This window comes from Eucalyptus grandis, chromosome 11 (assembly GCF_016545825.1).
Source record: "Eucalyptus grandis isolate ANBG69807.140 chromosome 11, ASM1654582v1, whole genome shotgun sequence".
NCBI classification, from domain to species: Eukaryota; Viridiplantae; Streptophyta; class Magnoliopsida; order Myrtales; family Myrtaceae; genus Eucalyptus; species Eucalyptus grandis.
This window is the reverse complement of record NC_052622.1, coordinates 33,173,160-33,245,248: the sequence shown is the minus strand read 5'-3', so window position 1 is coordinate 33,245,248 and position 72,089 is coordinate 33,173,160. Positions and strand designations below refer to the sequence as shown.

The following is a 72,089-nucleotide window of genomic DNA, read 5'->3' as shown; positions in this document are numbered from 1 at the left end:
TACGAAGACCAGCATCAAATGATTATTGAAGATTCAAATAAAGGAAGTGATCATCAATCGACAAATCAACCAAGAATCGGAAGCATAAGTCCAAATCATCCCAAAGACCTCATTATTGGCGACATTAATGAAGGAATTCACACAAGATCCAAAATGCATGAAGAGTCTAGTGCTGTGACTCTTATTTCTGAAATAGAACCAAAAAGCATAGAAGAAGCTTTATCTGATGAAAGCTGGATTGAAGCTATGCAAGAAGAACTCAGATAATTTAGTATCAATGATGTCTGGGAATTAACTCCTAAACCAAAAGGTAAATCTATTATTGGAGCTAAATGGGTTTTCAGGAACAAGATGAACGAAAAAGGTAAAGTCGTAAGAAACAAAGCAAGACTCGTGGCCAAGGGATATAGGCAAGAGGAAGGGATAGACTATGACGAGACTTACGCACCGGTAGCAAGGTTAGAAGCAATTCGATTATTACTTGCTTTTGCTTGTTATAAGAATTTCAGGTTATTCCAAATGGACGTCAAAAGTGCTTTCCTGAATGGATTTATCCATGAAGAAGTTTATGTGGAACAACCACCTGGGTTTGAAGACCCAAGGAAGCGGACTCGGTATTCGACTGAAAAAGTCTTGTATGGATTAAAGCAAGCACCTCGAGCTTGGTACAATGATCGAGTAAGTTTTTAATTCAAAATGGCTTTGAAAAAGGTAAAGTAGACACTACTCTGTTTATCAAAAGAGGAAGCAAAAGTTTTATGCTTGTTCAAATATATGTCGATGATATCATTTTTGGATCCTCAAATGAAAGTTTGTGCAAGAAATTCTCTAAGTATATGCAGGATGAATTTGAAATGAGCATGATGGGTGAACTAACCTTCTTTCTTAGACTTCAAGTGAAACAATTGAAGGAAGGGACTTTTATTTATCAAGAAAAATATACTAATGATCTTGTCAAAAAGTTTGGACTGGAAAATTGCAAAAAGACTGATATACCAATGTCAAGTTCCTTGAAGATCGACAAAGATGAAGGAGGAAAAAAAGTTGACCAGAAGCTATACAGGGGTATCATCAGTTCACTTCTTTATCTTACTGCCTCTAGACCTGACATTTTGCTTAGTGTTTGCATCTGTGCCAAATTGTAAGATGACCCTAAAGAATTTCATCTAAGTGCTGCAAAGCGTATTATCAAATACATTGCTTCAACTTCAAGCATCGGCTTTTGGTATCCTAAAAAGGGAGACTTTACTCTCATTGGATATTCAGATGCAGATCTAGCCGGTTGCAGAGTTGATAGAAAGAGCACCTCGGTTGCATCGGTTACTTGGAAGCAGGATAGTGTCTTGGTTTTCAAGGAAGCAAAATACGAGCTCTTTCTACAAGGCGAAGCATAATATGTAGCTCTCGGAAGCCATTGTTCACAAATTCTGTGGATAAAACAACAATTAAGAGATTTTGGAATTGAAGATTCATGCATGGAGATTAACTGTGACAACACCAGTGCAATCAATCTTACCAAAAATCCAATTTTTCACTCAAGAGCAAAGCATATAGAGATTCGACATCACTTCATTAGAGATCATGTTCAAAATGGAGAAGTTTCGATTCAGTTTGTTGACTCTGCTATTTAAAGTCTGAAGACCTCCGGACAGCCAGACTCAAGACTCAAAGTCTATCCTCATTGACAGTCTCTAATCCGTTGAAGAAAGGCTATCCAGATTTGGATGTTTTGTCAAGGATTTATCCTTATCAACTGGAGAAGATTTCATGGCTGGAAAAGACGTAATGGAATCCTTTGATTGATTGAGATTGACTCGATGATTGAAGATCCGGTGATTGCCTAAATATCATTTGAAGGTTCTACTTATGGAAATTGAGATCCTGATTGTATGGGCGAACATGATTGATGGGCTATCGACACGTTCCTTTAATAGCTTGAACAATCTTCCCTAATTGATTCCGTCCAACGAGTAGATTGGAGGAATTCCTTTGGTAAGTGCCAACGGGTATGATGGCATAAAGGAGTATATAAGGAAGACGGTCTTAGTTGTTGAAGTGTGCGCGATAGAAAAATTCCAAAGTATGAAGCTCTGTTTGTTTAGACAATTCCTTTGAGCGAATACTTGTATACAAAAGAGAGTCTATATTTGTGAGAAACCTTGAGGAGGTGTGATAGAACATCTACACCGTAGAATCAAGGCAAAGCAGTCTGTAACTTCTCTTTTGATCATAGTGAAATCCAGCCTAGGTGGGCTGTCGGTGCGGAAGAGTGGACGTAGGCTTGGAATAAGCCGAACCACTATAAACTCTATGTTCAATTTTCTCTTCCTTACTCTCTTTACTTTGATCGTACTTCATTCTCGCTAATCATAGTAAACTTTCCTTCTATCATTTGAAAAGAATCGCTTTCGTATCTCGATAAATTGTTTGTGCACCTATTCACCCCCCTCTAGGTGATTATACCAGCTATCACAATTGGTATCAGAGCTTGTGTACTCACATTGTTTGAAGTGTTTTACTTGAGTTAAAGATCCATGGCTAGTATGTTGGCTCCGTGGTGGTAGAAGGGCAAAGCAACACGAGACCGCCTTACTTTGATGGAAAGGACTACAACATATGGAAAAACAAGATGAAGGCGTTCTTAAGATCAAAGGATCCTCAGAATGGGACGTTGTAGAAAAAGGAATCGTTCCTAAATCTGCTCCTATCTCGTAAAGAGGAAAAGACTCATGAGTCTAGCGAAATGATCGAGGAAGAGATGATCAAGAGACAAGCTCTTGATGCAAAAGCAATTTATTCTTTATATTGTGCTTTATCACCTATTGAATATAGCAGAATATCTTCTTGTGATACAGCCAAAGAAGTCTGGGATAGATTACACATCACATATGAAGGAACCGATCGAGTGAAAGAGACAAGAATCAACATTCTTCTCGGTCAATACGAAGCCTTCAGAATGAAACCAGGAGAATCTATCACTGACATGTTTAGTCGTTTTACAAATATCGTGAATGGTCTTGAAAATCAAGGTCAACCAATTTCGATCCCATGAAAGTAAACAAGTTACTTTGCGTGGACTCTCCAAGGATTGGAATCACATAAAGACCTCAATCAGGGAGACCCAAAGAATCATGCCACTGTCCGTCAATGAGTTGGTTGGGACTCTTCAATCCTATGAAGTGGAAAGAATCAATGAAGACGAAGATCCTAAAGGTAAGAAATCTATTGCATTAAAATCTAATGATGATTATGATGTAACAGATTCTGAAGACGACATGGATGATGAAGAACTTGCTCTTATGATAAGAAGATTCGAAAGCTGAACGAAAAGGAAGAAGATTCAATGCAAAGAAACAAAGTTTTCAAAAGCAACCAAAGTCTGCGTTGAAGATGAAGAATCAAACAAAGATGTAGTCTTTGAATGTAAGAAAAAGGGACACATCGTACCCAACTGTCCTCTTCTAAGGAAGAAGAAAGGAAAAACTGAAAGATATCGAAAAGCTCTCAAAGCTGAAACACGGAGTGATACAGTGCGAAGATAGTGATGATGATTATGCCAACATATGTCTAATGGCACAATCAGATTCAGAATCAAACTCCGAGACTGATTCAGATTTAGAAAGTGAATTCGAGGTAAGTAACTTCAAAATTCCTATTAAAGTTTCAAAATACATTGATGAATTATGTTTTAGCCTTAAGACTTCTCTTAAAAGAATTTCCGAACTCAAAAGGAAAATTCTGCTTTAAAACAACAAGATAATGCTTTGGAAGAAAAAGTGAAATGCTTAGACCGAATGTTTCTTCTCTCAAAGAAAGTGAAAATAATCTTTTAAAAGAAAATGCATTCTTGAAAAATGATATTTCAAATATTTCCAAAAGATTTTCTTTAGGTTATGAAAAACTGGAGAAAATACTTTCTGTTCAAAGACCTTATTTCAATAAATCTGGATTGGGAATGACTTTGCTTTGAAACTATTCCTTTAATCGATTTTCCTAAAGTAAAAGAAAGAATCAAGCAAAGACCTACAAGAAACGCTTACAAAATAATTTTGAAAGGAACTTTGTAAAACCAGTAGGTCGCAATGCTCTTAGATGTTCAAAATGCAATAGTACGATCATTTTGAGAAAGAATGTCCTATGGTTTGGAGACACATCAATAAAGTCTCGGGCAAAACCTTATATCGAGACTAACTCAAAAGGACCCAAGAAAATATGGGTACTAAAGAAAGCTTGAGTTTCTTTTTGAATGCAGGTCACTATCAAGAAAAAAACGAAATGGTATCTGGATAGTGGATGCTCTAGACACATGACAGGAGATTCAAATTACTTCATAAAGCTCGTTCAAGTGAATGGTGGAAAAGTCTCATTTGGAGGAAACGGCAAAGGAAAAATAGTAGGATTTAGAACTGTAAAGATTGGGAACCTCACAATAAGCAATGTTTCTTTAGTTGAAGGGCTCAATTACAATGCGCTCGATGTCGTCCGGCTTTGTGATGTCGGTTTTAGAATCAACTTTCAAGAGGGTATTTGTTCAGAACCGAAAGACTCTACTCGCCCATTCATGGGTCGAAGACATGGGAATATCTACCTCTTGAACGTGAAACCAGATGAATCGCAATGTTTAATCTCAATCCAAGACGAAGCAAACTTATAGCACAAAAGCTTGGGCATATCAACATGAAGCGAGATAGCCAAAATCTCAAAGCAAAGAAGCTTGTTCGTGGTCTACCCAATTTATCATATCAAAAGTCCGATCTATGTACACCATGTATATTGGGAAAACAGGTACGAAATTCCTTTAAACCAATAAATCAAGTTTCCACTAACCGTGTATTGCAGCTCTTGCATATGGATCTCTTCGGACCAACCAGAACGCAGAGCATTGGAGGTAAGAAATATTGCCTAGTAATTGTGGATGACTACTCACGATTTACTTGGGTATATTTCTTGGCAAGTAAGTCTGAAACTTTCTCTTACTTTGAAAAATTTGCTAAGAAGGTTCAAAATGAAAAAGGGTATGTAATTTCAAGTATAAAAACAGATCATGGAGGTGAATTTGAAAATCAAGACTTTGCAAAATTTTGTGATGAATCTGGTTTTCAACATTTGTTCTCCTCTCCATATACTCCAGAGCAAAACGGAGTCGTAGAAAGGAAGAATAGATCTCTTCAAGAAATGGCTAGAAATCTTTTAATTGAAAGCAATATCTCTTTACGATTTTGGGCTGAAGCAGTTTCAACATCATGTTATATTATCAATAGAGTCTTTCTAAGGCCTATTCTAGAAAAAACCCCCTATGAACTATTTAAAGAAAAGAAGCCAATTGTTTCATATTTTCATGTTTTTGGATGCAAATGTTTCATATTGAAAAATGCAAATGATCGAGTTGGTAAGTTTGAAGAAAAGTCAGATGAAGGCATCTTCCTTGGATATTCAACCACAAGTAAAGCGTACGAGTCTACAACAAGAAGACTCAAACTGTGGAAGAATCAATGAATGTCAAATTCCAAGATTCCATTCAAAATGAATCCATTCGACTCATCTAGAAGAAACTGAATCTGCTCCAGACTTAACAAAGTCTAAATCTCAAGAAGCAGCTTAGATTTTGAAGGATCAGCAACAAGTAACTGTTGAAGATTCAAGCGAAGGAAGTGATCATCAATTAATTAGCAACTGGAAACATAAGTCCAGTCATCCCAGAGATCTTATTATTGGCGACATCAATGAAGGAATTCGCACAAGATCCAAAAGGCGAGAAGAGTCTAGTGCTGTGGCTCTTATTTATGAAATAGAACCCAAGAGCATAGAAGAAGCTTTATCTGATGAAAGCTGGATTGAAGCTATGCAAGAAGAACTCGACAATTCAAAATTAATGATGTGCAGGGAATTAACTCCAAAACCGAAAGGTAAATCGCTTATTGGAGCTAAATGGGTTTTCGAAACAAGATGGACGAGAAAGGTAAAGTCGTAAGAAACAAAGCAAGACTCGTGGCCAAAGGATACACACAAGAAGAAGGGATCGACTATGACGAGACTTATGCACCGTAACAAGGTTAGAAGCAATTCGTTTATTACTTGCATTTGCTTGTCATAAAAATTTCAGGTTATTTCAAATGGACGTCAAAAGTGCTTTCCTAAATGAATTCATTCATGAGGAAGTCTATGTAGAACAACCACCAGGGTTTGAAGACCCAAAGAAACCAAACTCAATATTCAGACTCAAAAAGGCCTTATACGGCTTAAAGCAAGCACCTCGAGTTTGGTACGACAGATTAAGTAAGTTTTTAATTCAAAATGGATTTGTTAAAGGTAAAGTGGACACTACTCTTTTTATTAAAAAAGAAAGCAAAAGTTTTCTGCTTGTTCAAATATATGTCGATGATATTATTTTTGGATCCTCTAATGAAAGTCTCAGGCAAAAAATTTTCAAAGACTATGCGATGAATTTGAAATGAGCATAATGGGTGAGTTAACCTTCTTTCTTGGACTTCAAATAAAACAATTGGAGGAAGGAACTTTTATTCATCAAGAAAAGTATGCAAATGATCTAGTCAAAAAGTTCGGTCTGAACAATTGCAAAAGGTCGACATACCAATGTCAAGTTCCTTGAAGATAGACAAAGATGAAGAAGGGAAGAAAGTCGATCAAAAGCATGTACAGAGTATCATCGGATCTCTTCTTTATCTTACTACTTCTAGACCTGACATTTTGTTTAGTGTTTGCATTTGTGCGATTTCAATCGACCCAAAAGAATCTCATTTGAATCTTTGAAAGCGTATTATTAAATATGTTTCATCAACTTCAAGCATCGGTCTATGGTATCCTAAGAAGGAGACTTTAATCTTATGGGATACTCGACGTGGATCGCCGTTCTGCGAGTTGATAGAAAGAGCACTTCGGGAACTTGCCGGTTGCTTGGGAGCGAGGATAGTGTCTTGGTTTTCAAGGAAACAAAGCACCGTGGCTCTTTCAACAACGAAGGTAGTATGTAGCTCTTGGAAGTTGCGGTTCGCAAATTCTATGGATAAAACAACAGCTAAGAGACTTTGAAATTGAAGACTCATGCACGGAGATTAATTGCGACAACACCAGCGTTATCAATCTCACCAAAAAACCAATTCTACACTCAAGAGCGAAGCATATAGAGATTCAACATCACTTTATTAGAGACCATGTTCAAAATGGAGATGTTTCAATTCAATTTGTTGACTCAAAGAACCAACTGGCGGATATATTCACAAAGCCATTGGAGAAAAATCAATTTGAATCTATCCGTTCCAGACTTAGCATTTTGAGGTATGAGGAGATCAAAGTCTAAAGACTTTCAGACTCAGACATACAAGACTTTATCTGTAAGATAGTCTTGGTACGTCCATCAGACTGTAAGTCTTTCTCTCTCTAATCTTATCTTGAAAAGGTACGATTGTCAGACCTTGTTTAAATTGTTGCTATATTTAATCGTCGCATCATTTCATTTTCCAAAAAGAAGTTATTTTTGAAATGACTATTTTCACGGAAAAAGACAGTTATTTTAAAAAAGGCATCTTTTTACCTTCCTTTGTGACAGTTCGTTTATCTCTCTTTTAACCGATCGACTCCTTTTCACTTTACTCTCAAAACCTTAGAAAGCATCGATTCTCCATTCCCGTTTGTCTTCTTTGTTTAATCTTCAAAAAGTTGTCATCTTTCTTGGGAAAGTCAAGCAAGGAATCTTCCAAAAACTGAGAAAGATGTCATCTTCAAGAAAATCTTTGAGAATCGCAAGCGGGGACCACAACGAATGAGTGAGGGGCCTACGCACTTGATCTTACTGAAGAAGAAGTGTCTCGGAAACAGCAACCGAGCCCACAACATTCTCGCGACGTCATTCTCCTCCATCTAGTCTTCAAGGCGTTGATCATCAACAACGGGAAGAAATCATCGAGGATGTAGACCCGAAGAGTTCAAAAGCCCGCTTTTATTTACAAGCTATATCGTGCCTTAAAAGGAATTCATACTCCTTTGAACTATGTTGATGATTTTCTTAAAGACAAATGATATAAGAACGAATATATCTTTGCGAAAAATGGAAAGTTTGGGAATTACTCGTAAAGGGGTGGTTGAGGAAACCCTTGCGAATATCCCAAGTGATCCTTGTGGATCAAATAATCATAGATGGGAATGATGATGACAATCTGTTCAGTCTATTTCAACCGAAAATGGGTATTGCGGCTGAAATTCAAGGAAAAAGGGGAGATTTGTTGGTCGAAGGAACAAAAAGGATCTCAGTACTCGAAATTGGCAAGCGTGGGGCAATAAACCCTAGGAGTGTGGATTTTGATTTTCTGGATGTTGTGAAAGTGAACTTGAGGGAAAAGTTCATTTATCTTCAACTTGAAAAGTTCTGCTCTGACTCTACTGAGGCCTATGCTGGATTGACTGCGTATTTCTATTCAAATCTTAGCTTTTTTTGGATGCGAATAGATTCTCTTTCAGCGTTAAAGACCAAGACTATGTTGTGGATATGAATATCTTTGGCGATGTGTTAGAAGTTGAGAGGGCATATATCAACCAATCAAAGTTTCCATTGCTCGGGCCACACCGGGCCGGTGAAGGACAGGAGAACAGATGAGAAGATCACCTACTTAAGGATGAGTGCATTCAACATCTTGCTTCACAAGATTGTGATTAATTGCCTTTGACCGAAATCAACTTCCAAAACTGATGTTTCAAGTTCAGAGGCAAAGTTGATGTATGCCATCCTCTCGTGGAAAAAAGTTTTCTCTCCCTCATACCGTTATGTTTCACATGTATAGAGCGTGATGAAGGACAGAGGTCAACTCCCTTACCCAAGCCTTGTTACGAAGTTATTCGGACATCCGAATATTCAGCCTTCGCAAATCTTTTGTGTTCGATCATGCGATCATATGGTGGTAGGACTGAAAATGGTGACCAAAATGCGTGGAAGGAACTAAGCAAGGAGTTGGAGAAATTCAAGGAGAAGACTCTGCCAAATCTCATCAAACCTCTTCGCGGCTAAAAGAAAAGGAAGGAGCCCATGGTTGCTCCATCCAAAAGAAGAAGAGCTCTCCTCGTTGAGGATGAAGATGATATCACCATCTCTGCAATGGCTTTGAAGAATTTAAGTCATCCTGTTCCACAGAAAGAATCGGAACAAATAACGAAAGAAGCAGAAGAGAAGGAAGCAGAGGAGAAGGATGCAGGGGAAAAGGAAGAAGAAGAAAGAGAAGCTGAAAAAGAAGCAGAGGAGGAAAGACCTGAAGAAGAAAGAAGAGAAGAAGGAGAACCTGAGGAACTTTCTTCTCCACCTGTAGGCATGAAAACAAGGGGGAGATCAAGAGAAAGGAGGGAAGTCCTCATATCCTGATGCAAGTGAAGGAGTCAGTCGCTCACCTGCAGACCCAGAGGATGTTTATACCTCTCAATTTCCAGAAGAAGGTCATGAAGGTTCATCGCCAAACCTGCGAGATTATGCTGATCTACCATCGTCTGCATTTACTCCATCAGATCGGGCCGAAGCAAGTACTTAGGCGATAATGCAGCAGATTTTCAGAATCATGGATGTTCTCTTGGAGATGCGAGGTCAAATTTATGCCTTGGGGTGCGAGGTTCAAAACCTGCGGAATGCGGGTCAAGTTTCTTCATGTTCATTGAATGATAAGATCCAAGCCCTCTCTGTTCAGATTCAGGCCAATGCCAAGGGTGAGGAGATTGCACAACCGAAGGAAGACTTGAAAAGCCGGAAGGCATCGTTAAGTCTATGGAAGAATTCCGACATGTGCATTCCCAAGCAATCTTGACTTCATTCCATCTTTATCTCAACCTTTTTAATGCTGACAAAAAGGGGGAGAGATGCAAGATTTGAACAAACTTTCAATTGTTGAACTTTTTTTAATCATGTGGTTTGTTGGACTGTGTTTTGTTGTTGAACTCTGTTTGACTTTGTTTTGTGTCTGGATGAGAACTGAACTAGACTTGGATTTGACTGCTTCTATTAACTACTATTGATATCTTATGGATGGCTTTATCTCATACTAGACTAACCTATTTTCTCGTGGTTGCGATTCTAGTATTATTCATTTAGCCATTTATCTCTATAAGATATGCATATGTGTTTGAGAAATGTTTTGCAGGTCAAAGTTGTCCAAATCTGCAGGAAAGTTTTGTCACCATCAAAAAGTGGGAGATTGTTGGAGAAATCTTTTTGAAGTATTTTGAAGCTGACAAAACGTTTCCATCGGTCTAGTCTCGAAGGCTTGCGGACTCTGCTATTTAAAGTCGAAGACCTCCCACAGCCGGACTCAAGACTCAAAGTCTATCCTCATTGACGATCTCTAATCCGTTGAAGAAAGGCTATCCAGATCTGGATGTTTCGTCAAGGATTTATCCTTATCAACTGGAGAAGATTTCATGGCTGGAAAAGACGTAATGGAATCCTTTGATTGATCGAGATTGACTCGATGATTGAAGATCCGGTGATTGCCTAAATATTATTGGAAGGTTCTACTTATGGAAACCGAGATCCTGATTGTATGGGCGAACAGGATTGATGGGCTATCGACACGTTCCTTTAATAGCTTGAACAATCTTCCTAATTGATTCCGTCCAATGGGTAGATTGGAGGAATTCCTTTGGTAAGTGCCAACGGGTATGATGGCATAAAGGAGTATATAAGGAAGATGGTTTTAGTTGTTGAAGTGTGCGCGATAGAAAAATTCCAAAGTATGAAGCTCTGTTTGTTTAGACAATTCCTTTGAGCGAATACTTGTATACAAAAGAGAGTATATTTTTGTGAGAAACCTTGAGGAGGTGTGATAGAACATCTACATTGTAGAATCAAGGCAAAGCTGTGCTGTAACTTCTCTTTTGATCATAGTGAAATCCAGCCGGTGGGCTGTCAGTGCGGAAGAGTGGACGTAGGCTTGGAATAAGCCGAACCACTATAAACTCTGTGTTCAATTTTCTCTTCCTTACTCTCTTTACTTTGATCGTACTTCATTCTCGCTAATCATAGTAAACTTTCCTTCTATCATTTGAAAAGAATCGCTTTCGTATCTCGATAAATTGTTTGTGCACCTATTCACCCCCCTCTAGGTGATTATACTAGCTATCACAATATTTACTAAGCCTTTGGAGAAAAATCAATTTGAGATCATCCGTTCCAGACTCAACATCTTGAGGCTTGAAGAAGTTAAAGTCTAGAGACTCTCAGTTTCAGACAATCATGGTTCTTGACTGTAAGTTATTTTATTTTCTCTTATATTAAATCTCGTAAAGGTACGATCACTTATCCATTCATAGTTGATTTATGCTATCTTCAATTTCCATGAAAAGAGCAATTTTTCCTTTTCAAAATGAGTTAATGGCAGTTATCCATTTTTTTTTAAAAGGCATTTATTTTTTTTAAAGGTATCTTTTAACTTTCCTTTATGACGTTTGGCATTTCCCCGTTTCGACTAAGCTATAAACAATCGGTTCCTCTTCACTTAACTCCAAAACCTTAAAAAGCATCGATCTTCCATTCCTGTCTTTCTCCCTTGTTTAATCTTCAAAAAGTTGTCATCTTTCTTGGGAAAGTCAAGCAAGGAATCTTTCAAAGACTGAGAAAGATGTCATCTTCAAGAAAGTCTTCAAGGATTGCAAGTAGGGGACCACGGTGAATGAGTAAGGGCCTACTCACTTTGATCTCACCGAGGAAGAAGAGTCACCAAGTCGGCAGCGAGCCCACAACATTCTCGCAGCGTCATTCTCCACCATCTAGTCCACAGAATGTTGTTCATCAACAAGAGGAAGAAATCGTCGAAGACGCAGATCCTGTAAGAGTTCAAAAGCCCTCTTTTATTTATAAGCTCTACCGTGCTTTAAAGAGCATTGGTACTCCTTTGAACTACATCGATGAGTTTTTTAAGGACAAGGGATATGGGAATGAGTACATCTTTTTGCGAAAAATGGAGAGTTTGGAAATTGCTCCTAAGGGGATGGCAGAAAAAACCCTTGCAAATATCCCAAGTGATCCACGTGTTGGAGGTTTTAATCCGATAGATGGAAATGATGATGGCAGATTGTACAAAGAATTTCAACCGAGAATGGGTGTTGCGGCGAGAATTCGAGGAAAAAGAACTGAATTGTTTAGATCGAAGGAACAAAAGGATCTATACTCCAAATTGTTGAAACGTGGGGTGATAAACCTTAGGAGTGTAGATTTTGATTTCCTTGATGCAGTGAATGTCAATTTGAGAGAAAAGTTCAGTTTTCTTCAACTTGAACAGTTCTGTTCCGACACCACAGAAGCCTATGCTCAATTAACTGCTTATTTCTATTCAAATCTTAGTTTCTTGGATGCGAATATAATCTCCTTTAGTGTCCGAGATTAGGACTTTGAATTGGATGTGGATACGTTGGCAGATGTTATTGGGGTTGAGAGAGGGAGATATCAACCCATTAGTGTCTCTATAGCTCGTGCCACATTGGAACTTGTTAAAGACAGAATGACAGAGGGAAGGATTTCATACTCAAGGATGCATGCATTCAACATTCTGCTTCACAAAATTGTGATAAATTGCCTCAGACCCAAATCAACTTCAAAGACTGATGTTTCTAACTTAGAGGCAAAGCTGATGTACGCAATCAATGTTATAAAAAAGTTTTCTCTTCCTCACACTATTCTGTTTCACATGTATAGAGCAGTGGTGAAGGACAAGGGCGAACTTTCTTATCCAGGTCTTGTGTCAAAGATATTCAGACATTTAAATATTCAGCCTCCACAAATTCTCTGTGTTCGACCTTGTGACAAAATGGTGGTAGGACTGAAAATGGTGTCCAAAATGCGTCTGAAAGATCTCGACAAGGCGTTGGAGAAATTTAAGGAGAAAACTCTTGTCAAATCTCATCAAGTCTCTTATGCAGCGAAAAAGAAAGGGAATGAGCCCATGGTTACTCCATCTAGAAAGAGAAAAGCTCTCATTATTGATGAAGATGATGAGGATGACCTCACAATTTCTGCTATAGCATTAAAGAAGCTGAGTCGTTTTGTTCCTGCATCAGTAGAACGATAGGAGAAAGAAGCAGAGGAGAGAGTAGAACAGGAGAAAAAGGTAGAGGAGAGGGAAGAACAGGAGAAAGAAGAAGATACGAAGCGAGAGAGAGAGAAGCAAAGGAGAAGGAAGAAAAGGAGAAAGAAGCTGAAGAAAAGAAACCGACGAGGAAAGGTTTGAAGAAGAAAATGAAGGAGAGCATGAGGAAAACTCTTCTCCACCGAAGCCATGGAGACGGGGAGATAGTGAAAACAGAGGAATGTCCTCATATCCTCGTTAACAATGATGAAGGAGTCGGTGCTCTCCAGCGAGATCTAGAAGACATTCATGCCTCTCAATTTCCGAGGAGGACATGGTGCTTCATCGCCAAATCTACGTGATTATGCTGATATACCATCGTCTGCCTTTACTCCATCAGATCGTGCTGAAGCTAGTACGCAGACCGATAACTCAGCAGATTTTCGCAGAATCATTGATGTTCTTTTGGAATTGCGGGGTCAGATATATGCTTTGGAAAGCGAAGTTCAAAACTTGAAGAACGCAGGACAAGCTTCTTCCATTTCATTGTCTGATCAGATCCAAGCTCTTGCTCTTCAGATTCAAGCCAATGCTAAAAGTGAAGAGGTGGATCATCTAAAGGAAGATCTGAAAAAGCTGGAAGGCATCATCCAGTCCATGGGAGATTTCTAGCTTGTTCGCATTCCCAAGCAAACTTGACTCCATTCTATTCCCATCTCAACTTCTTTTTATGATGATGACAAAAAGGGGGAGAGATGCGAGATTTGAAATCTTTTGAATTTAAACTTGTTGAATTTTTAGTTTATTTTAACTTGTGTGTTTGTGTCTGGATTGGCTAAACGTGGATTTGGATTTGAATGCTGTTTATATTAAGCACTATTGATATCTTATGAATGGCTTTACTCTCATGAAAGACTAACCTATTTTCTGTGGTTGCGATTCTAGTGTTATCATTAAGCTATTAATCTTTATGAGATATCCATATTTGCTTGAGTAATGTTTTGCGAGTCAAAGTTATTCAAATCTACGGGAAAGTTTTGTCACCATAAAAAATGGGAAGATTGTTGGAGAAATCTTTCGGAATATTTTGAAGCCGACAAAACGTTTCTATCGATCTAGTACGAAGATTTGCGGACACTACGCTATTAAAGTCGAAGACCTCGGACCGCGACTCAAGACTCAAAGTCTATTATGATTGACAGTTTCGAATCCGTTGAAGAAAGGCTATCCAGAATTGAGTGCTTCACTAAAGGATTTGGCCTTATCGACCGGAGAAGATCTCTTGGCTGGATAAGACATAACGGATTCCTTTATTCAAATCAAGAATGATTAAAGATCCGATGATTGATGAAGTATTCCTGGAAGGTTCTACTTATGAAAACCAAGATCCTGATTGTATGGGCAAGCATGATTGATGGGCTATCGACATGTTCCTTTCATAGCTCGAATAATCTTCCTAATTGATTCTGTCCAACGGGAGGATTGGAAGAATTCCTCTGGTAAGTGCCAACGGGTATGATGGTACAAAGGAGTATAAAAGGAAGACGTTCCAGTTGTTCGAGGTGTGCACGATAGAAGAATTCCAAAGTCTGAAGCGCTTTGATTCTTAGTCAATTCATTTGCTGAGTGAAATCTTGTACATAAAAGAGAGTCTATACTTTGAGAGACCTTGAGGAAGTGTGATAGAATATCTACATTGTGGAATCAAGGGAAAGCAAAGTCTTTGTAATATCTCTTTTGTTCATAGTGAAATCCAGCCAGTAGGCTAGGTCTGAAAAGAGTGGACGTAGGCTTGAAATAAGCCGAACCACTATAAACCTTGTGTTCAATCTTCTCTTCCTTACTCTCCGCTTTACTTTGATCATAGTTCTATTTGTTAACTAAAGGAGAGTTTCTCTTCATTGTTGATCCAAGATGTTGCTTTCATATCTCGAGAAATTATTTAAACACCTATTCACCCCCCTCTAGGTGCTATTACTAGCTATATCAATTCATTCTGCCACCAAAACCTTGCAATCCTTTTCTCAATAGCTTTGTAGATAGACAAAGGTAACTTGAAAATAGACATGGCGTATTGTGGAATAGCTTGTACTACAGTTTTAAGAAGAATCTCCTTCCCACCTTTTGAAATGAGATTTTCTTTCCAACCTTCCAATTTGGAATGAACTCTCCCCATTATCCATGAAAACATGTCCTTTTTGAATGCCCCCAATCAGATGGTATCCCTAAATATTTTCCAGACTTTTGCAAAATAGGTACTCTCAACTCCGTGGCCATATTCTCCTGTAATCTAGCAGGGCAAGCTTTACCGAAAAAGATGCCGGATTTATTTTGATTAAGTTCTTGCCCTGTCGCTAAGCAGTATTGGTGTAATATATTCGCTAAGTTCTAACATTCACGAATAGTACCATCTAGAAAGAAAATGGCATTGTCTGTGAAAAACAGATGTGATAAAGTAGGACATCACCTGTTAAGTTTAATACCCTTGAGGTTTTCCATGTTGATGGCTTGATAGGAAAAGATAAGAGATTAGCCATTAGGATGAAAAGATATGGGGATAGAGGATCACCCTGTCGAAGATCCCTGGTAGGATGGAAATACTGTAGATGTTCTCCATTGAATTTAACGCAGGATGATTGGGTTGTTATGCACTGTATAGCCCACTGGACCCACATGGAGTGGAATCCTAATTTGAGAAGATAAGCTTGTAGAAAATCCCATTCTACCTTGTCATATGCCTTCTTCATGTCTATTTTAAGAACAACTTGAAAATGACGCTTCCTTCTTTTTTTATTTTTTATCTTGAGCTGGTGGAGAACTTCCTGGACTAGTAAAATATTGTCCTGTATCTGCCTACCGCCCACAAAAGTGCACCGTTCTTCTAAGATCAGATCTAGTAGGAGAGGTTTCAATCTATTGGCAATGACTTTAGAAATAATCTTGTAAGCATAATTGCACAGGCTGATAGGGCGATATTAATCTAAACTTTCGGGATGGGGAGTTTTAGGAATCAGTGAGATAATAGTTCTATTTAGATCGAGGGCATAATTCCTTATATAAAAAAAATTGCGCACCATTGTAAAGAGGTCATCTTTAATGATGTCCCAGTGCGTTTGATAAAATAAACCATTTAGACCATCTGGACCCGGAGCTTTGGTGGCTCTTAATTGAAAAGTAGCCTGATGCACCTCTTCGAGGGTTACCATTGTTGGAGAAAACTTCCTTGAGTGTTTTGAAGTTGACAAAACATTTCCATCAGTCTAGTCTGAAATCTTGCAGACTCTTCCATCAAAGTCTTAAGACCACTGGACTACCAGACTCAAGACTCAAAGTCTATCCTCATTGACAATTTCTAGACCGTTGAAGAAGGCTTATTCAGAACTGAGTATTTCGTTAAGGATTTGATTCTATCGATTGAAGAAGATCTCCTGACTGGATATAGCATATCGGAATCCATTATTCAAATTGAGATTGATTCAGGGATTTTGGATCTGTTGATCGACAAAGTATACTTGGAAGGTTCTACTTATGAAAACTTAGATCCTGATTGTATGGACGAGCAGGATTGTGGGCTATCGACATATTCTTTAAATAACTCGAAATCTCCCTAATTGATTATGTCTAATGGGTAGATTAGAAGAACCCATTTGGTAAGTGCCAACGGATGTGATGGCATGAAGGAGTATATAAGGAAGACATTCCAGTTATTCGAGTGTGTGCGCGATAGAAGAATTCCAAAATCTAAAGCTCCTTGTTCTTAGTCAATTCAATTGTTGAGCGAAATCCTGTACTCAAAAGAAAGTTTTTATCTTTGTTAGACCTTGAGGAAGTGTAGCAGAGTCTCTACACTGTGGAATCAAAGAAGAGCTATACTATAACAACTCTTTTGATTCATAGTGAAATCCAACCGGTGGGTTGTCAGTGCGGAAGAGTAGACGTAGGCTTGGACTAAGCCGAACCACTATAAACCCTGTGTTCTTATTCTCTTCCCTAAGCTCTTTTACTTTGATTGTAATTCAATTTGATTACAAGAGTCTAATTTCCTTTTCATAATCTATTACTGATCAAAGTTGATCACTTCATTCTGGAAATTTCGTTTTTGCACCTATTCACCCTCTCTAGGTGCTTGTACTAGCTTTTACAATTAGTATCAGAGTCTGTGTACTCACTTAAGTCGAAGTGTTTTACTTTAGAGTTAAAGATTCATGGCTAATATGTTGGCTTCGGGTTTGGTTGAAGGGCAAAGCAATACCAGACAGCCTTATTTTGATGGAAAGGAATACAACATATGTAAAAACAAGATGAAGGCATTCCTAAGATCAAATGATCCTCTGGAATGGGACGTGGTAGACAAAGGAATCATTCCTAAAGCTGCAACAGTCTCAGAAAGAGGAAAAGAAGCTGTTAAGTCCAGTGAAATGACTCATGAAGAAATAACCAAAAGACAAGCTCTTGATGTAAAAGCAATTTATTTTTCATATTGTGTATTATCTCTTATTGAATATAACATAATATCTTTTTGTGAAACAGCTAAAGAAGTCTGGGATAGATTACACATCACCTATGAAGGAACTGATCGAGTGAAACAAACTAGAATCAACATTCTGCTCAGTCAATATGAAGCATTCAAGATGAAACCTAGAGACCTATCACTAACATGTTTAGTTGTTTTATAGAAATTGTGAATGGTCTTGAATATCAAGGTCAACCAATTTCTGGACCCATGAAGGTTAACAAGTTACTGCGTGGACTGTCCAAGGATTGGAATCATATAAAGACCTCAATAAGGGAGACACAAAGAATCATGCCACTCTCTATTGATGAATTGGTTGGGACTCTTCAGTCTTATGAAGTAGAGCAAATCAACGAAGATGAAGATTCTAAAGGTAAGAAATCCATTGCATTAAAATCTAATGATGATTTTGATGTCACAGATTCTGAAGACGATATGGACGATGAATAGCTTGCTCTCATGATAAGAAGGTTCAGAAAACTGAATAGAAAGGGAAGAAGGTTCAATACAAAGAAACAAAGTTTTCAAAAGCCACAAAATAAATCAGCTGAGGATGATGAATCCAACAAGGATGTAGTTTGCTTTGAACGCAAGAAAAATGGACACATCAGACCCTACTGTCCTCTGCTGAAGAAAAAGAAAGTAAAAGCTGAGAAATATCGAAAAGCACTTAAAGCAAAAACCTAGAGTGACCCTGAATGTGAGGAAAGTGATGATGATTATGCCAATATTTGTCTCATGGCGCAATTAGACTCAGATTCAGATTCGGACTGCACTCGACTCAGATAGTGAAATCGAGGTCACTATCAAGAAAAATGTTAAATGGTACTTGGATAGTGGATGCTCAAGACATATGACATGAGACTAAAATTGTTTTATAAAGCTTGTACAAGTTAATGGTGGAAAAGTTTCTTTTGGAGGAAATAGCAAAAGAAGAATTGTGGGATACAGAACTGGAAAGATTGGAAGCCTCATGATCAGTAATGATTCGTTAGTACAAGGACTCAACTACAACTTGCTGAGTATCAGTCAGCTGCGATACTGGTTTTAAAATCAACTTTCAAGAAGGAATATGTTCTGGAATCAGAAAAGATTCCTCTCAGTCTTTCATGGGGCGAAGACATGGGAATATCTACCTCTTGGATATCTAACCAGATGAAACCCAATGTCTAATCTCAATTCAAGAGGACGCAAACTTATGGTACAGAAAACTTAGGCTTATTAACATGAAGCAAATAGCCAAAATCTCAACAAAGAAGCTTGTTCGAGGACTACCCAAACTGACATACCAAAAGTCTGATCTATGCACACCATGTGTGTTAGGAAAACATGTAAGAAATTCATTCAAACCAATAAATCAAGTATCCACTAATCGTGTACTGTAGCTCTTGCATATGGATCTCTTTGGACCAACCATAACTTATAGCATTGGAGGTAAGAAATACAACCTAGTAATTGTGGATGATTATTCACGATTCACTTGGGTATATTTCCTGGCAACTAAGTTTGAAACTTTTTCTTATTTTATAAAGTTTGCTAAAAATGTCCAAAATGAGAAAGGGTATATTATTTCAAGTATACGGACAGACCATGGAGGTGAATTTGAAAATCAAGACTTTACAAAATTCTGTGATGAATCTGGCTTTCAGCATGTGTTCTCTTCACCATATACTCCAAAACAAAATAGGGTTGTGGAAAGAAAGAATAGATCACGGCAGGAAAATGGCTAGAACTCTTTTAATTGAAAGTAACATCTTTTCTCATTTTTGGATTGAAGCAGTTTCTACAAATATGCTATATTATTACTAGAGTCTTCTTAAGGCCTATTCTAGAGAAAACTCCTTATGAGTTATTCAAAGGAAAGAAGTCAATTGTTTCGTATTTTCATGTGTTTGGATGTAAATGTTTTATATTGAAAAATGCAAATGATCGAGTTGGTAAGTTTGAAGAAAAATCAGATGAATGTATTTTCCTTGTATATTCAATTACAAGCAAAGCTTACAGAGTATACAACAAAAAGACTCAATCTGTGGAGGAATCGATGAATGTTAAATTTCAAGACTTTATGCAAAACAATCAATTCAGACTCAACTTGAAGAATATGAACCTGCTCCAGATTCTACAAAGTCTAAATCTCTAGAAGCATCTCGGACTTCGAAGACCAAAGAACAAATAATCATCGAAGATTCAAATGAGGGAAATGATCAACAGTCTGACAAATCAACCAGCAACTAGAAGCATAAGTCCAGTTATTCCAAAGATCTCATTATAGGTGATATTAATGAAGGAATTCCCACAAGATCCAAAAAACGTTAAGAGTCTAGTGCTGTAGCTCTTATTTCTGAAATAGAACCCAAAAGCATATAAGAAGCTTTAACTGATGAAAGTTGGATTGAAGCTATGCAAGAAGAACTCAGGCAATTTAGTATCAATGATGTCTGGTAATTGACTCCTAAACCGAAAGATAAATCCATCATTGGAGCTAAATGGGTTTTTAGAAACAAGATGAACGAGAAAGGAAAAGTCGTAAGAAACAAAGCAAGACTCGTGGCCAAAGAATATACGCAAGAAGAAGGGATAGACTATGATGAGACTTACGCACCAGTAGCAAGGTTCGAAGCAATTAGATTATTACTTACTTTTGCTTGTTATAAGAATTTTAGGTTATTCCAAATGGATGTCAAAAGTTCTTTCCTAAATTGATTTATCCAAGAGGAAGTCTATGTGGAACAACCACCCAGTTTTCAAGACCCAAGGAAACCAGACTCTGTATTCAAACTGAAAAAGGCTCTATATGGTTTAAAGCAAGCATCTCGAGCTTGGTACGATAAACTCAGTAAGTTTATAATTCAAAATGGCTTTGTCAAAGGTAAAGTAGATATTGCACTTTGTTTATCAAAAGAGAAAGCAAAAACTTTTTACTTGTTCAAATTTATGTTGATGATATTATTTTTAGATCTTTTAATGAAAATCTGTAAGAAAATTCTCTAAGTCTATGCGGGATGAATTTGAAATGAGCATGATGGATGAACTAACCTTCTTTCTCGGGCTTCAAGTGAAACAACTGAAGGAGGGAACCTTTATTCATCAAGAAAAATATGCTAAAGAACTTGTCAAAAAGTTTGGACTGGAGAATTGTAAAAAGACTGATATACCAATGTCAAGTTCCTTGAAGCTGGACAAAGATGAAGGAGGAAAGAAAGTTGACCAGAAGTTATACAAGAGTATCATTAATTCACTTCTTTATCTTACTGCTTATAGACCTGACATTCTGTTTAGTGTTTGTATTTGTGCCAGATTTCAATAAGACCCCAAAGAATCTCATTTAAGTGTTGCAAAACGTATTATCAAATACATTGCCTCAACTTCAAATTTAGGCCTCTGGTATCCTAAAGAAGGAGACTTCACTCTTCTTGGATATTCGGACGCAGATCTAGCGAGGATGCCGAGTTGATAGAAAGAGCACCTCGGGCACCCAACTACTTGGTAATGTAACGTGTCTTGGTTTTCAAGAAAGCAAAGTACGTAGCTCTTTCTACAGCAGAAGCAGAGTATGTAACTCTTGGAAGTTGTTGTTCACAAATTCTGTGGATCAAACAACAGCTAAGAGACTTTGGAATTGAAGATTCATGCATTGAGATTAAGTGTGACAATACCAGTGCAATCAATCTCACCAAGAATCCAATTCTTCACTCAAGAACAAAACATAGAGATTCAACATCATTTCATTAGAGATCATGTTCAAAATGAAGAAATTTCGATTCAGTTCATTGATTCAAAGAATCAACTGGCTGACATATTTACAAAGCCTTTGGAGAACAATCAATTTGAAGTTATTCGTTCTAGACTCAATATCTTAAAGTCTGAGGAAGTTCAGATTCAGGGCTAAAAGTCTAAAGACACTCAGACTCAGACGATCAAGATTCACGACTGTAAGTTATTTCTATTTGAGAAATTTATCTCTCGGATAAAATCTCGAAAATGTATGATCATCTATTTGTAATTGATTGATATTATCTTTCCCAGTTTTCATGATTATTGCAATCTTTCCTTTTGAAAAAGAAGTTATTTTTGAAATGACGGTTATCTTTTTTTTTTCTTTTCAAAAAGGCAGTTATTTTTTGAAAAGACATTTTTATATTTCCTTTTATGACGTTCCATATGCCTTGCCTCAACTGCCTTATATACTGTTGGTTCTTCTTCGTTTTACTTACAAAATCCCTAAGAGAGCACAGATCTTTAACTTCTCTTTTTTAATCCTCAAAAAGTTTTCACCTTTCTTGCGAAACAATCTTGGAATCTCTCAAAGACTGTGAAGGATGTCGTCTCAAAGAAAGTTTTCGAGGATCGCGAACAAGGGACCACAACAAATGTGTGAGGGTCTTACGCATTTTGACCTCACCGAGGAAGAAGAATCTCCTAGACAGCAGCAGAGCCCTCAACATTCTCAGTAGCGTCCATCTCCTCCATCTAGAGCTTCGAATATTTAACATTGAGAAGAGGAAGAAATCATCGAAGATGTAGAACCCGTAAGAACTCAAAAGCCCACTTTTATGTTTAAGCATTACTATGCTTTGAAAAAGGGTGGTACTCCATTGAACTATATTGATGAATTTTTGAAAGACAAAGGGTATCGAAATGAAACCTACTTTTTACGCACAATGGAACGATTGGGAATTGCTCTTGCGGGGTCAGCGAAAGAAGCATTTGCAAATATCCCAAGCGATCCACATGTTGGATGGCTGAGTCAACCTGATGAGAATGATGATGATAGGATGTACACTCATTTTAAACCTAGAATGGGTGTTGTAGCGAAAATCCGAAGCAAGACAGATTTGTTTCGCTCGGAGGAACACAAGCAACTGTACTTTAAGTTGCTAAAGTGTGGTGTGATTAACCTTAAAAGTGTGGACTTTGATTTTCTTGATTCTCTGAATGTCAAGTTGCGAGAGAAATTCAATCATCTTCAACTAGAACGGTTTTGTTATGAAATGACAAAGTCTTATGCTGAACTCACTGCTTACTTCTATTCTAATCTAAGTTTCTTGGATGCGAATAGATTCTCTTTTAGTGTTCGAGATCAGGACTATGTAGTTGACATGGATACATTGGCTGATGTGATTGGGGTTGAAAGAGGGAAATACCAACCAATCGGTGTGTCAATTGGACGTGCGACGGTAGAGCTTGCTTGGGATATAGCGGCGGAAGGAAAAATTTCATATTTGAGGATGAATGCCTCAAATATTTTGCTTCACAAGATAGTGATCAATTGCCTCGGACCCAACTCGACTTCGAAGACCGATGTTTCAAACTCGGAGGCAAAAACCGATGTATGCCATTAACGCGGCAAAAAGTTCTCTCTTCCACACACTATTATGTTCCACATGTACAGAACGATGGTGAAAGACAAGGGCCAACTTCCTTACTCAGCACTTGTCACTAAGTTATTTAGACATTTGAACATTCAGCCTCCCAGGATTCTTTGTGTTCGAACATGCGATCAAATGGTGGTGGGACTGAAAATGATCTCTAAAATGCGTCTAAAGGAACTTAACAAGGCTTTGGAGCGATTTAAGGATAAAACCCCTATCAAGACTCACCCAGTCTCTTCGGCTGCAAAAAGGAAAGGAAATGAGCCCATGGTTGCTCCATCCAAGAAAAGAAGAGCACTCATCTTGGAGGATGAAGAGGATGAGGATGATATCACAATTTCTACTCTTGCATTGAAGAACTTAAGTCGTTCTGTTGTAGAGACAGAGGTGAGACAGGAACAAGACAAGGAGGAGTCAAATAGAGGACTAGAGAGAGAGGATCAATGGAGAAAGAAGCAGAGGAAGAAAGGATTCAGGAAGAAGAAGAAGAGGGCAGAGGCAAACAAGAAGAAGCAGAGCATGAAGAGTACTTCTCACCGCATGAAGGCAATGAAACAGGGGGAGATGTTGAGAAAAGAGGTACATCTTCAATTGCTGCTACTAGTGAAGGAATAAGTCGTTCACCAGTAGATCTAAAAGACATCTATGCCTCTCAATTTCCTGAGGAAGGCCATGAGGTTTCATTGCCCAATCTGAGTGATCGTGCTGACTTGCCATCATCTGCCAATACACCTTTTAATCGTGTAGAAGCCAGTACTCAGATTGATAACTCAGCAGATTTTCGCAGAGTGCTTGATGTTCTTATGGAGATGCGAGGCCAAATTTATGCTTTAGGATGCGAAGTTCAAAACTTGCAGAATGCAAGTCAGGCCTCTTTAGTTTCTTTGCATGATCAAATCCATGCCCTTGCTCTTCAAGTTCAAGCAAATGCCAAGGGAGAAGATGTGGCTCAACTGAAGGAGGATTTGAAAAAGCTGGAAGGGATTGTCTAGTCAATGGGAGATTTCCAGTTTGTTCGTGTTCCAAAGCAATTATAATTTCATTTTCTTTTCATCTTTACCTTTTTAATACTGATAAAAATGGGGAGAGATGTGGTGCAAATTTGAGATTTAAACTCTTGAATTTTGTGTTTGACTGACTCTACTTTTGTGTTTGGCTATTTGGCTGTGACTAGATTTGGTTTTGGATTGTTTGATCGTTTATTTATTTTAAGCACTACTGGTATTTCATGGCAAAGATAGTTGCTCGTTTACAAGACTAACTTATTTTCTGTGGATGCAGATTTTAATGTTATCTTTACTAAGCCAATTATCTTTTATGAGATATCCATGTTTGCTTAAGTATTGTTTTGCAGGTCAAAGTTATCCAAATATGTAGGAAAGTTTTGTCACCATAAAAAATGGAGAGATTGTTGGAGAAAACTTTCTTGAGTGTTTTGAAGTTAACAAAACGTTTCCATCGGTCTAGTCTGAAGTCTTACAGACTCTTCCATCAAAGTCTGAAGACCACCAGACTACTAGACTCAAGACTCAAAGTCTATCCTCATTGAAAGTTTCTAGATCGTTGGAGAAGGCTTATCCAGAACTGAGTATTTCGTTAAGGATTTGATTCTATCGACTGAAGAAGATCTCCTGGCTAGATATAGTATATCGGAATCCATTATTCAAATTGAGATTGATTCAGGATTTTGGATCCGTTGATTAGCAAAGTATACTTGGAATGTTCTACTTATGGAAACCTAGATCCTGATTGTATAGGCGAGCATGATTGGTGGGCTATCGACATATTCTTTAAATAACTCGAAATCTCCATAATTGATTCTGTCCAATGGGTAGATTAGAAGAACTTCTTTGGTAAATGCCAACGGGTGTGATGGCATGAAGGAGTATATAAGGAAGACATTCTAGTTATTCGAGTGTGTGCGCGATAGAAGAATTCCAAAGTTTGAAGCTCCTTATTCTTAGTCAATTCAATTGTTGAACGAAATCTTGTACTCAAAAGAAAGTTTTTATCTTTGTGAGACCTTGAGGAAGTGTAGCAGAGTCTATACTGTGGAATCAAGGAAGAGCTATATTGTAACAACTCTTTTGATTCATAGTGAAATCCAACCGGTGGGCTGTTAGTGCGGAAGAGTGGACGTAGGCTTGGACTAAACTGAACCACTATAAACCCTATGTTCTTATTATGTTCCCTAAGCTCTTTTACTTTGATCGTAATTCAATTTGATTACAAGAGTCTAATTTCCTTTTCATAATCTATTGCTGATCAAAGTTCATCACTTCATTATGGAAAATTCGCTTTTGCACCTATTCACCCTCTCTAGGTGCTCGTACTAGCTTTTACAACCATTGCTATTAAGACATCGTTCATCTCTTGCGTAACCATAGAAGGTCACTGATCTAATATAGGTCCATAGTTGCGACTTCCCACTGTGGTATAAGTGTGAAAAGAATGCTGTCGCCATTGCCTTTAATTGTGTAAAATCCCGCACCCAAGTGTGGTTATCATCCTGCAACATAGTAATTCTATTCCGTTGACGTCGTTGGATAGTAGTGGCGTGAAAGAATTTGGTATTCTTATCACCCCATTTTAGCTAATTGATCCTGGATCTCATTGCCCAATATTGTTCTTCTCGATGCCACACTTTTCGTATCTCCTCCTTCAAAGCTGACGCCGCCAAGTTGTCATAAAATCTATGCGGTTGGTTTGTGAGCTGCTGCAGTTGTTGTTGCAAATTTTCCACTTTGAGTCGATTATGTGAGAATTTGTTGCGACTCCACTTTGCTAGTGCACTCGAAACTGCTTGAATTTTACGCATAAATGCTACATTCTTCACCTGTTTAGAATTCCATGAAGTATTAATAATTTCGCGACAATCACTATCCTGGTTCCAATAAGCTTCAAACATAAAGTACCACTATTTTTTCCCAATAGCAACTGTGGTATTTAATAAGAGAGGGCTATGGTTAGATCCCATAGCAGGGAGTACATGAACTTTAGCCCTAGGAAATAATAGGCGCCATTCCATAGAGCATATGACTCTATCAAGACATTCCTTGATGAACTCATCCCCTTCTCGATTATTCATCCATGTAAACACACACCCTTTTGCTTTGATATGCATTAAAGAACAATCATGCACAACCGCTTGAAAAGATGCTAATTGATTGAAATATGCTGGTCTTTTCCTTTCCTTTTCCCAGTGGTAAAGAATTTAATTAAAATCTCCTATGCAAACCTTTGGCAGATGATTGCCATTGTTGATTTGAATAAGATCCTATCATACCTGATATCTTAAGTGATTGACAGCAAGAGCATGGAGACAAGTAAGACGTTAGGTTTTGCCGTCCTCTTCGTCCTTACATGTCATGTCAAAATAGTCCGAAGTAGAGCTGATAAAAGTCAAAGTAATGCTGGCATTCCATAACACAGCCAAGCCTCTTGCTGAGCCAACCGGGTCGTATACATGAAGATGCAAAAAATGTAAACGGCATTTCATTCTATGAAGAACAACTTCTTTGTTCTTAGTTTCCATAAAAAATAAGAGATCGGGCTTTTCCGTTGCCACAAGGGCTTTTAGTGCTTGAATTGTCAGGGGATTGCCCAAACCCTGACAGTTCCAACTTAGGATTTTCATTTGTGAGGAGGTGGTTGTTTAGGGCCAACCACCTTTGCCCAACTTTCGTCTTCAGTTGCTTCCATGATGGGTGTGTCCATAAGTAATGATTCGTCTAAGTCGTCTGGAGCTGAAATTCACATGTCATAGGGGTTGTAGCGTTTGAGCTTCTTGGCAGGACCAATCTTCGGTGTATGGTGAAAGTTCTTTATTTTCTTCGCCTGTTATAAAATGCTTGGCTGAACCTAAACACCCTTTAGCTTTTCTGTTGCAGGTATCATCGTTGTATGAATAATGCTACTGGATAGAGTACTCGCATGTCCTTGGTGATCCTTCAGAGTTGTTGAAAAAGTGGTAGTTGCTACCATAGGTTGCAGGAGGGGAGTTGCTTTTGTGGTAATTGTCGGCGTTAGTAAAGGGAGAGGGTGGGTGGTTGTAGGAGGTGTTTAAGGTACTATCTCTTCCAAATTTTCCTCCTTATCCTTCGGTTCATAATAGATCCTCCTGAGATAGCTAGTATAAACACCTAGAGGGGGGGTGAATAGGTGCACAAACAATTTATCGAAATACGGAAGCGATTCTTAGCATATGATAGAAAGGAAATTCTCTCTTGATTATCAAAATGAAATACGATCGAGGTAGAGAGAGTGAGGAAGAGAAAATTGAACACATGATTTATAGTGGTTCGGCTTATTCCAAGCCTACATCCACTCTTCCGCACTGACAGCCCACCGGCTGGATTTCACTATGATCAAAAGAGAAGTTACAGCACAGCTTTGCCTTGATTCCACAAAGTAGATGTTCTACCACACCTTCTCAAGGTTTCTCACGAGATATAAACTCTCTTTTGTATACAAGTATTCGCTCAAAGGATTTGTCTAAACAAGAAAGGAGCTTCGACTTTGGAATTCTTCTATCGCGCACACCTTGAACAACTAAGACAGTCTTCCTTATATACTCCTTTATGCCATCATACCCGTTGGCACTTACCAAAGGATTTCCTCCAATCTACCCGTTGGACGGAATCAATTAGGAAGATTGTTCAAGCTATTAAAGGAACGTGTTGATAGCCCATCAATCCTGTTCGCCCATACAATCAGGATCTCGGTTTCCATAAGCAGAACCTTCCAATAATATTTAGGCAATCACCGGATCTTTATTTATCGAATCAATCTTCGATCAATCAAAGGACTCCGTTTATGTCTTCTCCAGCCACGAGATCTTTTCCAGTTGATAAGGTTAAATCCTTAACGAAACATCCAGTTCTGGATAACCTTTCTTCAACGGATTAGAGACTATCAATGAGGATAGACTTTGAGTCTTGAGTCTCGGCTGTCCTGGAGGTCTTCGACTTTAAACAATAGAGTCCGCAAGCCTTCGATTAGATCGATAGAAACGTTTTGTCAACTTCAAAACACTTCAAGAAGATTTCTCCAACAATCTCCCCCTTTTTGATGGTGACAAAACTTTCCTGCAGATTTGGATATCTTTGACCTGCAAAACATTTCTAAAACACATATGCATATCTTATAGAGATAAATGACCTAACAGAATAACATTAGAATCTGCAACCACAGAAAATAGGTTAGTTCAGTATATAATGAAGCCATCCATAAGATATCAATATTAGTTAATATAAGCAGTCAAGTCTAAGTCTAGTTCAGTTCTCATCCAGACACAAAACAAAGTCAAACAGAATTCAAAACAATCCAACAAACGATTAAAAGTTTAATGCATGAAAAGTTTTTGATCAAATCTTGCATCTCTCCCCTTTTTGTCATCATTAAAAAGGATGAGATGAAGTTAAGATTGCTTGGGAACGCGGACAAGCCGGAAATCTTCCATAGACTGGACGATGCCTTCCAGGCCTTTTAAAGTCTTCCTTTAGGCGTGCAATCTCCTCACTCTTGGCATTGGCCTGATTCTGAATAGAGAGGGCTTGCATCTTATCATTCAATGAACATGAAGAAGCTTGACCTTCATTCTTCAAGCTTTGAACTTCGCATCCCAATGCATAAATCTGACCTCGCATCTCCAAAAGAATATCCATGATTCTGCGAAAATTTGCTCCATTATCAGTTTGAGTACTTGCTTTGGCTCGATCTGATGGAGTAAATGCAGACGATGGTAGATCAGCATAATCTTGCAGGTTTGGCGATGAAACTTCATGACCTTCTTCTGGAAATTGAGATGCATAAACATCCTCTCGGGTCCGCTGGTGAGCGACCGACTCCTTCACTTGCATCGGGACATGAAGACTTCACACCTTTCTCCCGGTCTCCCCGTTTCCATGCCTACGGGTGGAGAAGAGTGTTCTTCGGTTCTCCTTCTTCTCTTCTTTCTTCTTCGGTCTTTCCTCCTCTGTTTCTTTTTCAGCTTCTATTTCTTCTTCTTCCTTCTCCTCTCGCTTCTTTCGTCGTTTGCTCCGATTCTTTCGTGGGAACAGACGACTTAAATTCTTCAAAGCCAATGCGAGAGATGGTGATGTCTTCCTCATCATCTTCATCCTCAACAAGGAGAGCTCTTATTCTCTTGGATGGAGCAACCATGGGCTCCTTCCATTTTCTTTTAGCTGCGAAGATATTTGATGAGATTTTGCGAGTCTTCTCCTTGAATTTCTCCAACTCCTTGCTCGGTTCCTTCGACGCATTTTGGTCACCATTTTCAGACCTACCACCATATGATCGCATGGTCGAACACAAAGGATTTGTGGAGGCTGAATATTCGATGTCCGAATAATTTCGTAACAAGGCTTGGGTAAGGGAGTTGACCTCTGTCCTTCATCATTGCTTTATACATGTGAAACATCACGGTGTGAGGGAGAGAAAACCTTTTTCCAAAGAGAATGGCATACATCGGCTTGGCCTCGAACTTGAAACATCGAGTCTTGGAAGTTGATTTCGGTCGGGGGCAATTAATCACAATCTTGTGAAGCAAGATGTTGAATGCACCCATCCTTAAGTAGGTGATCTTTTCATCTGTTCTCCTGTCCTTCACCAGTTCAAGTGTGGCCCGAGCAATGGAAACTTTGATTGGCTGATATCTTCCTCTTTCTACTTCTAACACATCTGCCAGCATATTCATATCCACAACATAGTCTTGGTCTTTAACGCTGAAAGAGAATCTATTCGCATCTAAAAAGCTTAGATTTGAATAGAAATATGCAGTTAATTCAGCATATGCCTCTGTAGAGTCAGAGCAGAACTTTTCAAGTTGAAGATAACTGAACTTTTCCCTCAAGTTCACATTCACTGCATCTAGAAAATCAAAATCCACACTCCTAGGGTTTATTACCCCACGCTTCAGTAATTTCGAGTACAGATCCTTTTGCTCCTTTGATCTGAACAAATCTCCCATTTTTCCTTGATTTTCAACCGTAACACCTATTTTCGGTTGAAATTGACTGTATAATTTATCATCATCATTCCCATCTACGATTATTCGGCCCCCACCACGAGGATCACTTGGGATATTTGCAAGGGTTTCCTCGGCCACCCCTTTTCGAGCAATTCCCAAACTTTCTATTTTTCGCGAAAGATATATTCGTTCCCATGTCCTTTGTCTTTAAGAAAATCATCAATGTAGTTCAAAGGAGTACGAATTCCTTTTAGGGCACGATATAACTGGTAAATATAAGCGGGCTTTTGAACTCTTACAGGGTCTGCATCCTCGATGATTTCTTCCTGTTGTTGATGATCAACGCCTTGAGGACTAGATGGAGGAGAATGACACTATTGAGAATGTTGTGGGCTCGCTTGCTGCAGGGAGTCACTTCATCTTGAAGATCGAAGTGTGTAGGCCCCTCACTCATCCGCCGTGGTCCCCCTTTGCGATTCTTGAGGACTTTCTTGAAGATGACATCTTTCTCGGTTTTTGGAAGATTCCTTGCTTGACTTTCCCGGAAAGATGACAACTTTTGAGGATTTAAACGAAGAAGACAAACGGGAATGGAGGATCGATGCTTTCTAGGGTTTTTTGAGAGAAAAGTGAAGAGGAATTGACAAAGGCACGATCGGTTAAAAAGAGGGATAAATGAACCATCACAAAGGAAATAAAAGAATGCCTTTTCAAAATAACTGTCTTTTTCATAAAAATAGCCATTTAAAAAATAACTTCCTTTTTGAAAATGAAACGATGCAATATTTATGTCAATTAAATATAGCAACAATTTAAACACATCCGACGATCGTACCTTTTCAAGATGAGATTCAAGGGAGAAAGACTTACGATCGACGGACGTACCAAGACTGTCTTTCGGATAAAGTCTTGTAAGTCGAGTCTGAAAGTCTTTAGACTTTGATATCCTCATACCTCAAAATGTTGAGTCTAGAACGTATAGACTCAAATTGATTTTCTCCAAAGGCTTTGTGAATATATCCGCCGATTGATTCTTTGAGTCAACAAATTGAATTGAAACATCTCCATTTTGAACATGGTCTCTAATAAAGTGATGTCGAATCTCTATATGCTTTGCTCTTGAGTGGAGAATTGGATTTTTGGTGAGGTTGATAGCGCTGGTATTGTCGCAATTAATCTCCGTGCATGAGTCTTCAATTTCAAAGTCTCTTAGCTGTTGTTTCATCCATAGAATTTGCGAACAGCGAGCTTCCCGGGCTACATACTGCGCTTCGTTGTTGAAAGGGACACGGTGCTTTGTTTCCTTGAAAACCAAGACACTTCCCTTCCAAGCAACCGGCAAGTTCCCCGAAGTGCTCTTTCTATCAACTCTGCAATCGGCCGATCTGCGTCTGAATATCCCGAAGATTGAAGTCTCCTTCTTAGGATACCAAAGACCGATACTTGATGATGAAGCAACGTATTTAATGATGCGTTTCGCAGCACCGAGATGGGATTCTCTAGGATCGATTGAAACCTAGCACGATGCAAACACTCAACAAGATGTCGAGTCTAGAGGCGTAAGATAAATGAGTGAACCAATGATGCTCTGTACAGCTTTTGATCAACTTTCTTCCCTTCTTCATCTTTGTCTATCTTCAAAGAACTTGACATCGGTATGTCGGTCTTTTTGCACTTTTCCAGTCAAATCTTTTGACAAGATCATTAACATATTTTTCTTGATAAATAAAAGTTCATTCCTTCAATTGTTTTATTTAAAGACCAAGAAAGAATGTTAACTCTCCCATCATACTCATTTCAAATTCATCCTGCATAGACTTAGAAAATTTCTTGCACATATTTTCATTAGAAGATCAAAAAATAATGTCATCCACATATATTTGAACAAGTAAGAAACTTTTGATCTCCTTTTTGATAAATAAAGTCGTATCTACTTTACCTTTTACAAAACCATTTTGTATTAAAAACTTACTTAATCTGTCGTACCAAGCTCGAGGTGCTTGCTTTAAACCATACAAAGCCTTTTCGGTCCAAGACGAGTCGCTTCTTTGGGTCTTCAAACCCCGGTGGTTGTTCCACATAAACTTCCTCATGGATAAATCCATTTAGGAAGGCGCTTTTGACGTCCATTTGGAATAACCTGAAATTCTTATAACAAGCAAACGCAAGTAATAGTCGAATAGCTTCTAACCTTGCTACTTTGGAGCGTAAGTCTCATCATAGTCTATTCCTTCTTCTTGCGTATATCCCTTGGCCACGAGTCTTGCTTTGTTTTGTACGACTTTTCCTTTCTCATCCATCTTGTTTCGAACACCCATTTAGCTCCAATAACAGTTTTACCTTTTGGTTTGGATGTCAATTCCCAGACATCATTAATGCTGAACTGTTTGAGCTCTTCTTGCATAGCTTCAATCCAGCTTTCATCAGATAAAGCTTCTTCTATGCTTTTTGGTTCAATTTCAGAAACAAGAGCTACAGCACTAGACTCTTCTCGCCTTTTGGATCTGGTGCGAATTCCTTCATTAATTTCGCCGATTATAAGATCTTTGGGATGACTTGGACTTATGCTTCCAGTTACTTGTTGATTTGTCGGATGATGATCTCTTTCTTTGTTTGGATCTTCACGAACATCCCGATGCTGGTTTTCAGTCGAGATGCTTCTTGAGTTGTAAGCTTTGGAAGATCCGGAGCGAGTTCGGACTCTTCTTGATGAGTCGACTTGATTCATCTTGCGTTGAGTCTTGAAATTTGACATTCATTGACTCCTCCACAGACTGGCTCTTCTTGTTATAGACTCTGAAGGCTTTGCTTGATGAAGAATATCCAAGGAAGATACCTTCATCTGATCTTTCTTCAAACTTACCAACTCGATCTTTTGCATTTTTCAATATAAAACATTTGCAACCGAATACATGAAAGTATGAAACAATAGGCTTCTTATCTTTGAACAATTCGTAAGGGGTTTTCTCTAAAATAGGTCTTAAGAAGACTCTATTAATGATATAACATGCTGTTGAAACAGCTTCAGCCCAAAATCGTGAAGAAATCTTGCTTTCAATTAAAAGAGTTCTAGCCATTTCTGAAGAGATCTGTTCTTTTTCACAACTCCATTTTGCTGAGGAGTATATGGAGAGGAGAACACATGATTAAAGCGATTCATCACAAAATTTTGTAAAATCTTGATTTTCAAATTCACCTCAATGATCTGTTCTTATACTTGAGATAACACATCCTTTTTCATTTTGAACCTTTTTAGCAAACTTTTCAAAATACGAGAAGGTTTCGGACTTACTTGCAAGGAAATATACCTAAGTAAAACGGGAGTAATCGTCCACAATTACTAGGCAATATTTCTTACCTCCAATACTGTGTTCTGGTTGGTCCGAAGAGATCCATATGCAGCAACTGTAGTATATGATTAGTAGAGACATGATTTATTGGCTTAAATGAATTTCTTACCTGTTTTCCCGAATACATGGAGTGCATGGATCGATCTTTTGATAAAGGTAATTTGGGTAGTCCTCGAACAAGCTGTTTTGATGAGATTTTGGCTAATTGCTTCATGTTGACATGACCAAGCTTTCTATGCCATAAGCTTGCTTCGTCTTGAATTGAGATAAAACATTGCGATTCATTTGGTTTCACATCCGGAAGATAGATGTTTCCATGTCTTCGACCCATGAAAGACTCGAGTAGAGTCTTTACGATTCCGAACATATTCCTTATTGAAAGAAGATCTTGAAACCAAAAGATTATCACACAGTTGACTAATGCTTTGAGAAGATTGTAATTGAGTCCTTCCACTAAGGAAAAATTACTTATTGTGAGATTTCCAATTTTCACTCTTTTTCAAAGAGTTCCAAATCCCACAATACTTCCTTTGTTGTTTCCTCCAAATGAAACTTTTCCACCATTTACTTGAGCAAGCTTTATAAAACAATTTGAGTCTCCTCATGTGTCTTGAGCATTCACCATCAAGATACCACTTTACCTTTTTCTTGACGTGACCTCAAATTCACCGTCCGAGTCGATCCAGTCCGAGTCTGATTGTGCCATCGGACATAGATTGGCATTATCACTTTCTTCACACTCGTGTTACTCCGGGTTTCGGCTTTGAGAGCTTTTCGAAATTTTTCAGCTTTTCCTTTCTTCTTCTTCGAAGAGGACAGTTAGGTCGATGTGTCCCTTTTTCTTACATTCAAAGCGGACTATGTCTTTGTTTGGTTCCTCATCATCAACGGACTTGGTCTGCTGTCTTTGAAAGCTTTGTTTCTTTGAGTTGAACCTTCTTCATTTTCTATTCGGTTTTCTGAATCTTCTTATCATGAGAGCAAGCTCCTCATCGTCCATATCTTCTTGAAATCAGTATCATCAGAATCATCATTTGATTTTAATGCAATGGATTTCTTACATTTTGGATCTTCATCTTCATTGATCCGTTCCACTTCATAAGACCGAAGAGTTCCAATTAGCTTGTCGACGGATAGTGGCATAATTCTTTGCGTCTCTCTTATCGAAGTCTTTATGTGATTCCAATCCTGGAGAGTCCACGCAGCAGCTTGTTTACCTTCATGGGATCGGAAGTTGGTTGACCTTGATTTTCAAGACCATTCACAATATCTCGTAAAACGACTAAACATGTCGATATAGATTCTCCTGGTTTCATTCTCAAGGCTTCGTATTGGCCGAGAAGAATGTTGATTCTTGTTTCCTTCACTCGACTGTTTCTTCATAGGTGATATGCAATCTGTCCCAAACTTCTTTTTTTGTACCACAAGAAGATATTTTATTATATTCAGTTGGTGATAAATCACAATATAAGGAGTAAATTGCTTTTGCATCGAGTGCTTGTCTCTTGATTATTTCTTCCCGAGACATTCTGCTGGTCTCATCGTTTCTTTTCCTCTTTCGAGACGATGCGGTGGTAGGAGTAATTCCTTTTTCTACAACGTCCCATTCCGGAGGATCCTTTGATCGAAGGAAAGCTTTCATCTTGTTCTTCCGATGTTGTAATCCTTTCCATCAAAGTAGGGTGGTCTGCAGTATTGCTTTGCCCTTCCATCGCCCCAGGTGCTAGCATACTAGCCATGGATCTTTTACTACGAAGTAAAACACTTCAAATAAAGTAAGTACACGAGGCTCGATACCAATTGAGATAGCTAGTATAAACACCTAGAGGGGGTGAATAGGTGCACAAACAATTTATCGAAATACGGAAGCGATTCTTAGCATATGATAGAAAGGAAATTCTCTCTTGATTATCAAAATGAAATACGATTGAGGTAGAGAGTGAGGAAGAGAAAATTGAACACATGATTTATAGTGGTTCGGCTTATTCCAAGCCTACATCTACTCTTCCGCACCGACAGCCCACCGGCTGGATTTCACTATGATCAAAAGAGAAGTTACAGCACGCTTGCCTTGATTCCACAAAGTAGATGTTCTACCACACCTCCTCAAGGTTTCTCACAGATATAAACTCTCTTTTGTATACAAGTATTCGCTCAAAGGATTTGTCTAAACAAGAAAGGAGCTTCAGACTTTGGAATTCTTCTATCGCGCACACCTTGAACAACTAAGACAGTCTTCCTTATATACTCCTTTATGCCATCATACCCGTTGGCACTTACCAAAGGATTTCCTCCAATCTACCCGTTGGACGGAATCAATTAGGAAGATTGTTCAAGCTATTAAAGGAACGTGTTGATAACCCATCAATCATGTTCGCCCATACAATCAGGATCTCGGTTTCCATAAGCAGAACCTTCCAATAATATTTAGGCAATCACCGGATCTTTATTTATCGAATCAATCTTCGATCAATCAAAGGACTCCGTTTATGTCTTCTCCAGCCACGAGATCTTTTCCGTTGATAAGGTTAAATCCTTAACGAAACATCCAGTTCTGGATAACCTTTCTTCAACGGATTAGAGACTATCAATGAGGATAGACTTTGAGTCTTGAGTCTGGCTGTCCGGAGGTCTTCAGACTTTAAACAATAGAGTCTGCAAGCCTTCAGATTAGACTGATAGAAACGTTTTGTCAACTTCAAAACACTTCAAGAAGATTTCTCCAACACCTCCAGTAAGGGCTATGCTCCTTAACTTCCGCACGGAGCCATTGTCCATAAGCCATCTTCTCCTTTCCATCAAGTCTCGCTTTGTCAAATGGAATGTCCTTACAAGACATGGCATAATGCCCCGACTTCCCACATGAATAACGAAGTGTGAAAGCCGCTCATAACGAAAATCCAACCATAATGTCTTGTTATTGATTCTAATAAGTCGGCTTGTCTGCAAAGGTTCCTGTAGATTAATTTCTACTCTTGCGCGACCCGATCTCATGTTAAAACCTTCTTTAGTTTTTGCTTTTACTTCTAACACTGTGCCAATATTTTTGACTGCCTTGGAAATCATTTGTTCAGTGCACCACTCCAATGGCAAGCCAAAAACTTGCCCCCAAAAGGCGCAAGTGGAGAAGTCGTAGCAATGCAACGGGGTATTTGGAATCCAAGATTTAAAAGCTACAAGATGTCTGGAAAATAGCCAAGGTCCGCCCTCTAGAATCCTCTGCTTATCTATCTCCGATTTAAATTTTGCCACATAGACACCATCCTCTCTTTATGAGATGTCAACCTGTTATGTTCTCCATACCCTCTTTAACGTGCTTTGAAAAGCCTGGAAATTGATTGAGGGATTAGAAAATATTTTACCTATGAGAGTTAATCTACATTCGTCCAATTTTGCAGGGGATGGCTCGTCGTTCTAGACCCTCTATTTCATGTGCTGAGCATAATCTTCCCAGACGTTGACAAAGTGCGGCAAGTTGGGAAGAAGTCTCATCTTCTTCATGGTCCATGAGTTCGCTAGACAGAATCGAGAAAAAAGAAAGGGAAATCTAGGTCAGGTTGAACCTGTTAAAGCAAAGGTGAGCGAGACTGGCGTGTGAATGTTCCTGGGTAATCTCGAACATGGACAAAAGGGAACATGCAAACAACACTTGGAAGGTTTGGAGATGAAAAACAAACAGAATTGAAACAGAAGCAAAGAAGTGGTGGTGAAAGCGTCGATGGGGAAAGAAGGAAGAAAGCGAGGCTCGTTCAGTTGTACGAAGCAATTTTGAAGAGTGACGAAGCTAACTGCAAGGGAAAATGTAGATGAGACTTCCTGGAATTTGAGATTCCATGGCCAAGATACGGAAATGGTGACGGGAGGGTATTAGGGTTACACCTACCATTTCGGTAGAGGAAAGCTCTACATAACGAGAGGATTTTGGGAGAGCATATATTGATTGCTTCGAGTGGACAATGTAATCACTCGGTTCGAGGTTGAGTGTGGAATTATAATATGAGATGGCCACTTGATGGGATAAGAGCTGATAAGAGTCTCTAACGGTAAAATATGGGTTTTGATCCAGTAAAAAAAATAAAAAAGAGAAAGAAGAAGGAGAGAGACTGAGAGTTTTCGGGAGAGAGGGAGAAAAAAAAGAGAGGAAAAGGAGGAGGCACGTTCGGGCAGAAGGAAAAGAAGAAAGAGGAGGAAAGAGAGGGGACTCTTGCTGTGGACGCCTTGCCAAGCCGATTCAATTTTGATTTACAACGCTCGGTAAATGCTCATGCCTTCGTTTTTCTTATCAAAATGGTTTTCAAAGTTGGGGTTTAAATTTGGGAATATGTGAAATTCGTGCGGCGAAATCCGATTTTTGAGTCGTTGAGCTGTATATATAGAAATGATAGTTTAGGGTGCTATAGGATTTTACGGATCTCGATTTGAGTTTACGGTTTGCCCAAAACAAAATTTTGAAGTTTCTCGCTCGTGATGAACAGTGCGCGACCAGTATTTTGGGGCCATATTTTGTTGGTTTTCGGCTTGATTTCGGGTTGGCTAAATTGGGGTTCTTGTAATATGTTGGAAGGGCTTTCCATTGACTATAAGTATGCTTGAAATGGGGTTCAATGGAGAAAGTTATGGCATGACCAAGTTTCGCGCTCATGTTCCGTGTTGTGGACTGCTTAAATAATCGCTTTGGATTTAAATTATGGAAAAATTTTGCCTCGTGTTAAGTTAGATTTATACCCTGTCTTAATCATCATTCTTATTCTAACAATTTCGGACGCATGTCATGTTTTTTGACATTACAAGTTTATGAATTTGAAAATGATGTTGCGCATCATGTGATCGTCTCTTAATTTTCAATTATCTAGAGCATTCTTTGAATCATTTAAGTATTTCTACAATATATATATATATATACATGTCAAGAAATTTTTTTAAAAGATACTTCATTTTTGAAATAGTAACATGCGAAACCAGTTCTTCCCATAGTAGAATAAAGAATTTTGGGCATTTTCAGAAAGTTGGTTTCTTATGACTATATGGATTTCACAAATGTGACGATCCACATTGATTTTAATAGATAATACGAGCACACCTAACAATTCTTCATGTATAGAATAGACCAGCTGTGGCTGGTGTGTTTGGGAAGGCTTTTGGGGAAAATCTTTAGGAAAATGCAAAGATCTTTGAATTAAAGGTGTTTTCCAAAATGCAAATTGTATTTGATAAATTATAGTTTGAAAGCCCTTTGTGAAGTACCTCGGGGAATTACATTTACAAATGACTTTTGTGATAAAAAAAATTATCAAAAGAAAAATAAAAAAAATTGACCGGCAAGGGTAGGCGGCCGCCGGCGATTGAAATTTGTCGCCGGTAGCCAACATCCGACTTAGGTAGCCCGGAGACGATTGGGGAGGGCTGCTCGGGGTCGAGTGAACATCAAAGACCATTGGCAAAGGCCGCCCGGGGTCGGGCGACCTTCGACGACCTTGTTGACCCCCGAAAACCATCGGCAAAGACTGCTCGAGGTCATATGACACCATTGTAACCTCCGGCGACCCCGAATTTGGGGTGGCGAGGTTGTGTGATGTTGCCTCGACCTCCGGCGACCTCGGATCTTGGGCGGCGAGGTCGCGTGACACCGCCTCGACCTCCGGCGACCCCGCCGTGACCTAGATCCAAGGCATCAAGGTCATGGGAGGACCTCGCTGCCCCGGATTTGGGTTGCGGTGGGGTCGTGCGACCTCGCCGCCCTCGGATTCGAGGCGGTGAGGTCGAGGAGGTTGCACGATGCCGCCGCGACCCGGATCCGGGCAGCGAGGTCGCACAACCTAGATCGGGGGTGGCAAGGTCCTCTCGCGACCCTGTTGCCCCAGATCTGGGTCGCGGCGACCCAAACCTCGTTGCGACCCAAATGGTGCGGCGAAATATGCCACCCCGGGCATTGGTTGCGCCACCCCCTGACGACGATCGTCTGGGTGATGGTTGCCGACGATTGCCTGCCCTTCGCTGGCGATTGCTCGCGGAAGAAGAAGAAGAAGATGATGAATAGTGAGGGCAAAACTAGAAAAATGAAAAATCAATGAGGATAATTTGGGAAGATTTTTTTTTATTTTTTAGCCCCTCAGCTCACCATTCTCGGCATGCTGAAAGCCCAAGGCAGCCCCCAACTTGCCTTGGGCTTTCAGCCTTGTGAAGGCTGACATTTTGCAAAGAGACTTTGAAATTTCTTTGCCAAACACCCCATCCTTAGCCCAAAGATCTTTGGGGCTTCAAAGTAACCTTGAGAAGCTACTCCCAAACGCACCCTAAGTCTCTATTTTTATATATACCATGTTAGGAAATAATGGGTATTGCTAAATCTATTTTTTTAGACGTACCACATGTCATGAGATAATGAGCATGGATGCATATGGTCTTAGATAGGATCATTTTTAAGTATAGAAAATTTCCCGTTCAAACTTATATTTGTATTGTCAAAATATCTATCTAACTAGATGAAAAAAAAAAAAGACTTTAGTAAGTCCTTTCCCATATGAAAGACATGTCAAATTGAGATCCAATGGCTTAGGAACTAAAATTGATAGCTTAGGGCGCGTTTGGTAACATTTCTATTTAAAAATTGTTCCAAAAAACAGAAATAGAAAAAAATGTTTCGTTGCAGGAAACAATTTTTGAACAAACAATTTTTGAACAAAAAAACGTGTTTGGTAAACTTGTTCCAGGAATAAAAAATGAACGAAAACACGTTTGGTAAATTTGTATAATTTTTTTATTTATTTTATTTTTTAATATTTTTATTTTATTTTTTCTATTTTCTTTCTTATTTTTCTTATTTTCTTATTTATTTTCCCTTTTTTTTTCTTCTTTTGGCCGGTCGCCGGCCTCGGCCATGGCCGGCGACCAGCCGACAAGGGCGGCGGCCTCGCCCGGCCACGGCGAGGCCAAACTCGCCCGCAGCCCGAGGCTCGGCGTTGCCGGGCCACCGCCAGCAACGCCGACTTGGCGGTGGCCCGCCGGCCGAGCCTCGGCTGGCCGCCGGGTGAGCTCGGCCTCGCCGAATCCGGGCGGGATCGAGCTCGCCCGGCCGGCGCGAGGTCGGCCTCCCCGGGGGCCGGCGACGCTCTAGCAAGGTCGCCGGCTCTCGACGGCCAATCGTTAGCCCTGGCCGAGGCCGGCGACCGGCCAAAGAAAATAGAAAGAAAAAAGAAGAGGAAAAGAAGAAGAAAAAAGAGAGAAGAAAAAGAAGAAGAAAAGTAAGTGTTTCTAAATTTTGTTCTAGAAACAAGAAACGACTTTTTTTGTTTCTTGTTTTACATTCCGATGTGTTTTGGGAACAAAAAAAATTTTAGAACAAAAACGCATACAAACGCTTTGTTCCTTTTTGTTCCCAGGAACAAAAAAAACAAAAAAAGTTGTTTAAAAACAGAAAAAAGAAATGCAAACAAACGTAGCCTTAGTAGCCATATAACTTATGACCTTACAACACCAAATTTTAGAGATAGCATCTTTTATCATCTTTAGATGTATTGATTGTCAGAAAATTAGAAAAATGTATATCGCTTTCTCATATCAATATTGAACAATTATAGTCCTTTTTACAGCACATACGATCAAACTATTTAAGGAAAAAGAGACATGCAAAGTAAAGGAAATAATTAGGCAACAATTACAATCAGTATCTGGATCAAGATCAATCAGTCTAGGCAACAATGTCTTTAACACTCCCCCTCAAGCTGATGGTTTATACACATCAAGGATGCCAGCTTGCTTAATATATACACATGTTGCCTCTCACATAGGGGTTTATTGAAGATGTCTACGGGCTGTTCCGTCATTCTCATTTCTCTTGTTTTGATTACTCCATCTTGAGTTTTGTGTCTAATCAAATGACAATCAATTTCTATATGTTGTGTCTTTCATGGAAAACTAGATTTACTACAAGTTTAAGTGTAACATCATTATCATAGAATATGATGGTCGGTTCTTTTACCGATAGGCTAATATCTTGACGTAATCCTCTAATTCAAACTATCTCCAAGCTAGTCTTGCCCATTGCTTGATATTTTGCTTCGACGAATGATGAAAAAGTAGTTGACTATTTCTTTGTTTCTAAGAGGCTAATGAGTTGCCTAATTTGAAGCAGAATTTACTGAAATATTTTTTAGTCATAGGGCAAGTAGCATAGTATGTCACTATACGTTGTCATCTCCATGTTGCTTTCCCGAGAGGGTAGTATTCCCAAACTTGGAAATTCCTTTAAGTACTTTACAACCTTTAGTGAATCATTCATGTGGGATTGCTTCAGGTTATGTATGAACTAGTTGAAAATTTGCACGGAATAGCATATGTTGGGTTTAGTCATGGTTAAATATGTGAGTTTCTTGACAAGTCTCTGATAAGAAGAAGGGTATTTGAGCAAAAGGTTGTCATTCGGGTGTGATAGTCCTTTATAATACTCAGCAATTGTTAACTTAACATTCTGTTTAATTAGAATAACAATTGGTTTGGATCCCAATAGTTTTGCTTCTACTATGATTTCTAGGACAAATTTTTGTTAATTGAGGCAAATTTCGTTATCCGATCGTGTAATCTCTATCCCAAGAAAGTATTTGGAATGTCCTAAATCCTTAATATGAGACACATATGTTGGGTATTTTCATTATTTCCTATAATAAGCATATCATCAATGTATATAAGCAAGTAAATTGCTGAGAATAAAGCATAATCAATGTCGGCATAACATTGATAAGAAACTTGTTTAAGTCCATATAGGAATTTACAGAAATAACATACATTATTCTCTCATTGTCCGCGTAAATCCAGTGAAAGGTCCATGTGGATTTCATCTTTAAGATCCCCATGAAAAATGCATTACGAATATCCATTTGACGAATGGGCCAATCACGAAAAGCGGAAAAGAAGGAATGGACGGTGACTTCCTTCACTACTGGAGAGGGCGTTTCAATATAATCAAAACCTTCTTGCCGAGTGAACCTTTTGGCTACTAATCCTGTCTCATAAGGTTCAATGGAACCATCTATCTTGTATTTGATTTTGTGTACCCACTCATAGATTTTCCGATGAGGGGTATAGGAATGATATCCCAAGTTTTATTTGCTATTAGGGCTTGTAATTCATCCACCATTGCTTGCTGCTAACAAGGATCTTTTGTAGATTCATCATATGAAGATGGTTCTTGTCCTTCAAATATTCTACTCAGGCAGCACATATTTTAGGTGAAAGGTGAGTATAACATGTGATGAGATGGGATATTGTCTACTAGATGACTCAAAGATAGGACAAATATAATCTGTTGTCCATATGGGTGGTCATGTAGTATGATCGGAACGTCGATGAGGAATTAGTGCAACGGATGGAATAATCCCATGTGATTCAAGAGAGATATCACCCAAAGAAGTATGTGATTGAGAAGTTGCAGGGAGCTTTGATGTGACTTCCTGTGGAATATTGAGAGCTGTATTATATGTATCTGATAATGAGGTCACATCATATTGAGGAGCTGAGGATGCCATGGGAGAGGACATATAGGGAATCATCATCGGTCGAAAGGGCAACAAAAACTTCTTTAGTAAAAAAATGGCAGTGATTAGTAGCCATATTAATTTGTTTATGAAAAGGTAACTAGTCTTGGAACAAGAAAACATATTCATGGAAAATAATATCTCTACTGATAAATAAACGCTTAATGGATGGGTCATAAACTAAATATCCCTTTTGAAAAGTATGATATCCCATGAATATACATTTAACAGCATGAATATACAATTTGTTCTGAGGGCCCATGATAGACACATAATGTAAATAACCAAAGACACAAATGGCGAATATCTGGACTTTTCCCAAAAATCAATTCGAAGGGGGTTGGTCCATTAAGGACTCGAGATAATCCAGTTGATTAAGTATGTTTCCATGACCACACATTCTTCTTGGAACATTTTTGGAATAAAAGCTTGACATTTAAGGGAGCGAGCAGCTTCTAGAGATAACAATGTTTTCTTTGGACAACACTATTTGGTTGGAGGGAATATGTGCAAGCGCTCTCAAGGATACCATTTGCAATAAACAGTGAAGAATATTTGTGATTGAAAAATTCATAGGCATTATTAATGCGAACTCGCTGTACGGATTTATGAAAATGATCTTTTAATAAGGGTGAAATTTTTTTGAAGATGGGAAAGAACTTGGCCTTGGAAGCGTGTACGCAAACAGACGATCACAGCTCTTCATGATAGCACCATGAGTCATAAACTCGTGGTCACTGACTCACTGACTCACTGGCACTGATACAACTTCAGATAAATTTGAAGCAGGGTCATCACTAACTTAAGAAAAGGCCCAGTAGTAGACATGATCTCAGTTCCTAGGCAGTTCCTACATTCCACAAGAAAGCAGCTCCTGTAGTCGGCTTAAAACAAGAAAAAGTTCATATAGTCTGCGCGTATGACCCTGCTAAGCTGGTTTAAACTATCTTACCAATCTTATAAACCATATCTGAACAAGATGAAGATACCGGATTATATGGTTATTCAGCACAAATCGTATACTTAAACGAACATGGGAAGGAGAGGTGAGGGAAACCTTTGGGCCAATCGGAGACAACTCTCTGCTTCAACATCTCGATGGTGGGTGCCGATGAGTACTGGAAGGGACCCATGTCCGATCCATCGAACAATCTGAACTTTACATCCACCAAATCGTCTTCACGCATTTCCGCCTCCTTCTTGTCGATCAATCCCGCGTGCCCGTCTCTCTGCCTCGTCTCAGTTCAACAAGGGACCTTATTGGATCATTCCATCTGAATCAGCGAAAGGAAGTCGAGTCGATGGATTAAGCTGGCAAGCAGGAAGATGAAAAGCCGGGATTTGATGAACTCTCGGCAAAAGGAAATCAAAGATACGGCGTGGGAAAGAAAGCGAAGTTGGTGTCGAATTTAAAGGTATTGATGGGCAGGGAGTAGCTCAGAGAAACATGTCATACCTTGGCAAGTTGGTGAAGCTAACGACCGAAATGCGACTGCTTTTGGTTTGGAAGATTGGTGTCGGTTTGCTGGCGGGTCACCAAACGAGACAGGAAACGAAGACCAAAATAGAGACCAAAATAGTGTCGGACGGACAGACGGGACGGAACGCTGGAAACGACGTCGCCTTGTCTCTGCCACTGCAGCTCCCGCTTACCTCAGGTGGGATAAAGGAAGCGCCTTTTGCTCTGACGCATCATATTCCTCCCCAGCGCCGTCGTTTCTAGCGGTCGATGGTCGCAGGAAAATGAAGAGGAAGAGAAAGGAAGAAGGAGGGGGAGGTTGGGGAGGTCGTGTGGCAGACTCCGTTGAATCCGCCGGAGCGCCAAGATTTCATCTTCCGCGAAGGTAATTCATTTATCTCGTGACCTCACTCTCGACAGAGTATTTTTCTTTCATGGGTCATCATTGTTTATAGATTCTTGCCAGTGGAGAGAGCGAAAAGATGACTGATCTATGAAGAGAATGCAGGGAGGCGCTACGTCGCACCCTACCACTGCGAGTTCATCTCTCATGTGAGTCGTCGCTATCTCGTCTTTCTTCTTCTGGAGTGGAGTGGTTTGCATGCTTCACTTGTGATCGAACTTTTATTTGGTCAAGACCCTCGTTAAGCCCTTTTTCGCTTCAACCTGGAGCTCTCAATTTGGCTGGTTTCTTGTTATGAATTATGATGTATTATAGGTCAAGAGCCACTGGGCTGGCAAAACCATTGTGGATTTGTTTGCCCACGAGTTCAAAGGCAGACCTTATGAGTGATATGTAATCATTTTCTTCGTTGCATAACGAATGTTTAGTTCTGCATGTGACCATGAATTTTAATCATGCCTAGTCATAACCTGTAGGTCAATGCTGTTGAATGTGGATGGATACAAGTCGAGGGGAGGGGCTTTCCTATCTCTTACATTGTAAAATCGTCTGAAAAAATAAGCCACTTTGTACACAGGTTGGTTTGAGCTTTACACTTGCTATGATCTCTTTATGAAAATGTTGCTTTTAAAGAGTCTAATCTAGAGATGATATATCCCTTTGGCTGCATCAGTTTCTTTTGCTTAGATTCCCTTTCTTACCTTTTTTTATTTCTTCAGGCTTCTTTATTCTTTCTTCACCCATGAGTTGAGAATTCTAATCTTAATTTACAGTTTTTTCTAGAAGTTTTAGGGTATTCTTTGAATATGCATTAATCTTGATAAGGTCGTAGGCATGAGCCTCCTGTGACAAGCCATGGTGTTTCCGTCCTACAGAAAGAACCGGATGTGGTGACTGTTTGTAAGCCGGCATCTATTCCAGTAAGGAACGACACAATTATGTTTTCCCTCATTTCAAATGTACAACAAAAGAGTGATTTCGTGTGGATTTTGCATGAGTCTGTAAAATCACTGATGAGATTCAGACAGTAATATGGTTACAACAGCCTTGCTTGGTCTAGCTAGCTCTTCTGGCCTTATAGGATCTATGTTTATAGAAATTTCAACTTGTTTATAGGTGCATCCATGTGGTCAGTATCTTAAAAACACTGTGGTCAGCATCCTTCAGGCAGAGGATGGGCTGGCACCCCCATTTCATATCCCAAGAAGCTCTTTCACATGCGTGTGCATTCTTGGCTCTATCGAAATCAGACTGGGCATATTCTGTTTCCTTGTGATTCTTGATGTCTATCATTAACTCTTTTTCCCCACTCTGATCTATATCTGGTGACACATCCACATTATGGATTTCGTACATCCTCCTTGATATTATAATGCAAGCTGTTCACCGACTAGATTGCCTGGTCTCTGGACTCCTTATATTTGCCAGAAACGCGTCAAAAGCAGATCTTTTCAGGCAACAGGTAAGTGTTGTGTTGAAAAGCGTGCTTTTGGAAGCCGTACTAATGTAAATTCCTATTAGCTGCAATACTTGCGGGTGGTCAATTGCCTAAAAGGAAGTGGGGCTCTCTTACATTTACAACAAGGGTAGTGGTAGTTCTCTGAGCATGCTGCTGTGTTGTGACATCTTGTTCATCATTTGTGATATCATCACACCGTGTCATGTACATCTACTTTATGGAGTGACTTAAAGAGGTCATATATTTTCTTTCTGTGATGTGTATTTCCTTTGTATGGTGACTGTTTCTCCTAATAGCAGTAGTCCTATCACGTACTATTTCTGCTGCTGACTTCATTCCCTCGAGTAAAAATTATCTAGAATATCCTCTTATATACTTTTAAGTGTTTATACATCATATTTGTGATGTGGCGAGGTACACCTGATATTCAGCCTAAAATTTTAAGTTTCAACTGACATTAAATATCTTCAGATTGAAGGTGGTTTGGTGCAGAAACAGTACGTTGCAAAGGTGGTGGGTGAATTTCCTGAGAATGAGGTATCTCTTGCTTCAATCTGTTGATGTGGGATTATGCACTATAAGTGGATAATTTACTAACTGAAAAATCCTGCAGTACGGTACATCAGGGAGTTTAACCCTTAAGAATTGGAATTCTGAGATGTTGAAGTAGATGCACTCAATCTAGCAATGTGGTTTCTTTATTCCAATTCAACTATTTTCTGTTTGTTTGTTGAGTTGTCCTGAGAAGAGGTAACTCTGAAAGGACAAGTCTGCATGTGTTCTTTTTCTCCACATAGATTTTAGTAATTATAAAACTCCTTTTGAGTGGGAGAGGGTTAGTTGTTAAAAATCAACTGCACATCTTTCAGTTATTATTGATAAAAGATCCAGCTGTGTTTTCCCATATCATTTTATCAAACCCAAGGAAGATCCACTTGTTTATGAACACAATCAACCAGTCCTTTTTCGTTTAGGTCCTCCCTTCAGAAGATTCTGGAGGCTAGTTAGATCGTGTGAAAAAGTTCTAGAGAATGTGGCATCAGAAATGCATTCTTATTAGTTCTCATTTGATTTATGTGTTCTAAGGTTTCTTGTTAGCTGGAGGTCAATGTCAACATCAATTACAGTGCTCGAGAAGGCAGGAGCACAGCGGAGGTGAGTATTTGCTCAAAACCTTGTTATTTCAACCTTTTTCTGAGTTTAAATTTATATCAATCACTGTATTACATGAGGTTACGGAAATGAAACTGAGCATCTGGGTGTTGGAGAAGGGTCTTGAAATGATGGCTTTCTGATAATGCTTTTCAATGAAAATTATGTGATGCCTTCCTTGTGTACTGATTTCTTCTCCTTTCTTTCTTTTTTCTCTCTTTCGTTCGTAAATGAAGGTTTTTGTGACTAACCAATATGAATTCATTATGGGATGCAATTTTGAATGTTATCAGAGTTCTATAAATGGAAGCTAATGCCCTTTCTTAACATTCTTACAGAGGCATGTAAAAATAAGGGAAAAAGCCACGAAAAACCTAAATTTTGCCCAAAGTGACACGTTTACCTTAAACTTATTTTTTGTGACGTAAAAAAACCCCAAACTTTCCAAACCGTGACACATTTACCCTAAACTCTTCTTTTTGTGACACAAAAAATCCTGAACTTTCATTATGTGACACATTTACCCCAAAATTAGAGGGCATTTTGGTCTTTTCATTTTTAAAAAATTTTTAATTTTTTTTACTTTTAAAAAATTAATTTTTTTTTACTTTTTAAAAAATATTTAATTTTTCTTTTCTTTTCTCTTCCCTCCGCCGGCTGGCCGGCGAAGGGAAGCCGGCGTCCGGCGAGGGTCACCTTCGCCGGCCTCGGCTAGGGCGGCCCTCGCCGGCGTCGGGCGAGGGCCGCCCTCGCTTGCGTTGGGAGAGGGTGCCCTCGCCGATCTCGGCAAGGGTCGTCCTCGCCCGGCGTCGGGGCGAGGTGCCCTCGCCGGATCCGGCAAGGGCCGTCCTCGCTTGACGCCGGCGAGGCCGCCCTCGCCGCGCTCGGGCGAGGGTGTCCGCCCTCGCCCGACGCCGGCGAGGTCGCGGACGCCGGCTTCCCTCTCGCCGGCTCGCCATGGCCGGCGGAGGGAAGAAGAAAAAAAGAAAATAAAAAGAAAAAGGAAAAAAATAATAAAAAGACAAAATGCCCTTGATGGGGTAAATGTGTCACGCGCTTGAAAAGTTTGGGATTTTTCATGTCACAAAAAAAAGTTTTGGATAAATGTGTCACTTTGGGCAAAGTTCAGGATTTTTCGTGGCTTTTTCCCTAAAAATAACTATATAATTTTTGTAGATATCAATTTATGATGGCCTCTCAATACTTTTTAGGAACATTCATATACTTATGAGCCACTGTGGACTGTTATCTTGGTGATGTGCAACACACTGTTTGAAATGGAATTGAAAAGTAATGTGTGATGGTAATCCAAACTAAATTTGTCAGAAGGTAAGAGCTCCAAGCTCGTGACATAGTGCTGGCTTATGCAAAATCTGCGAGCCTTGGTACATGAAACAGCAAATCTAAATACTGCCAGCCAAAAGCAAGAAGCCACAGTTTCCCCATTCATTAGCACATATGCTGTCTCACTTCATGAGCTCCTTTCGACCCAATAGTATGTGATTTGGATTTTATATGGCTGAGTCATCATATAAAGGCTTTTTAATCTCTAAGGAAATTTAAAATGGTGGTAGGATGTCATCTGCCACCCTTCTCCTGGTCCACGTGGCATGGTGTGTCGCAGTGTATGACTGCTCTTAGAGCTTTCTTTTCATTCTACATTTAGAATACATCTGCCCTGACTGTTTCATAGTCGTGTCTTAATTTCAACCGGTACATTAGAGCATTGGCAGTGAATGGAAGAGCATGCTTTGTACAGGTGGGTGACCCTACTTGTGATACTGCCCTCTTGAAAGGAAAGGCCGCTTGTACAAAGTTCACAAGGATCAGCACCAATGGAACTCATAGCATTGTTCTCTGTGAACCAGTCACTGGAAGAACTCATCAGGTAAGGCAGTATGATGCTATAGGATGCAAATACCATGTTGAGAGTCTGATACCTCGTATTTTCTATTCCATAAGCAGTGAACCTTCCTTGGCTGTTTTTCCTTAATGTAGCCAAGGTCAATTGCATGCACAGATGTACCCACACATACAGGAAGGACATTGCATTTACTGTTAACTTTTTGAGCCATGTGCGCTTTCCTTTCTGCACTTTTGTCTCTCCATAAACCGCGTCCTGCTCATTTTGGAAGATACTTTCGGGTCCTGCTTATTATATACCTCTGCATTTGGTTAAGTCAGCCTGTTTTTTATATCTTCTAATTTGTGAGGTTTATTTGATATATGCTTGTAGTTGCAGTACTTTCTTCTCTCAACCCTGCTCTTTATGTGCAGACACGAGTTCATTTGCAGTTTAGTGGCCATCCAATTGCCAATGACATGCTTTACCTTCTTGAACAAAGGACCAATCCTTCAGATGAAGGAATGGTTGCCAATAAAGCTGCTGGTTTGTCATTGGAATCCAGTGTTTCTGATATTGGGCAGAATCATAAGGAAGAAGACCCTTGCATTGAATTTATTACTGACCCTGTGTGCACGAATTGTCCGAATTTAGCTCCAAAAGGGTGTGTTCCTCCTTTTTCCCATCTTGGGCACTTGTCTTTACTCATATTCTGCTTGCACACCTTTGCCTGCGTGTGTACGATAGAGAACCTAAGATTTGATTTCTGAGTTTCTGCAAAATGCAGATATGACGGGAGTGAGGAGGGATTATGGCTGCACTGCATACGATATTCTGGACCCGGTTGGGTCTGTGAGTGCCCATATCCAGATCGGGCATCACTTAGCTAGCCTGAGAACATTCCAAATTTTCATCTCGAGGCTGTTCTCTAAATTTTCTTGAAAAATGTAGCAAATTCACATAATGCAGCTATTTAGGGCGTGCATGGTTGCACTTTTATTTTTTGTTTATGAACAGATTTTCTATTTTTTTTGTTCCCGGGAACAAAAAAGAACAGAAACGCGTTTGCGTTTTTTGTTCCAAATCTGTTTTTTGTTCCCCGATAACAAAAATTGGAACAGAAACAAGAAACAAAAAAAGCTTGTTTCTTGTTTTTGGAACAATTTTTAAGAACACATTCTCTCTCCTTTTTTTTCTTCTCTTTTTTTTTCCTCTTCTTTTTTCTTTTTTTTTGGCCGGTCGCCGGCCCTCGGCCATGGCCAGTGACCGGCCATCGAGGGCCGGCGACACCGTCGAGGGCCAACGAACTCGATAGAACATCGCCAAAGCATGGGCGAGGCTCGGCCTCACCTTGGTCGGGCGAGCCTAAGCTCGCCCGGATCCGCCGAGGCCGAGCTCGTCCAGCCACCCCGAAGCGAGCCTCGCCAGCAACCGGTGGGTCGGGCGAGCTCGGTCTCGCCGGACTGGGCGAGGCTCGGCCTTGCCGGGCCGGCGAGCCTTGTCGTGGTTGGGCGAGGCCACGGCCCTCGTTGGCCATGGCCGAGGCCGCGATCGGCAAAAGAAGAAAAAAAAAAAAAAGAAACAAAAAAAAAAAAAAAATAAAGAAAAAAAGGAAAAATAAAATTAAAAGAAACAAAAAAAAAAGAAACAGAAATTTACCAAACATATTTCTATTTTTTTTTTATTCTTGAAAACAAGTTTACCAAATGTGTTTTTCTAGTCAAAATTGTTTCCCAGGAATAGAAATAGTATTTTTTATTTCTGTTCCCTGTAACACTTTTTGAACAGAAACACAAACAAACGCGCCCTTACTTTTCCAAAATGCCTTGGAAGAATCTGATACAGTGAGAGGCAATTGCAAGCCTGTAAAAATTGTTTCAACTACTGCAATAGTGTATTCCAATTCCGCATGCTCATTGGTTGTAGAAAAAAGAGCTTCCTCATAGGGGAAATTGCTAGCGTTGAAGTCCTTCATGTTTGTAGGATGAGAATCAATTGTTGATCCTGCTTGACAAAAGAAACATTTTGCTGTGACTCAAGTTCTTTTATCGTCAGTCTGATTGAGGAAGTACGTACTGTTTACTTTCCTTTAGGGGGAAGTTCCTCTGATCTCTCAGTTGAGTATCAGGGATATCTATGGTGTGTTGGGAGCACTTTTTAACTATGATTTTTTGTAGTAACTGGGTTGACGGTCCGGTTGAATCTGGGCCTAATGGTACGTGCTATCCTTAGTGAGTTTATTACCCACTTGAGCAAACTTCTCCCAAATTGGAATCAGAGAGTAAGAATGTCATCTCAGGGCACGCATTACGTGACCCAGTTATATTCTGATGAAGAGGCAGATTTAGGTCTCCCAAAGTGTCTCGGATCTTAGCTCATGATCCTAACTAGCTGGATTTCAAAGGAAAAAAATTGTTTAGTGAGCAGACAGACCTCATGGCCTGGTAAGTAGATGATATCAATCAATCAGCAAAGAACGGAGAGTAGCTGAATCTGTTTCTGAAAGAGTAATGCGTCTGATAACTGTATTATTAGGAAAAACAAGTTGAACATTCACAAACAAACTCTACCCCTCCAAGCACCCACATGCGTGCATGCATTTGCACTTTACATAGCAGAAGCAACGAGTAAGCCAGCTAGGAGCTGCTGGAAAACAGAAAATCTGATCGGGCATATGAGTAACTTAGACGCCTGTCAAACTTCAGATGGAGGGGCCACTGGTCCTTTATCAGAAGCTTCAATAAAGATGATGAAGGCATGCCCATTGCAACTTTGTATATCAGAGCTCAGCTTTCCAACACTGGTATCATTCTTTTCCTCCTCCGTCGCAACTGTATTTCCCTTCCTGTATATGGCATGCAGCGCCATCTGAAGCACTCCAAAGATGACTCCTAACACGTTTGGACCCTATATATGCACGTACACATGTTAATACTGTTCATTCAGGGGAACGGAAATAATATTGCCACACTCGCCATCTTGATTTTAACATGTAGATGAACCATGCATACCGCGACATACAAGTCCTTGAGGAATAGGCCGTATAGGAGCCATGTCACAGCACTGAGCATGAGGAAGAACGATAAAGAAAAGGGCAAGAACTCCACGCTCTTGGTGCGTATCACCATTCTCTGCACACACGTATGTAAACTCACATGTACGTCGAAACCAAAATACATGTCATGCACAACTTGTGTCCTACATTGACATGCAAGACAGGCGTTCTTGTGCAGAAAAAAGAAAGGAGTCACATAGAAGTAAATTACAATGACGCTCAGAGGAGCAGCAAAGACTGCAACAGAGAGTGCAACGCAAATCCACCCAACAAGTTGGACCCTCACCGATCCCTTTGCCAAGAAGTGGGACAGAAGAAGAATGGAACAATACCCTCCGAAATTCAGCAACAGCAGCGTCAGCGTCATCATCTGCTCATCCACTCTCCAACAATTAGAATACATTAGGTGTGTTCTTTGCGAACAACGCTGTAGCTACGTACCCTGGCTTGTTTAGGAGCATAAGCAAGGTAGAGAGCGATATAGATCGTCTCTATGGCGCATCCGACCGAGTTGACCGTGAGGAGCAGGAAAGCGCTGGACTCGGACTTGAGGGATGCATAGTACAGCCAAAGCATGGCGCTGAACAGAGAAACCACGTACGGAACTGATTCAAACCCTTCGGTTGACTTCCTCCTGCATATCCTCCAAAATGTTGGCCTGCCAAAGAAGATTAAATAAGTCCTAAACCTTATATTTGTCAGTGTGCATGGAGTGAGAAAGAGTTAAAAACTTACACTGGGGCCAGAAAGATTACGATGGATATGATATTAACTACAACAAGGATCATCCAAAGGTTGACAAACACGTCAAAACAAAGTCATCGGTTGTTGTTCGACAGTAACTATAAAACAGTTGGATACCGTGTGTAAAGTACCTAGAACTCCAAAAATAAGCACCCAGGGATTGTCAGTCGTGAAGATGGCCATTTTCCCACTCTCTTCCTCTCAGAAACTGAAGATATTCAAATGGAAGATTTCAAAGCTGAAAACAAATAAGGCTATGTTGTGGAAATTGTGCTCACGTTGGCCTTGCAATTTATAGAGGAGATGGAAGGCAAAAGTTATGCTAGAAGATAGAATGATTTATGATGGTGGTTGATTGAAGAGAGAGTTGTCAAAAAAATTTAAACCTATTACATGAGAGGCTAATTAAGTCTTAAACTTTTCAATTTGCTGAATATAGTCCTAAACCTTTTGATGATTTTTAAATGTAATTTATCATGTCAATTGACGTGGCAATTCAGTTAGCACCAAATGTCTTATGTAGAACAGTTGGCGGTTGACGTGGACGATCTTAAATGACACAATGTTCATTTTGCAATTTTTCTTTTATGAATTATTTTGATTCTTTTTTTTTAAATGTAATATTCATCGTTTCTATTCGTCGGTCATCAGAGACTTGGCGATGGTTTGTGAAGGTCGTTGGCTACAGGCAAGGGCAACCCTAGAGTTGGCCACCCTTGGCAAGGGCATCATGGCCTCGCCAAATCTAGCGAGGATTACCTTAGCTTGTGGCCGGCGGCTTTGCCTAGATTTGGCAAGGGCTATGACCCTCACTTTTGACCACTAGAGGATAAAGATGAACAATAGAATAGGAAAAATAAAAAGCAAAAAATATTGAAAAGAAAAGAAAAGAAAGAAAGAAAATTCAGATATTCTTGGTTCAATGCAAAGTGAAGTCGTTTCATATAAGATTGTCCATGTCAGCTATCGATTGGGTATTAGTAGAACCGTTATGTCAATGATTTCTAACCTAAGGTTTAGGACTACATTAGTTAAAGCTGGCAAACTTAGGAATTAATTCATTGCCGCATAATAAATTTATGATTTTGAGATAATTTTGGTGTTGATTAAGTGATGTAATAGGCATCAACTTATCACATCATTTAAAGTATCGATTACGTTGATGGCGATAGTATCTTTTAATATTGCAAATGGAGATAATGATCTCGCCTAATAATTGCAGGTGGCATATGTAGCACCTTATCATGGCATAAAGATTCAGCGCCCGTACGTGACGGCAGCACCTTATCATGGCATAAAGATTCAGCGCTTTCTAGGACCCAAAGTCACTTTTGATCACGTGACCACATTCGTTGAACTAAAGTTATAATGCCTAAATGGAATTTGGATGAAAGGATTTTCATGTGCTAATTATACTAAAATTGATTGACGTAATTGATATATTAAGTGATGTAATATTATATTCATCCACGGTGTCCCATTTATTTAAATGCATACTTACAAATTGCTATGTCATTTGGTATATCAATTTTGCATATCACATTTTCATATAGCTTATTTGTACAAATATCAATTTGATACACCTATGACGATATATTTAATCAATGTGAAAGGAAGTAATTAGGGGACAACATAAGTCACTAATCAACATATGTTTCTTTATATGAGGGCCACAACTTGGCTAAGTGCGTGTCAAACATTCGTAAGAGTAATATAATCACACACAACCTCGTCGTAAAGTAAGTGACTTTTGTATTTTCAATTATTGAGTATGATAGCATACCTTGTTGTCCATGCCTTTAATGGAAAAGTACTAAAAAAGTTCTAAATCTATTGTATTGGTACCAATTCAGTCATAAACCTTTTAATTGGATCAATTTAGTCATAAATCTTTTCACATTAGTACCAATTCAATCCATTTGACTAATTTACGCTGAAAATTATTGATATGGATGTCGGCTGGCAAACATGGTGTGAACGGCGTTGACATTGACATTTTTAATAATATTTAATAATTTTTTTTTTTTTTTGCATTTATTGAAATTTTAAACTAGTTTATTGAATTTTTTTCTTTTTTTTTCCCTTTCTCCTTTCTCTTCCTTTTCTTTTTCTTGTGGCCATCACCGGCCACCAGCCACAGCCATGGCTGCGAGGTCACACTTGCTCGCCACAAGCAAGGATTGGCCTCACCAAGTCGAGGCCGAGCGTCGGCCGTCTAGGCATGGCCAGGCAAGGCCCCCATTTGTTAGATCTAGCAAGGTTGACCCTCGCCCAGGTTGGAGCTGCCTTGCCGTGCCTTGCTAGGCCTCGCCTAGGCGAGGGCGAGGTCGACGAGCCCCGACAAGCCTCGCCTTGGCCATGGCGAGGTCAGTCTCGCGTCGAGGAGGTTGACCCTTGCCCAGGCATAATATTGATTTTCCTTCTTATTATCGTTGTTTTATTGCAAGAGATTGATTATATATTATTTTCTATATAGACATGTCTTCATCCACATTAATTATATATTGATGTTATATATTAATATGTCTTCATTGACATGGCAATCTTAGATACTTAGAAAAAGTTAAACTAAACAGGGTGTAGCTTACGTTTCTACTTGAGTGATAAGTTAAAAGGAAAAAATTAATTTACAACACTTTATACAATCATCTGGCCATCTAGAAAAAGAATGATTTAGTCAAAATAATAGAGGAGTAAGTGTATTGAAAGCACCAAAACTTGTCACGAAAGTGTAATGAAGTTTTAAAACTTTCAAAAAGTACAATCGAGTTTTAAAATTTATCAAATTGGTCTAATTAAATCATTTTGCTAATTGCACTTTTTAAAAATTTTAGAACTTGATTATACTTTTATAATAAGTTTTAGAACTTTCCGTGCACTCATCCTGATTATTAATCAATATGAAGTGAGAATAAAAACAGAATTTGCAATACTAGCATACTGAACTTAGTATTTAAGTAAGTAAAGCTAAATTTGCTGCGAAGAAAATTTGACTCTAGACATTAGATAAAAGCAAAGACATATAACAGAGAAAATTTCTTCTGACCCTTACCTATACCAAGAAGCTATGTTCTAGGAGCAATTACACGACTGTCTGTTGGTCATCAGGATATGTCGAATGTATTAGCTTATGTTAAATTAAAGAGCCTGGTACATTCTATGAAGATCTCAGGTGGAGCGATGCATACTCTAAATGTCGAAGGATTGGGATGAGTCGGTTCACAGCTAGATCTCCACTTGGCCAATTTGGGCAATCCTACAGATGTCAAGGGGATAACCATCGATCCATCCATTCATGGAGTGACGTCTTGCCATCCCCACCCCATCTTTTTCACACACCCCTCCGCCAAAAATGGGAGACAGGTGGTTTCGGATCGATCCGCGTATCACTTTTTCGCTATAAATGCCGAATCATTTCGGGTCTTTATATCGTTTCCTATGGCTAATCAAGGCTTTAATTTAATGATATCGTTGCGCTTTATCGAGTAGCCCTTTTTTGACCGTGATATCAGCATTAACCTTATCGCGGATTGCATGCGTTCGTAACATGCGTCTTATACGAGAACATGCAGTAGTGTACCCTTGACATATAAACTCTCCTCCCAGATTCGTTCGATGGTATTTGCGATTGAAATTTCGTTGGCCAAATTGCTAGAGAGCTCTCGATGTGGGCAGGCTCGGTTCGAGGTTGAGTGTGGAATTATAATATGAGATGGCCACTTGATGGGATAAGAGCTGATAAGAGTCTCTAACAATTATCCGGCAACTGTGGAATCATTGGTGTTGTTATATATTTTATTAGCAATTGGTATATGCTTTGCTTTTGGCTTTAGTTATTTATGTGATCTCTTTTTATAGTGGGAGAAAATTGTTCATAAAATCTTAAATCTATTACACTTTGGCTAATTCAATTCTAAATCTTTTAATTTTGCCAATTGAGTAGTATAATTTTTTTGACAATTTGCTTGTTGAGTCCATTTGGCCAATTTTCGTATGTGGCACCGCTAGCATGAAAGTGGACAACTTTTGTAATTTTTTTTTTTATTTTTCTTTTTATTTTTTCATTTGTTTTTATTTTATTTTAAAGTAGACAACTTTTGTAACTTTTTGACAATTTGCTAGTTGAGTCTATTTTGGCAATGTGGTCACCCACCTAGATTCGGCGAGGGCCTTCGCGCCCTCACCCGCAGTCGACAAGGCGATGGCCTTGAGTGAAGCCTTCGTAGTGAGCAAGGGTTGTTGGTGACCCTCGCTAGCCCAGAAAAAAAAAAAAAAAAAAAAAAAAAATAAAGAATAATTTTTTTAAAAATTACAAAAATTGTTACGTTGGCATCACGTTGGATGACCCCCATCCCCCCTGAGGAGGTGGGGATATCTATGTCAGCGATAACCTAGTTGGCTGAATGGACTTAATTGTCAAATTATTAAAAAGTTTATAATTCAATTTGCAAAGTTGTCTAGACCCAAATAATATTAATAAAATTGAAATGTTTAAGATTGAATTGGTCCAAGTGTAATAGATTTAGGTCTTTTTAAAGAAATTTCCCCTCTATAACGGTTTTGCACGTGCCTGTGTGAATGTTCTGATTGGGAGGAGTATCATTGTCCAAATTAATGAAGGCGTCGTCCATTGCGGAAAAAAGGTTTAACTTTTGAAGCAACAGTGAGGGCGAGGTTCATCGATTATTGAAGTAACACACTTTGCCACAAATCCATTACGAGGACATCTTTTCCAGAACAACACCACCCTGATGTTATCTATCAGTCAACGCTGGTCAAACATTGCAATTCGACATTGAATGAAGTTCGGGTTAGGACCATCCATTTGTAATTCGGAATCATGTACTCAGCCTGAGTCGAAAGCAATAAGACCCTAACAAAGCACTTCCTGGAAATGAAGGGAAAATAAAGGGCCACCATAATCGTTTGCTAAATGTTTGGATAATTAATAATATATGGTAAGGCTGAATTGCAACATACCATTGGTCTATTCGATTGTGATAGGGAAACGTATGAGAGTCGAAGGTTCCATCCAACATGAAACATCTCCTTTAGCAAAAGAGATTTGCGGTCTGAAAATAAGTGCTTGGACGTCGGGACATGGAGTGCGTAAATGGGCCACCATTATCGTTTGCTAAATGTTTGGATAATTAATAATATATTGTTAGGTGATTGACGTTGAATGGGTGCCCCTACTAATCTTAAAATTTGTACGATCACATGTGGTTAATTAGTGGGTCTTTGGTCTTGATGGTAAGGCTGAGTTGCAACATACCATGCACGTGGTTTTATTTGATGAATCATGTAGCCTAACATCAAGTTCTATGTTTTAAAATATTTAGATGTTAAACTATATTTTTATTTAACAGTTTAAATTTTAAAAAAAAATTGACAAAAGTCTCATAAAATCTCATATCGTATCAGATTAGGAGGTCTTGATTTCAAATTTTTCTAGACCTCTATTTGTCTTCCCAATTGCTTATTTCCACCCTACACATGAGGGGTAATAGAATATTCAAATAAAAGCTAAAAGCTTTTGTGCAACTCTAACGGGGCTTTACAAATACGTTTTTCCTAAAGTGTCCTAATCATGCGGGTTTCAAAAGTAAAGATATAATTCAATGAGTCACGACGAAGGACCCAAGGGCACGCGAGAATAACCAAGTAGAGGAAAGAGACCTCCAAACGAGGATGTAGTTAGGCAGGATCCCAATCGGACTGGGACTCTCCACATCTTCATGATTCGTGCCTACCTTTGTACCGAACGGCCGTCTCCGTACGTGCATTCTCGTGTCCAACCTTGTTGTATACGAAGATCTATGCGGCAGGACAACGAGCAGCACACCAATGTGCTTAGGTTTGGGTCTTTTCCTTTTCCTTTTAGTTGCCGATGATGCGTTGCTTTCTGGTTGCGCGCTAATTGGATCATATCCGAAGCAAATCTCCGAATTAGTTCTATGAGAAAAGACTTCAGTAGAAACTGGGCTTTCCTATGTACGAAATTCGTCAAAATGTCCATCTTTGTAAACCACCAATATGAAGCTTGACTGAAGAAAGTTTTCTCTGCCAAGGGTGGAAGAAAATATTGCCCAAGCAAGATAGTAATTATCCCCAAGCCCCTTGTGTTCATCATTGTAAACTGAGTCGAAGTTACCCGTGAGTACATAGCCCGGGCCTTGGTTCGATGATATATTACTCGATCAAATCAACTTGTTTGATCTAGAGTCGAGCTCAAGCTGCTTGAATTTCATATCGAGTCAAGCTCAAGCTTGCAATTATAATTGTGATAAAATCAAACATAGAGTTCCTTGAAGTTACAAAGTGTATCCACACATATACGAAAATCCAAGGAAGATATTTGGGCTTTATGAAGCTCTAGAAGATCGAATTTCTTTAAGCTCAAGCCGAGCTTGGTAAAACTCTATTACGTGATCGAGCTCAAGTCAAGTTTCGAGCACCTGACCAACGTGCTCTTCAATAAATTACACATTTCCAAGATCTTTTTCCCAACATTAAAAAATGCCGCCCATTTTCACTCAATTATTGTCAAAAGTGGTGTCGGAAAGACTTTTGGCGGCTTATGTGCACTAAATAGTGCAAGATATGTTATTTAAGGCCATCTGGCCAGTTATTAATGCCATCAATTAAGTCATTAAATCGCTATGACCACCAATAAGGGAAAGGCTGGAAATAAAATGCTGGGGGCATAAGAACTCTGTTGTAGACTGCAATGGTGACTCGACCAAAAGAGTGGCTTGACTCGATCGGCACCCGAGTGCCTGACTAAACTATTGAAGTTTCACAGATTGATGAGTATATAATGTAGAAAATTATTCACATAAGCAACTAATCAATCAATAAGAATCGGATTCATATATGACTGTAAAACATCGAAATCAATAAGTATAATAGAATTAAAGCGTGCCTGTTTAAGCCACTGCTTTACTTGAAGAAAAATAGATCACTCCAATTCCCAGAGATCTATCGGGATGCTAGATCTTCTTCTCTATGACCTATTTCAGTATAGCGGTTTTCAATGTGATTAAAGCAATTGATAGATATACCCTACCCTTTTATAGGCTAGAGAGGGGACTTAGCAAAACCTAATCAAAGCGTGTCAATTGAGCCATTCCATTACGGGCTTCAGTTAAACATAATTGTCTACACTTTGCTACTTAATTAGGCCTGTTATTAATAGATGCCAAAACCCAATTCAATAAGATCATTCTAGGGTTAACAAATATTGGAACATCCATTAACCCGATTATTTAAAATAGAAAATTAATTAATTAATGTAAGTCCATATTATTAAAAATTTCTAACAGATAATAGATATTGCCTCAATGTTACGAAGCTATGTCATCCTTAAAGAAGTGCAGCGGGCTAGACCGAGAGGCCCGGATGGAAGTTGTGCCAAGCTTTTGTATCTGGTAATCTCATGCCAGATGATATGACTCTTCTACTAACACAGAACCCGTATCCATTTGACTTTTATTGAAACGTCCCTCATTGAACGACGCCGACGATGATATGGTTGTTTATTAGCTTTCCGAACGGTGGGCTTCTCTGCTTTTAAAGGAGGTAGATCACGACAGGCATCTTTCACGGCCAATTTCGATTTAGGTCACGAATCATGATCTTCATATGTGAATCACGGCAAACTTGTCATTTCTTTTCGAAATATGGATCAAAGAGATAGTAGAATGAGTTCATTTACGACAGGAACGAGACAAGGAAGATTTTAATTACTAGAAAAGACATTGCAATTCTAGAGCACTTATGCACGTGGTGTTAATCTCCACTTGCATATACAAGTTATGACGCGTGCATTGACAACATAGAAGAAAGAACTTAATTAGCTTACTAGCTACTTGAATGGCAACAGCAGAGACATATGCTGCGACTTAACCCGGGTCAAACTTCACATGAACCATTTGCAACTGGTCTATTATTGGAAGCTTCCAAGCTTATCTCACCCTCGTATACATCGTCTTTCCTCTCCTTGATCTCATCAACGTCGATGATGCTATCGTTAAAGGCGATATTGCGACTTTAAGTATCGGCAATCGGCGTTGCACCATCGAAATAATCGGGTTCCTCCAAAACCATCACATTCCTCTTCCTATATATCAGATAGAGTCCCATCTGAAGCACTCCAAGGATAAACCCCAATACGTTTGGAACCTATGTAAATGATCATACATATGTTAATGATTGTATATGAGAAATAAAGCGACCGTAGTCTCCATGACACACTTTTTTTCTCTGGGTAATAGAAAACTCTTTTTAGCATAATTTCTAGTATTTGTTGAAAGTCGATGCGTACGGTGACGTGGATATCCTTGAGAGATATACCATATAGGAGCCAAGTTACAGCGCTGAGCGTGAGGAAAAATGAGAGAGAGAGAAGGGCATGAACTCTACGCTTTTGGTGCGTATCACTGTTCTCTGTGCAATATTCGTCGAAAATAAATGTCATGCAAAACTTGTCTCACATAACTCAGCAGTGCACGAAGGAAAGTATAACTAGGGAAAAGTAAAAGGTAAGAAAATCAAGAGTTTTTTCCAATTATTCACCACACTTAAAGGAACTGTGAAAACGATGATGGAGAATCCAGTTGGACCCTGGTTGATCCTTTTGTTAATTAAAATGATGTGAAGAAAGGAACAAAACCCTCCAAAGCCCATCACTATCTACTTCATTGTAAAAACCTGCATGCATGTATCACGGGTTGATTGATTCTAATGATTCCTATCTTTGTGGCCTTAGGATTTGATCCCAAGTTAGCCTTACACATGTACGCAGCTCACAAGAACAGAGTATGAGAGTGAAACTCAAATTTTATTAGCTTGTGAACAAGAGTGTACAAGTGAGGGGAAATGGTCCCTTATTTATACAAGTATCGGCTGATTCTAGCTGTTGATCCCTCTTTGATCCAACGGTTGTATTTGAATATATACAATCATTATAAGGTTGCACCAGAAGCTCAAGAGGCCTTAGGCCATAGGCGAACTCAAGGGATGTCTGCTATGGCTCTATTGCTCATGGGTCATTTGTGGGTGCTCGTGGACTAGTCCTTGTGTGGGACATGACCCTTCATTTGGACGTCTTGGATCATGCTCGTCCTTGGGCCATGCGATCTCTCCCATCTATTCGGATGACGTCCTTGTCGCTTTTTGGCTTGGAATACGTCGATGTGTTTCTTGAACCATAAAGAGTCTCGGACGGTTCCCAACTCACTTCACTCTCTAGAACGCCCTTCCATTGGACCAGGTATTCCTTCTTGGGCATGCAATACCTCTTCCATATGATTCGGTCTGCCATGATGTACTCGATGTTTGGATTGTTCAAGGTTTTTACCCCAAGGGGTGCCCGTTGGGAGCACTTCTTATTAGTTGTCATCTGATTTATGTTTTCTACGGTTTCTTGTTAGCTGGAGGTCAATGTCGACCTCAATTACAATGTTCCAGAAGGCAGGAGCACAGCAGAGGTGAGTATCCGCTCCAAACTTTGTTATTTCAACCTTTTTCTGAGTTTAAATTTATATCAATCACTGTATTACGTGAGATCATGGAAATGAAACTAAGCATCTGCGTGTTGGAGAAGGGTCTTGAAATGATGGCTTTCTATGATGCTTTTCAATGAAAATTATGTCATGCCTTCCTCGTGTATTGATTTCTTCTCCTTTCTTTCCTGTTGCTTTCTTTCCTTCATAGAGGAAGGTTTTCGTGGCTAACCAATGTAAATTCATTATGAGATGCAATTTTGAATGTTATCAGAGTGCTATAAATGAAGCTAATGCCCTTTCTTAACATTCTTACAGAAGTGTGTAAAAATAACTATATAGTTTCTGTAGATTTCCTTTTATGATGGCTCTCAATACTTTTTAGGAACATTCATATACTTATGAGCCACTGTGGACTGTTTATCTTGGTGATGCACGAGACACTGTTTGAAATGGAATTGAAAAGTAATATGTAACGGTAATCCGAACTAAATTCGTCAGAAGTTAAGAGTTCCGAGCTTCTGACATATAGTGCTGGCTGATGCAAAATCTGTGAGCCTTGGTATATAAATCAGTAAATTTAAGTACTGCCAGCCAAAAGCAAGAAGCCACAGTTTCCCTATTCATTAGCACATATGCTGTCTCACTTTACGAGCTCCTTTTGACGTAATAGCACGTGATTTGGATGTGACGGATTGAGTCGTCATATAAAGGCTTTTTGATCTCTAAGGAACATGTGGCATGGTGTGTTGCAATGTACGACCGCTCTTGAAGCTTTCTTTTCCTTCTACATTTAAAATACATATGTCCTGACTGTTTCATAGTAGTGTCTTAATTTCAACCAGTACATTATAGCACTGGCACTGATTGTAATAATGTGCTTAATGCCATTAGTCTGGTCAAAAAATTCTCTTTGTATAGGCAGGTGACTTGTGATACTGCCCTTTTGAAAGGAAATGCCGCTTGTACAAAGTTCACAAGGATCAGCACCATGGCATTGTTCTCTGTGAACCAGTCACTGGAAGAACTCATCAGGTAAGGCAATATGATGCTAAAGGATGCAACTACCATGCTGAGAGTCTGATACCTCCTCTTTTCTATTCCACAAGCAGTGAACCTTCCTTAAGTGTTTTTCCTTAATGTAGCCCAGGTCAATTGCATGCATAGATGTACCCACACATACAGGAAGGACATTGCATTTACTGTTAACTTTTTGAGCCATGTGCAGTTTCTTTTCTGCACTTTTGTCTCTCCATAAACCCTGTCCTGCTCATTTTGTAATATACTTTCAGGTCCTGCTTATTATATACCTCTCTGCATTTGGTTAAGTCAGCCTGTTTTTTAAACCTTTTAATTTGTGAGGTTTATTTGATATGTGCTAGTACTTGCAGTACTTTCTTCTCTCAGCCCTGCTCTTTACGTGCAGATATGAGTCCATTTGCAGTTTAGTGGCCATCCAATTGCCAATGGCGTGCTTTACCTTTCTAAACAAAGGACCAATCATTCAGCTGAAAGAATGGTTGCTGATAAAGCTGCCGGTTTGTCATCAGAATCCAGTGTTTTTGATATTGAGCAGAATGATAAGGAAGAAGAGCCTTGCATTGAAGTTAGTACTGACCCTATGTGCACGAATTGTCCGAATTTAGCTCCAAGGGTGAGTGTTCCTCCTTTGTCCCATCTTGGGCACTTGTCTTTACTCATATTCTGCTTGTACGCCCTTGCTTGCGTGTGTACGATAGAGAACCAAAGATTTGATTTTCTGAGTTCTGCAAAATGCAGATATGGTGGGAGTGAGGAGGGATTATGGCTGCACTGCGTGCTATACTGTGGACCCAGATGGGTCTATGAGTGCCCATATCCAGATTGGGCATCATTTAGCTAGCCTGAGACATTCCAAATTTTCATCTCGAGGCTGTTCTCTAAATTTGCTTGAAAAATGTAGCAAATTCACAAATGCAGCTATTTACTTTTCCAAAGAGCCTTGAAAGAATCTGATACAGTGAGAGGCAAATGCAATACTGTAAAAATTGTTTCAACTACCGCAATAGTGTATTCTAATGCCAAGTGCATGCTCATTGGTTGTAGAAAAGAGAGCTTCCTCATAGGTGAAATTGCTAGCGTTAAAGTCCTTCATGTTTGTAGGATGAGAATCAACTGTTGATCCCGCTTGACAGAAGAAACATTTTGCTGTGACTCAATTCTTTTATTGTTAGTCTGATTGAGGAACTACTTACTGTTCACTTCCCTTTAGGGGGAAGCTCCTCTGATCTCTCAGTTGAGTATCAGGGGTATCTATGGTGTGTTGGGAGTACTTTTTAACTATGATTTTGTGTAGTAACTGGGTTGACGGTCTGGTTAAATCTGAGCTAATGGTACGTGCTAATCCTTGGTGAGTTTATTACCCTCTTGAGCAAACTTCTCCCAAATTGGAATCAGAGAGTAAGAACTCAGAATGTCATCTCGGGGCACGCATTGCGTGACCACAATGATATTCCGATGTAGACGCGGAATTACTCGATGAATGTAAAGAGGTCTCCCCAAGTGTCTCGGGTCTTTGCTCATGGTCCAAATTAGCTGGATTTCAAAGGGAAAAAATGTTTAATGAGCAGACAGACCTCATGGCCTAGTAAGGGTCGTTTGATAATGCTTCTATACATGTGAATAATTTCTGATCAGAAATAATTTTTTATTTTTTATTTTGTTCTCGAAAACAATTTCTAAACATTTTAAGCCGTTTGATAATTGTCTAAAATTTCAATTTCCGGAATAGAATTATGTTTAGCACTATTCTCAAAATTTCTACTTTAAATCATTTTCTTTTAAATTTTAAATAATTTTATTACTTTTTTTCTTTTTCTTTTTTCTTTCCTTTCTCCTCTTCTTCTTCAACGGTTGCCGGTCGCCAGCCTTTGGATGACCAGCGACTGGCCAAACGAGGGTCGACAACCTCACCGGAGCGTCGCCGGCTCTCACTGAGGCCGTGCCTCATCGACCGAGCCTCGCCCAGATTTGGCGAGGCCGGGTGAGGCCGATCTCGCGGTGGCCTGGTGAGGTCGAGCCAAACACAAATTTATTTCTGGAAACAAAAGAACAAAAATTGTTACCTTTTGGCAAGTTGCCAAATACACCCTAAGTAGATGATATCAATCAATCAGCAAAGAACGGAGAGCAGCTGAATCTGTTCTTGGAAGAGTAATGCGTTTGATAATCGTGCCATCAGGAGAAACAAGTTGAACATTCACAAACAACACTACCCCCCAAGCTCCCACACGCGCATGGAAACACTCTCTTGCATTTGCATTTTACATGGCAGAAGCAATGAGTATGCCATCTAGGAGCTGCTGGAAAACAAGAAGTCTCGTCGGGCATATGAGTAACTTAGACGCCTGTCAAACTTGAGATGGTGTGGCCACTGGTCCTTTACCAGAAGCTTCAATAAAAATGATGAGGTCATGCCCTTTGCAACTTTGTATATCAGAGTTCAGCTTTCCAACACTGGTATCATTCTTCTCCTCCTCCGTCACAGCTTTATTTCTCTTCCTGTATATGGCATGCAGCGCCATCTGAAGCACTCCAAAGATGACTCCTAGCACGTTTGGACCCTATGTATGCACGTACTCATGTTAGTATTGTTCATTCAGGGGAACGAAGGTAATATTGCCACAGCTCGCCATCTTGATTTTAACAAGTAGATGAACAATGCATACCGCAACATACAAGTCCTTGAGGAATACGCCATATAGGAGCCATGTCACAGCACTGAGCAAGAGGAACAACGATAAAAAGAAGGGCATGAACTCCACGCTCTTGGTGCATATCACCATTTTCTGCACACACATATGTAAACTCACGTACGTACAATTTGTGTGCCACATTAATATGCAAGACATGCGTTCTCATGCAGAAAAAAAGAAAGGAGTCACATAGAAGTAAATTACAATGACGCTTAGCGGAGCAGCAAAGACTGCAACAGAGAGCGCAACGCAAATCCACCCAACAAGTTGGACCCTCGCCGATCCCTCCGTCAAGAAGTGGGACAGAAGAAGAATGGAACAATACCCTCCGAAATTCAGCAACAGCAGCCTCAGTGTCATCATCTGCGCATCCTCTCTCCAACAATTAGAATACATTAGGTGCGTTCTTCGCAAACAACGCTGTAGCTACGTACCCTGGCTTGTTTAGGAGCATACGCAAGGTAGAGAGCGATGTAGATCGTCTCTAAAGCACATCCGACCGAGTTGACCGTGATAAGCAGGAAAGCGCTGGACTCAGACTTGAGGGATGCATAGTACAGCCAAAGCATAGTGCTGAACAGAGAAACCACGTATGGAACTGATTCAAACTCTTCAGTTGACTTCGTCCTGCATATCCTACAGAACGTTGGCCTGCCAAAGAAGAATAAATAAGTCCTAAACCTTATATTTATCAGTGTGCATGGAGTGAGAAAGAGTTAAAAACTTACACTGGGGCCAAAAAGACCACGATGGATATGATATTACCTACGACAACAACAATCCAAAGGTTGACAAACTCGTCAAAACAAAGTCATCGGTTGTTGTTCGATAGTAACTAGAAAAAGTTGGATACCGTGTGCAAAGTACCTAGAACTCCAAAAATAAGCACCCAGGGATTTTCAGTCGTGAAGATGGCCATTTTCCCACTCTCTTCCTCTCAGAAACCGAAGATATTCAAATGGAAGATTTCGAAGCTGAAAACAAATAAGGCTATGTTGTGGAAATCATGCTCACGTTGGCCTTGCAATTTATAGAGGAGATGGGAGGCAAAAGCTATGCTCACGTTGGATACCTAATGATTTATGATCGTGGTTGATTGAAGAGAGAGTTGTCCAAAAATTATAAACCTATTGTATGGTGGCCAATTAAGTCCTAAACTTTTCAATTTACCGAATGTAATCCTAAACCTTTTAGTAATTTTTAAATATAATTTATTAGGTCAATTTAAATTGGAAATTATTGACGTGACAGTCTAGTCAGCACCAAATGTCCTATGTAGAATAGCTGGCAATTGACGTAGACAATCTTAAATGACATGATGCCATTTTGCAATTTTTCTTTTATGAATTCTTTGATTCTTTTTTTTTTAATGTATTATTCATCTTTTTTGTTCGTCGATCATTAGAGTTTGGGCAATAGTTTGTGAAGATCATCGGCCACGGGCAAGGGCAACCTTGGCGTTGGCCACCCCTTGTAAGGGCATTACGGCTTTGTTGGATTTGGCAAGGTTTACCTTAGCTCGTGGTTGGTGGCTTTTGCCTAGATCGCAAGGGCTATGACCCTCACTTGTGACTGGTAGGGGTTAAAGATGAACAATATAATGGGAAAAATAAAAAGCAAAAATATTGTAAAGAAAAGAAAAGAAAGAAAATTTCACATGTTCTTGGTTCGATGCAAAATGACGTCATTTCATATGAGATTGTCCATCTCAACAATTGGCCAGGCATTAATAGAACCGTCATGTCAGCAATTTTAACCTAAGCTGATATAAAGGTCAAAATGTTTAGGACTACATTAGTTAAAATTGGTAAGTTTAGGAATAAATTCATTACTACAAGATAAATTTATGATTCTTTAGATAATTTTCATGTTAATTATGTGGTGCAATAGGTATGAACTTATCACATCATTTAAAGTATCCGTTACATTGATGGCCACAATATCTTTTAATATTGCAAATGGAGATGATGATGTCGCCTAATAATTGCCAGTGACTTGATGTAGTAGGTGAATGCGCGCCCATACGTGACGCCAGCACCTTATCTTTTTAACTTTTTTTTTTGGCCCATGGGCTAGCACCTTATCATGGTATAAAGATTCGGCACTTTCTAGGACTCAAAAGTCACTTATGATCACGTAACCACTCCCGTTGAACTTAAGTTAACATTGCCTAAATGGAATTTAGATAAAAGAATTTTTATGTGCTAATTATACTAAAATTGATTGACGTAATTGATATATCAAATGATGTAATATTATATTTATCCACCGTGTTTCACTTATTTAGATGCATACTTATAATTTGCTTTGCCATTTGGAATATCAATTCTACAAATCACATTCACATGTAGCTTAGCTGTACAAATATCAATTAGATACACCTATAATGATATATTTAATCAATGTGAAAGGAAGTAATTAGGGGACAACATAAGTCACTAATCAACATATGTTTTGTTATATGAGGGCCACAACTTGGCAAAGTGCATGTCAAACACTGTCCTAAGGTAATTTAATCACACACAACCATGTCTTAAAGTAAGTGATGTTTGTATTTTCAATAATTGAGTACAATAACGTACCTTGTTGTCCATGCCTTTAATGGAAAAGTACTAAAAAAGTTTTAAACTTATTGCATTTGTACCAATTCAGTTTTAAACTTTTTTATTGGGCTAATTTAGTTTTAAACATTTTTACATTGATACCAATTCAATTCATCTGACTAATTTAGGCTGAAAATTACTGATGTGCATGTCGGCAAGTTGATGTGGTGTGATCAACATTGATATTGATATTTTAAATAATGTTTTAATAATTTTTTGAATTTATTGAATTTTTTTTTCCATTCCCCCTTTCTCCTCCTTTCCTTTTTCTAGTGGCCATCACTAGCCACCGCTCACAGCCATAGCTGGCACAGTCGCATTTGCATGGCCAGGCAAGGTCTCTCTTGCTAGATCTGGCGAGGTTGACCCTTGCCTAGGCGAGAGCAGCCTTGCCACGCCTCGCTAGGCCTCGCTTGGGTGAGGGCGAGGGCGAGGCGAAGGTCTGGTGAGCCCCGACAAGCCTTGCCTTGGCCATGGTGAGGCCGGTCTCGATCGGGGAGGTTGACCCTTGCCTAGGAATAATATTGATTTTCCTTCTTATTATTGTTGTTTTGTTGCAAGAGATTGATTATATTGATTTCCTATGTAGACATGCCTTAATCTGCATTAATTATATATTGATGTTATATATAAATATGTCTTCATTGACATAGCAATCTTAGATACTTAGAAAGGGTCATACTAAATAGGGTGTAGCCTACATTTCTACTTGAGTGAAAAATTAAAGAAAATAATTAATTTACAACACTTCATACAATCATTTGGCCATTTAGAAAATAATGATTTAGTCAAAATAATTGAGGGGCAAGTGTATTGAAAGCACCAAAACTTGTCACGAAAGTATAACGGAGTTTTAAAACTTTCAAGAAATATAATTGAGTCATAAAATTTGTCAAATTGTTTTAATTAAATCCTTCCGTTAATTGCACATTTTAAAAGTTGTAAAACTTGATTATACTTTTGGAATAAGTTTTAGGACTTCCGGTGCATTTATCCCAATTATTAATCAAGAAGAAGTGAGAAAAAAAAATTTGCGATACTAGCATATTGAGCTTAGTATTTAAGTAAGAAACGCTGAATTTGCTGCAAAGAAAATTTGACTCTAGACATTAGATAAAAGCATAGACATATAGCAGAGAAAATTTCTTCTCACCCTTACCTATACCAAGAAGTTATGTTCCGAAGAGCAATTATACATGACTGTATGTTGGTCATTAGGATATGTCGAATGCATTAGCTTGTGTTAGAATTAAAGAGCCTGGTACATTCTATGAAGGTCTCACGTGGATCGATGCATACTCTAAATGTCGAAGGATAGGGATGAGCCAGGGTTCCCAGCTAGGCCTCCACTTGGCCAATTTGGGCAATCGTGCGGACGTCAAGGGGATAACCTTCGATCCATCCATTCATGGAGTGACGTCTTGCCATCCCCACCCCAACTTTTCATACAACCCTCCGCCAAAAATGGGAGACAGGTCGTTTCGGATCGATCCGCGTCTCCCTTTCTCGCTATGAATGCTTTTGGGTCTTTATATCGTTTCTTTTAGCTAATCAAGGCTTTAATTCAATGGTAATCGTTGCGCCTTATCGGGTAGCACTTTTTTGACCGCGACATCAGCATTAATCTTGTCGCGGATTGCATCCGTTCGGAACACGCGTCTTATGCGAGAACATGGAGTAGTATACTCTAGACATATAAACTCTCCTCCCAGATTCGTTTGATGGTATTTGCGATTAAAGTTTCGTGCACTAAATTGCTGGGAGCTCTCGATGCGAGTAGGCTCGGTTCGAGAGTTGAGTGTGGAATTACAATATGAGATGGCCGCTTGATGGGATAAGAGCTGATAAGAGTAACAATGATCCGACAATTGTGGAATCATTGGTGTCGTTATATATTTTATTATCAATTGGTATATGCTTTGCTTTTGGCTTTAGTTATTTATGTGATCTCTTTCTATAGTGGGAGAAAATTGTTTATAAAGTCTTAAATCCATTACACTTTGGTCAATTTAATTAGGGTTAATACCCTAGAAAACCCCAAACTGGTATACTTGTGACAAATTTACCTCAAACTATTTTTTTTTATCATGAAAAACCCCAAATTGGTACACCTTTGACAAATTTATCCCGATTGACTGTTAAAAACTCTAAACTGGTATATTTATGACAAATTTACCCCAAACTAATTTATTCGACAATAAAAAATCACAAACTGATAAATTTGTGACAAATATACTCTCTCATAAATTTGATTAATACTACAAAAAAATTACAAAAATTGTAAACTGTGACAAACGGAGCTTAAAATCCTAAATTGGTATATTAATTAACTGTCACGTGTCATTTAACTTAATAATTTGATAGTAAAATTTAACGAAAATTAACAGTGGATGAATTTGTCACAAGTGTACTAGTTTGGGGTAAATTTGTGATAGATGTACTAGTCTGGGGTTTTTCATGGTCAAAAAAATAGTTTTGGGTAAATTTGTCACAAGTGTACCAGTTTAGGATTTTTTTTTTTAGGGTATTAACCCATTTAATTATAAACTTTTTCATTTTATCAATTGAGTTTTATAATTTTTTGACAATTTGTTTGTTGAGTTTATTTGATCAATTTTCTTACGTGGCATCGCTAGCACGGAAATGGACAACTTTTGTAAGTTTTTATATATTTCTTTTCATTTTTTTTTTCATTTGCTATTTCTTAAAGTGGACAACTTTTATAACTTTCTGACAATTTGGCTGTTGAATCTATTTTGGCTTTGTGGTCTCGTTGGCTGGGGGCAGTCCTCACCTAGATCTGGCAAGGGCCTTTGCACCCTCGCTTGCAATTGACAAGGTGATGGCCTTGAGTGAAGCCTTCGTGGTGGGCGAGGATTGTTGGTGAGGAAAAAAAAAACCAAGAAAAATAAAAATAAAAAATAAATATTTTATTAAAAATTACAAAAAGTTTACCTTGCCATCATGTAAAATGATTGGTATCTATGTCATCAATAATCTAATTAAAATTGGCAAAATGAACTCAATTGACAAATCGTCAAGAGATTTATCATTCAATTAGCAAAATTCTCAAGGCCTGAAAAATATTAGTAAAATTGAAATATTTACAATTGAATTGATTCATGTGTAATAGGTGTAGGTCTTTTTGAAGAATTTTCCCTTCTATAATGATTCTGCACGTGCTTGTGTGAATGTTCTGATGGGGAAGAGTATCATTGTCCAAATTAATGGAGGTGTCGTCATTGCGGAAAAAAGGTTTTAAATTTTGAAGCAACAGTGGGGGCGAGGTACATCGATTATGGAAGTAACACACTCTGCCACAAATCCATTACAAGGACATC

At 39.1% G+C, this 72,089-nt stretch overlaps 2 protein-coding genes, 3 long non-coding RNA genes and 1 pseudogene across 5 annotated transcripts; 3 read left to right on the top strand and 3 right to left on the bottom strand.

The window, feature by feature from the left end:
• The first annotated feature begins 36,001 nt into the window (after positions 1-36,001).
• On the top strand, positions 36,002-36,789 carry LOC108956106. The gene is made up of 2 exons (XR_001982204.2): positions 36,002-36,460; positions 36,659-36,789. It is a non-coding gene; the product is annotated as an uncharacterized LOC108956106 (long non-coding RNA).
• Positions 36,790-41,970: 5,181 nt separating this feature from the next.
• On the bottom strand, positions 41,971-44,243 carry LOC108956105. The gene is made up of 2 exons (XR_001982200.2): positions 43,848-44,243; positions 41,971-42,829 (listed from the first exon to the last, which is right to left on the bottom strand). It is a non-coding gene; the product is annotated as an uncharacterized LOC108956105 (long non-coding RNA).
• A 33-nt stretch (positions 44,244-44,276) lies between these two features.
• Positions 44,277-51,145, top strand: LOC104426129 (annotated as a pseudogene).
• Positions 51,146-51,597: 452 nt separating this feature from the next.
• LOC104426131 (bidirectional sugar transporter SWEET12) lies at positions 51,598-52,910 on the bottom strand. The gene is made up of 4 exons (XM_039304447.1): positions 52,897-52,910; positions 52,373-52,819; positions 52,118-52,237; positions 51,598-52,013 (listed from the first exon to the last, which is right to left on the bottom strand). Exons 2-4 carry the CDS (start codon positions 52,562-52,564, stop codon positions 51,801-51,803), a joined length of 525 nt encoding a protein of 174 aa, XP_039160381.1. The 5' UTR covers positions 52,565-52,819; positions 52,897-52,910; the 3' UTR covers positions 51,598-51,800.
• Positions 52,911-63,369: 10,459 nt separating this feature from the next.
• LOC120289492 lies at positions 63,370-64,747 on the top strand. The gene is made up of 3 exons (XR_005547505.1): positions 63,370-63,446; positions 63,838-64,065; positions 64,191-64,747. It is a non-coding gene; the product is annotated as an uncharacterized LOC120289492 (long non-coding RNA).
• Positions 64,748-65,590: 843 nt separating this feature from the next.
• On the bottom strand, positions 65,591-67,160 carry LOC104426118 (bidirectional sugar transporter SWEET12). Its single transcript, XM_010039070.3, has 6 exons — positions 67,013-67,160; positions 66,874-66,910; positions 66,580-66,796; positions 66,350-66,508; positions 66,119-66,238; positions 65,591-66,013 (listed from the first exon to the last, which is right to left on the bottom strand). Exons 1-6 carry the CDS (start codon positions 67,062-67,064, stop codon positions 65,801-65,803), a joined length of 798 nt encoding a protein of 265 aa, XP_010037372.1. The 5' UTR covers positions 67,065-67,160; the 3' UTR covers positions 65,591-65,800.
• Positions 67,161-72,089: the final 4,929 nt, after the last annotated feature.

What these genes read in the sequence shown, in the direction of transcription:
- LOC104426131 (XM_039304447.1), bottom strand. Translation starts at nt 52,564, where the DNA reads ATGTATTCTAATTGTTGGAGAGTGGATGAGCAGATGATGACGCTGACG. An exon ending in CTGCTCCTCTGAGCGTCATT is followed by an intron (nt 52,238 to 52,372) that starts GTAATTTACTTC and finishes ACGTGTGTGCAG; the next exon opens with AGAATGGTGATACGCACCAA. An exon ending in TCAAGGACTTGTATGTCGCG is followed by an intron (nt 52,014 to 52,117) that starts GTATGCATGGTT and finishes GTGCATATATAG; the next exon opens with GGTCCAAACGTGTTAGGAGT.
- LOC104426118 (XM_010039070.3), bottom strand. Translation starts at nt 67,064, where the DNA reads ATGGCCATCTTCACGACTGAAAATCCCTGGGTGCTTATTTTTGGAGTT. An exon ending in ATGCTCCTAAACAAGCCAGG is followed by an intron (nt 66,509 to 66,579) that starts GTACGTAGCTAC and finishes GAGGATGCGCAG; the next exon opens with ATGATGACACTGAGGCTGCT. An exon ending in TCAAGGACTTGTATGTTGCG is followed by an intron (nt 66,014 to 66,118) that starts GTATGCATTGTT and finishes GTGCATACATAG; the next exon opens with GGTCCAAACGTGCTAGGAGT.